General features: G+C 46.5%; 2 protein-coding genes and 3 pseudogenes across 2 annotated transcripts; 3 read left to right on the forward strand and 2 right to left on the reverse strand.

Moving 5' to 3' along the window:
• Positions 1-7,398: 7,398 nt before the first annotated feature.
• LOC128847954 (olfactory receptor 5B21-like) lies at positions 7,399-8,447 on the forward strand (annotated as a pseudogene).
• Positions 8,448-12,312: 3,865 nt separating this feature from the next.
• LOC128848175 (olfactory receptor 2AP1-like) lies at positions 12,313-13,329 on the forward strand. Its single transcript, XM_054047989.1, has one exon. The coding sequence runs from the start codon at positions 12,313-12,315 to the stop codon at positions 13,327-13,329; it is 1,017 nt and encodes a 338-aa protein (XP_053903964.1).
• Positions 13,330-26,424: 13,095 nt separating this feature from the next.
• Positions 26,425-42,689, reverse strand: LOC128847955 (olfactory receptor 6F1-like; annotated as a pseudogene).
• Positions 42,690-49,814: 7,125 nt separating this feature from the next.
• On the reverse strand, positions 49,815-50,489 carry LOC128847956 (olfactory receptor 287-like; annotated as a pseudogene).
• A 12,173-nt stretch (positions 50,490-62,662) lies between these two features.
• On the forward strand, positions 62,663-63,598 carry LOC128847958 (olfactory receptor 6F1-like). Its single transcript, XM_054047680.1, has one exon. It carries the CDS (start codon positions 62,663-62,665, stop codon positions 63,596-63,598), a length of 936 nt encoding a protein of 311 aa, XP_053903655.1.
• The last annotated feature ends 8,292 nt before the right edge of the window (positions 63,599-71,890 follow it).

Raw genomic sequence — 71,890 nt, forward strand, 5'->3', positions numbered from 1 at the left:
GGGATCCCATCACACAAGGCGGGTGAGGGAATATCTTTTATTGGACCATCTTCTGCTGGTGAAAGACTCAATCTTATACAGAAGAGCTCTTCTTCAGGACTGGGAAATGTACTCAGTGTGTCAGCTAAATACAAGGTGGAACAGATTGTTTAGTATAAGTAGTTAACATATTTCAAGGGACTGCAATAGAGTGAACTCTTTGTGAAAAGTGTACACCCAGAGGCGATACAGTGTTTGTCTTTTATCATTTTTCTGTGTCATTTCATTTGAGAGCATAGTGATTGTCTGGTTTTACTCACATAGCTGTTGCCTGGACATTTGATTCACTGGATGAAGTACACCACATGTTGTGATAGGCACATGTAGGACCCATGGATCTTGAAATGTGTATTGGGGAGAGTATTGCTCATTGTAGCAGTGGAGATATGTCTGCTGCTTTTGCATCTGTTGTTCTGGCAGGATATGATGCTGCTTTGAGTTGGTGTGTCCTGATCTGTGGGGAACTTGCTTCCAATGATAAGCTTGTAAAGGATGGGGGGTTGTTTGAAAGCCAGAAGTGGGGGTTCAGGAAAGATTTCTTTCAGCATATGATCCCCATCAAGTGTGGTTTGTAATTGTTTAATGATACTTTTCACAAAGCGATCACTCTACATCTGGCCTCTCAGTCCTCATTCTCAAAAGAAATCTGCAAAATCCCGTCAAAAGATGAGCCTGGGAACTTAAATTCATAACTTTGCAAGACACTAAAAATCATGAACTCAATAGATACCCTAGGTTTATGGCTTATTACAACAAATTGTAACCAACTAACACCAACGCCCCCCCCCCCACACACACACACACTCACACAGACACAGCTGTCTTCCCCCCCCCATGATTGGAGGGGTGTTAAAGGGCCATTTCAACTTGAATGGTCCCTTGAAATGTGTGTTAAGTACCTATGATAATCTGTTCCACCTTGTACTTAGCTGTGACACTGAGTACATTGCCCAGACTGAAGAAGAGTTCTGTGTAAGCTCAAAACCTTGTCTCTCACTGACAGAAGTTGGTCCAATCAAAGATATCACCTCACCCTCCTTGACTCTCTCTCTCTCAAAAAAAAATGTTCTGTTGTTTTCAGTTTTCTGTCAAAACGTTAAAATCTTTGGAGGTGGTTTGCACTGTGCTCCTTTCTACTCAGCTGAGGAAAGAGAAAGGGATCCAGACTCACAATCACACCCCCCGTACACCCCCCCCCCCCGCCCCGCCCATGCGCACACACCTCCTCTCCACCCTGCAAGACTCACACTTCCCCGTTAACCCACTTTTCCTGCTGGGAGAGGAGCTCCTACATACATAGATTTTGAGGTGAAAAAAATTCATTCTGATCATTTTAGTCACATCTCCTGCATAGCAGAGGCCGGAGCATTCCAGCCGTGATTCCCCTCTCAGGATCATCGCCCTAGGGGGCTGCTGAAGATACCCTTTGGGGGAGCTCAGTGAAACTGTCAGGTCCCACTCTCCGGTGTGGGGGTCGCTGTCTCTATCCCAGCCTGGTGCGGAAATGAGGCCCCAGCAAGGAGGGGTGGGAGGTTGTAGAGCCAGCCTGCCCCAGGCTCACCCCACAGCAGCTTGTCCCTTAACATAAAACAAGAACCAAGGGTCACCCAATGAAATTAATAGGCAGCAGGTTTAACACACACATACGGAAGTTGTTCTTCACACAACGCACAGTCAGCCTGTGGAACTCATTGCCAGGGGATGTTGTGAAGGCCAAAAGTATAAGTGGGTTCAAAAAAGAATGAGATCAGTTTATGGAGGATAGGTCTATTGATGGCTATTAGCCAAGATGCTCTGGGTGTCCCTAAACCTCTGCCTGTCAGAAGCTGGGATTGGATGACAGGGGATGGATCACTCGATAATTTCCCTGTTCTGTTCATTTCCTCTGAAGCCACTGCCAGAGACAGGACACTGGGCTAGATGGATCATTAGTCTGACCCAGACTGGTGATTCTTGTGATGTTACACTGTTTTAACAAGTAACACAGCATCAATTCCCCTATGGAGGGAATCCAGACGATCACTGGCAGCAGTCCCAAGGGAGATCCCAACGGCAGTGACAAGGGCTAGGGTCTGGCTGCTTTTAATGATAAACCCTGCAAGAATCCAGAGCAGGAGATATTAAGGGTTTGTGTGTTGCCAACAATCAATCCAGGCAGCGAGAGACTCCCATCCCAGCAGCCACAGGCAGGTGTCTTCCCGCGAATTGCGACAAGAAGGCCGACTGACACCAGACCCAGTCACTGGTGATGGGGAGCTCACTGCTTCATAAATAAATTAATAGAGATATCCTATCTCCTAGAACTGGAAGGGACCAAAGGTCATCGAGTCCAGCCCCCTGCCTTCACTAGCAGGACCAAGTACTGCTTTTGCCCCAGATCCCTAAGTGGCCCCCTCAAGGATTGAACTCACAACCCTGGGTTTAGCAGGCCAATGCTCAAACCACTGAGCTATCCCTCCCACCCCATGTGGAGATTTGAAGGTAAATGTCACTAGCCTCGGGGCAAATCCTCAGGTCCTTGCTCATATGCAACCCTTTATCTGAGACACCAACCTTGGACAGTGTCCTGAAATGTTGGGAGCTCTGCCGGAGTAAGGACTTCAGGGTGGGTTTATTTGTGGTTCACAGCTAGAAAAACCAATGAATCAGAAAGGAGACCCAGCTATCATCTCTGCCGTTACACATCCCTCTGTCTGTCCTCCCCTCACCCTTTTGCTCGCTGGCTGGATCTCCCCATCTCTCTCTCCCTGATAGATCATTGTTTTCTCAGGGACCGTGGCCTTCAGTTTCTGAACTACTTATCAGCTGCCACTACAGACTTTTCTGGGAGGCAGATACCTATGCACCATCCCAGCCCAATCCTCAGATGCTTCATGTCTACTGCTAAGTATCTCCTCCCTGGACTTCCATGGGACTTGAGGGCCCTCAGCATTTCTTGGGCAGTATTGAGCACCCCACAGAAAAAGGGTGTATGTTAGAAATGCACTGAATGGAGACTGGATTCCTTACAGATTAGGAAACTTTGTCTCACAAACTTTGTCCAAGCATTCACTGCTCTACCTTAATTTTTTTCCAGAGGATGGGTACTAGGCACCAGCCTGTGACTTAGAAGACCTGGGGTCTCTTCTCTGATCAGCCGCAGCCTCTCTGTATGACCTTGGGTAAGTCACTCATAGTCAATAATTGATAGTTATCATTAATCAATAATAGCTTGTAATTCATTATAAGCAGTTTCAGTGTTTCTGAACTAGTCGCTAATGGGATATGAATGAGAGGAATCCGAGTATGCATCTGCTCCAAGGGGTCATTTCATTTGTGCTTTGGGCATGGCCATGGGCAGAGTCACTTTCCCATCTGTGCTGTTGGTCATTGTCACGCCCTCGTTGCAGGCACTGACATGGTGCAATCTCATTCCTGCCCTTCTCCATGGAACCTCGTGTGTCTGAGCCTCGCCCCCATCACATTGTTAAGCAGGAGCTCAGACTACAGTGGACAAGTCAATCAACTTCAGCTCCCAGCACGATGCTGCGGGGCGAGAGCTGATGTGATCCGTGGCTGTATAAACCGGGGAGCAGGGAGGCGATTTCACCTCTGTAAAGAGCACTGGTAACACCGATTCTGCCAAATTAAGTTAGAAGGGAGCATTGCACAACTTTAAATGAGCATGTTTCCTAATTGATCAGCAACGTAACAACGAAACAATGTTAACCAAGATGACTTTAAGTGAGAAATTACTATATTGGTTTTAATTCCCTTTGCAAGGTCCAATTCTGCTTGGCTTTTGACAGTTTTCACTTTATCCCTACACTTTCTGACCTCCATGAGGTAGCTTTCCTTGCACAACCATCATTTCTTCCATTCCTTGCAGGCTTTCTGCTTTTTTTAATCACCTGTTTGAGAAGCTTGCTCATTTGGGCTGGTCTGCAACCCTTCCCTACAATTTTTTTCCCCTTCCTTGTGATGCCTGCTTCAGATAGCTTCTGCATCTTCGACAAAGTAATTCCAAGCCTCCTTCACATTCAGATCCTGAAGTTCTTCGCACCAGTCCACTTCCAAAATATTTCCCTTAATTTTTTTTTAATTAGCCCTTTTGAAATCAGGCACCCTAGTTGCAGATCTAGTTTTGTTTATCCTTCCATTCAGTTTAAACTCAATTAGCTCATGATCACGCGAACTAATGTTGTCCCCTACAACCAGCTCTTCTATGAGGTCCTCATTGCTCACCAATACCAAATCACAAATGGCATCACCTCTTCTTCATTCCAAAACTATTTGGTGAAGAAATCTGTCAGTAATCATATCCAGGAAAATCTGGGCCCTACTATTATTAGTTTCAGAGCGGTAGCCGTGTTAATGTGTATCAGCAAAAACAATGAGGATTCCTTGTGGCACCTTAGAGACTAACAAATGTATTTGGGCATAAGCTTTTGTGGGCTAAAACCCACTTCATCGGATGCATGGAGTGAAAAATACAGTAAGCAGAATATATATTCTAGCACATGCAAAGATGGGAGTTGCCTTACCAAGTGGGGGGGTGGAGGGGGGGGTCAGTGCTAACGAGCCAATTCAATTAAGGTGGAAGTGACCTATTCTCAATAGTTGACAAGAAGAGGTGAATACCAAGGGAGGGAAAATTACATCTGTAGTGCCAACAAGGCCAATGCAATCATGGTGGCCCATTTCCAATAGTTGACAAGAAGGTGTGAGTATCAGCAGAGGGGAAATTATTTTTTGTAGCACTTGTCCTCCAAGCTATATCTGGGAAATCAAAGTCTCCCTTAATCACACAATTCCCAGTAGTATTTGTTTCATTAAAAACAGGTCTCTATCCATATCGGATCCTGGTAGTCTACAGCAGAATGCAAAATTACCTGGGAGAACCTCTGGTAGCTTTCTTCCCCAAAGTGATTTTTGCCAAAATAGACTCCGTCTTATCTATTCCATCACTTCCAAATTCTTTACAGTCTACCTCATCATTAATATACAATGCTGCTCCACCACCTTTGCCTTTATTTCTCTCTTTCCTGAACAGCACATACCCATCAATACCTGTAGATTGGTCCCAAGACCTATCCCTGAGGAACTCCACTAGTAGCCTCCCTCCAGCCTGACAGTTCACCTTTCAGTATGACCCATTGTAGTCTCCCCTTTAACCAGTTCCTTTATCCACCTTTCAATTCTCATATTAATCCCCATCTTTTTCAATTTAACTAATAATTTCCCATGTGGAACTGTATCAAATGCTTTACTGAAATCCAGGTAGATTAAACCTACTGCAATTCTTTTATCTAGAAAATCAGTTATCTTTTCAAAGAAAGAGATCAGGTTGGTCTGGCACAATTTACCTTTTGTAAAACCATGTTTATTTTATCCCAATTACTGTTTACCTCTAAGTCCTTAACTACTTTCTCTTTCAAAATTTGTTCTAAGATCTTGCATACAATTGAGATCAAATTAAGAGATCTGTAGTTTCCTGGCTTACTTTTTAGTAGTATATTTGCAATTCTCCAGTCCAAGGATATGATCCCCAAGTTTAAAGATTCCTTAAAATCCTTCCCTACACTTTCTGACCTCCATGTGGTAGCTTTCCTTGATGAACCTTCCCATCTTCCATTCATTGCAGGCTTTCTGCTTTCTCTTAATCACCTGTTTGAGAAGCTTGCTCATCTGGGCTGGTCTGCAACCGTTCCCTACAAATGTTTTCCCCTTGCTTGGGATGCCATCTTCAGATAGCATCTGCAGCGTCGACAAAGTAATTCCACGCCTCCTCGACATTTAGATGCTGAAGTTCTTCGCGCCAGTCCACTTCCAAAATAATTCCCTTAATTTTTTTAAGTTAGCCCTTTTGAAATCAAGTACCCTAGTTGCAGATCTAGTTTTGTTTATCCTTTCATTTAGTTTAAATACAATTAGCTCATGATCACTCGAACCAAGGTTGTCCCCTACAACCAGTTCTTCTATGAGGTCCTCATTGCTCACTAATACCAAATCTCAAATGGCATCACCTCTTGTTGGATCAGCAACTATTTGGTGAAGAAATCTGTTAGCAATCACATCCAGGAAAATCTGGGCCCCTACTATTATTAGTTTCAGAGTGGTAGCCTGTTAGTCTGTATCAGTAAAAACAACGAGGAGTCCTTGTGGCACCTTAGAGACTAACAAATTTATTTGGGCATAAACTTTCGTGGACCAAAACCCCACTTCATCAGATGCATGGAGTGAAAAATACAGTAAGAAGAATATATATTCTAGCACATGAAAAGATGGGAGTTGCCTCACCAAGTGGGGGGTCAGTGCTAACGAGCCAATTCAATTAAGGTGGAAGTGACCTATTCTCAATAGTTGACAAGAAGGGTTAAATACCAAGGGAGGGAAAATTACTTTTGTAGTGCCAACAAGGCCAATGCAATCATGGTGGCCCATTTCTAACAGTTGACAAGAAGGTGTGAGTATCAGCAGAGGGAAAATTACTTTTTGTAGCACTTGTCCTCCAATCTATCACTTCCCCAAAGTGATTTTGGCCAAAACAGACTCTGTCTTATCTGTTCCGTCACTTCTAATTTCTTTACAGTCTACCTCATCATTAATCTACAATGCTACTCCACAACCTTTGCCTTTATTTCTGTCTTTCCTGAACAGCATATACCCATCAATACCTGGTCTCCAATCATGATTATTATTCCACCATGTTTCTGTTATCCCTATAATATCTGGTTTCACTTCCTGCACCTGTAGTTCTAGTTCCTCCATTTTGTCACCCAGGCTCCTTGCATTGGTGTACAAACATCTTAACTAAAAGAACAGGAGTACTTGTGGCACCTTAGAGACTAACAAATTTATTAGAGCATAAGCTTTCATGGACCACAGCCCACTTCTTCGGATGCATACTCTGAAACATCTTAACTGTTGCTGCTTTGCTTCGTCCACATTCCTTGCCTGATTGGGGACAGTTATTCTACTTCCAGTATCTGACTGACATAAGCACTATCCTTCCTCTTAATGTCCATTCTCTTACCCAGTGCAGCTCCTTTCTCCATTACTGTATCCTTTCTTACTTGATTTTCCTCCCTCTCGATGTTAGAATCAGGTGTGGAGATTACATGAGCATTTCCCCCAAGTTTCTAGTTTAAAGCTCTTTTAATCAATTTTGCCAACCTCCATCCCCAAATGGTCCCTTTTGGTCTTAAATCTAAGAATCCATGAATGAAAAAAGTAGTGTATGGGGCAGAAGAGGGGAAATTAACTGGGTGACAGCTCTCTGGGGTGTGTGTGGAATCTCTATGAATCTCTCTGAAGTGAAGAAGTTAGTCTGTTGTGAGAGAATATATACCTAGCTCTCAATTGGCAGTGGGAACTCTTATGGCATCAAAAGATGGAAATCTATCTAATTTCACGGTACAGTCAAATCTTCCGATGTTCATTACTTTTCACTATCACAGGATGCAGCTCATGGAGAAAGAAGATGTGGAAAATCAAACAGATGTCACAGAATTCATTCTCCTGGGGTTGGGGATCTCCCTGAACTGCAGATCCTTCTCTTCCTGGTTTTCCTAGTGATCTACATTGTGACCATGGCCGGAAACATCCTCATCATTGCTCTAGTTGTGACTGATCAGCACCTTCACACCCCCATGTAGTTCTTCCTGGGGAACTTGTCCTGCCTGGAGACCTGCTACACTTCTGCCCTCCTGCCCAGGATGCTGGCCAGTCTCTTGACTGGGGACAGAACCATTTCTGAGGGGGGCTGCATAACACAGTTTTTTTTCTTTTGTTTTCTAGCAACTACAGAGTGTTATATCCTGGCAGCGATGTCTTATGATCGGTATTTAGCCATATGCAAACCACTGCACTATGGAACCTGTATGAATGGCAAGTTGTGCCTCCAGCTAGCAGCTGGATGTTGGATAAGTGGATTTCTACCTTGTACAATAATGATGTGTTTTATGTCACAAGTAATTTTCTGTGGCCCCAATGAAATGGATCATTTCTTTTGTGATCTCACCCCAATTTTAAAGCTCTCCTTCAGCGACACCAGGCAAATGATGCTGGTTTTTTATATATTTTTTTTCCCAGATGCAGTTTCCCCATTTCTATTAACCTTGACATCTTATGTTTGTATTGTTAGCACTATCCTGAGAATCCCTTCCACCACCGGGAGGCAAAAGGCCTTTTCCACCTGCTCCTCTCACCTCATTGTGGTAACACTTTTCTATGGAACAATAGTGATTGTCTACATGATACCGAAATCCAGCAACCTGAGAGCCCTGAACAAAGTATTCTCTGTCTTCTACACAGTCCTGACTCCCCTCGTCAATCCCCTCATCTACAGCCTGAGAAACAGAGAGGTCAAGGAGGCCCTGAGAAAAGCTGACAGGAAATGTCTGGCTCTCATAAAGAATTCAGACTAGTTGAATGAAATGAGGATCAATCAATCTGGTTTCTATTGTGAAAGAAGGAGGGACTAAGTGGGCCCTGATATAGAAATGCAGTATACAAGAGATGTTTGTGCGTGCGCACACACACACACACACACACACACACACATAGATATAAATATAAGAGAGATACAGATGGTTGGAATTTTGCAGGGGGAGGAGGGGAGAGAAGATTTTCACTTTTCATCAAAATAACTGAAACCTGAAAAATGATTTTTTTTTTTTTTTGCTTTTTGGCAACTGACATCTGAAAACCTTCAGATGGAAACTGTAACCAAAAAAAAGTCATGCACTGTTGTTGTGGCTGTGTTGGTCCCAGAATATTACAAAGACAAGGTGTGACCCTCTGTACCTCAAAAGAGCACCCTGGACCCCAGTATTCACCACTGTGAAATGATTATGGTGTGTTTGCTACAAAGTCTGCCTTGGGAGGCATCATTTGAGAAGTCTTGATCTGCTGAACAATAATATCCTGTTGAATTGTGGGTACTATCATTGTATGTGATGTTATGAAGTATTGCTAAATGCGTTACTGAAATATAGTGAGGTTGGGAGATGGCCACAGCTGGCCTTTCAGTAAGAACAAAGGGGCAACCATCGCTGGCCAGACAGGCATTGATGGCCCATCAAGAAGAATCCACTCTCCCAGAGACTCCACAGAAGGCACTTACGCAATGTGTACTGCCCGACCCCAGATCACCACAAGGATTTTTCTAGCACCTAGAGAGAAAGTATAAGGAGGGTCAATGACATCACCACTTGGCCCCTCTCCTCCACCATCTCAACACCTGGAAGATCATCTGGAAGACAAAGACTTTGAAGTGGGGAAGATTGGTCCCAGGCTGGGAAGGGATTCCAGCCTGTGTATAGAGAACTGTGAGCTGCCTGTAATATCTATTAGGGTGAGAAACTGTTTGAATCAAATCTTGCTTCATCTGTAGAATTTAGACTGCAAATTTATTTTTATTTCTTATGTAACCAACTCTGATCTCTATGCCTGCTTCTTATAATCACTTAAAATCTATCTTTCTGTAGTTAATAAATCTGTTTTATATTTTACCTAAAACAGTGTGGTTTTGGTTGAAGTGCTTGGGGAAATCTCAGCTCAACTTAACAAGGGCTGTTGCACATTTCCTTTCATTTGTTGGTGTGGTGAACTAATTAATGAGCTTGCACTGTCCAAGGGTGTCTTGAGCAGTGTAAGACGGTATATTTCTAGGGTGCAAGGCTGGGATGATTGGCTGGTGCCTCTCTCTGGGTATGTCTACACTACGAAATTAGGTAAATTTTACAGAAGTCGATTGTGTTGTAGGAGCAGTAGTGATCTGTATGCTCTGTATGACTATGCTTATGCATATGACTTTGTATAACCTGTATGCTCAAAAGGTCTGATACACTTTCCCCCCCTTGTCTCCTCTCCCTCTTTGAATACCTGTGAAGTGGCTTTCCCCCACCCCTCCCTCCTGGAATGCTTGTGGGATTAATAGGCTGGTTGAACAGCTGGAAGATCAGAAGAGCTCCCATGTAGACAAGGTGTCTGGGACTCTAATTAGGCAGTGCTCACACACCCAATGCATGGACACTGGATGAGGTGGAGTGTGACCAACCAGATGCAGCCAAGTCATCTCTAGTTGCAGGCCATGACACTCTGATTAGTCAGCACTCACACACCCAATGCATGGACACTGCCCGAGGTGGAGTGTGACCAACCAGATGCAGCCAAGTCATCTCTAGTTGCAGGCCATGACACTCTGATTAGTCAGCACTCACACACCCAATGCATGGACACTGCCCGAGGTGGAGTGTGACCAACCAGGTGTGGCCAAGTCATCTGTAGTCGCAGGCCATGAGGAGCAGGTCCTTAAAAGGGGAAGGGGCCATGTGCTCAGGTGTGCACTCACAAGCTTGTACCTCCCATGAAGGCCTTCGCCTGGTCCGCCTGGCCAGTGGTTCGCTGCGTTGCATTCCATCGTGCCTCCGGAAGACTTACCTTCATCACACCATCCATCGCTGCGCTGTGGGACACTTACCTTAAAGGATTCTGACATCTCCAGTGCTGTGCCTGTCTTGGGAGCGTGAGTATGCGAGTGTGAATGTGACCCCCACCCCTTCTTTTGAGCTTAGCTATCAATATAATAAACGTGCTGCTTTCAGCCAAACTCTGGTGGGTCATTAGTCCTCCCTAAGCTTACTAACTGACCCAATTTCGGGTAACAGTGGCGTAACTCCCCGTGGGGAGACCACGGCGATCGGCGGCCGGTCTGAGGTCTGCCCAGGCCTGCCAACACCTGTGTGACGAAGTGGGACTGTTCTTAATGTTTCCTCTGAATACTCTGTGTGTGCCTCAGTTTCTCCTATGCATTTCTTAAGTCTCCAGTGTGCATAAATGACCGACACTCTGTATCCTGGCAACAAATGGCCGGGGCCCTTCCCTCCTGCAAGGGAATAGCTAAAGGTGAACAAAGAGATCAGGTGACCTCCTGGCCCCGGGAAAGAGACAAAGGCCAGAGAGGAGAGGAGGGGCTGGAGGGGGGTTCAGTTTGGGGCTGGCTGGGGACGGGAAGTGAGTGCAGACGGGGTTGTCTGGCTCGCTGGGCCCCACAGTGGACCCAGCTGAGGGGTCCCGTTCTCTGTACCTACAAGCTCTGTTTTCGACCGTGTTCCTGTCAGCTAATAAACCCCTGTTTTACTGGCTGGCTAAGAGTCACGTCTTACTGCAAAATGGGGGTGCAGGACCCTCTGGCTTCCCCAGGGACCCGCCTGGGTGGACTCGCTGTGGGAAGTGCACAGAGGGGCATATGCTGAAGGCTCCAAGGTCAGACCCAGGAAGGTGAAGTTGTGTGAGCTTCTTGCCCTGAAGAGAAGTCTGCTCCAAGGGAGATGAGGCTCCCCAAAGTCCTTAGTGGCTTTGTGGGGAGCAGTTCCAAAGCATCGCCCGGGGACTCCGTGACAGCCTGATGCTAGCCCAAGCCCAGAGACGCTGCCAAGCCTACCGCTCGCCCATTACCCCGAGGAACTCCCAGGCCTACCGTGTGCCAGTTACCCCGAGGAGCTGCCAAGCCTACCGCTCACCAGTTACCCCGAGAATCCCATGGTGTGTGACCCCGTGGAGGATGCCCTCCGGACGCAGGTACCTCTAGAGGGGGAGATAGGAAGTAGCCCGGGGGCAGCCAACCCAAGTCTGGCTGCAACACGGCCAGAGCCAATGTCAGTGTGTTGTGGCCATGATCCCCACTGACATAGCAGCGGGCCTTCTGCGCTGCTAGGGCCCCGGGCTGGGACGCAGTGGAGTGGGTGGGCCTGCGTCCCCCCTGCCACCCACCTTGTGGGTGGCAGTCTCCCCCTCTCCCCAGCTGCTCAGAGCCAGGAGCCTGGGGTTTGCTGTTCAAACTGTTTGCTCTGCCGCTGCCTGAGGGTCTGAGCTACTGACTGTTTACCGCACAGCCGAGCTAACTCCCTGACACATCTGACCAAAGTAGTGAGGCGGTCTGGCTCCCCGCCGCCCCGGAGGAGGACGAGCCCCGGCCAACCAGCCCACACAGGGGTGGAGATTACATGAGCATCTTCCCCAAGTTTCTAGTTTAAAGCTCTTTTAATCAGTTGTGCCAACCTCCATCCCCAAATGGTCCCTTTTGGTCTTAAATCTAAGAATTAATGAATGAAAAAAGTTGGGGTATGGGTCAAAGGAGGGGAAAATTAACTGGGTGACAGCTCTTTGGGGTGTGTGCGGAATCTTTCTGAAGTGAAGAAGTTTCTCTTTTTGAGAGAATATAACCCCAGCTCTCAGTTTGCAGTGGGAACTCTTATGGGATCAAAAGATGGAAATCTATCTAATTTCATGGTACAGCCAAATCTTTTGATGTTCATTACTTTTCACTATCACAGGATGCAGCTCATGGAGAAAGGAGATGCGGAAAATGAAACAGATGTCACAGAATTCATTCTCCTGGGATTTGGGGATCTCCCTGAACTGCAGATCCTTCTCTTCCTGGTTTTCCTAGTGATCTACATTGTGACCATGGCCGTGAACATCCTAATCATTGCTCTAGTTATGACGGATCAGCACCTTCACACCCCCATGTACTTCTTCCTGGGGAACTTGTCCTGCCTGGAGACCTGCTACACTTCTGCCCTCCTGCCCAGGATGCTGGCCAGTCTCCTGACGGGAGACAGAACCATTTCTGTGATGGGCTGCATGACACAGTTTTTTTTCCTTTGTTTTCTAGCAACTACAGAGTGCTATCTCCTAGCAGCGATGTCTTATGATCGGTATTTAGCCATATGCAAACCACTGCACTATGGAACCTGTATGAATGGCAAGTTGTGCCTCCAGCTAGCAGCTGGGTGTTGGATAAGTGGATTTCTACCTTGTACAATAATTATGTGTTTAATGTCACAATTAATTTTCTGTGGCCCCAATGAAATGGATCATTTCTTTTGTGATTTCACTCCAATGCTAAAGCTCTCCTGCAGCGACACCAGCCAGATAACGCTGGTTCTTTATATATTTTCCTGGCCAGATGCAGTTTCCCCATTTCTATTAACCTTGACATCCTATGTTTGTATCGTTAGCACTATCCTGAGAATCCCTTCCACCACCGGGAGGCAAAGGGCCTTTTCCACCTGCTCCTCTCACCTCATCGTGGTAACACTTTTCTATGGGACCCTAATGATTGTCTACATGCTACCAAAAGCCAGCAACCTGAGAGCCCTGAACAAAGCGTTCTCTGTCTGCTACACAGTCCTGACTCCCCTGGCCAATCCCCTCATCTACAGCCTGAGAAACAGAGAGGTCAAGGAGGCCCTGAGAAAAGCGGTCAGGAAATGTCTGGCCCTCACAAAGAATTCAGACTAGTTGAATGAAATGAGGATCAGTCAATCTGGTTTCTATTGTGAAAGAAGGAGGGACTAAGTGGGCCCTGATACAGAAATGCAGTATACAAGAGATGTGTGTGCGTGCACATACACACACACACACACACATAGATATAAATATAAGGCTTTGTCTACACTGGCGCTGTACAGCACTGCAACTTGCTGCGTTCAGGGGTGTGGAAAAACACACCCCTGAGCGCAGCGAGTACAGGGCTGTAAAGCACCAGTGTAATCAGTAACTGCAGCGCTGCACGCTCGCTCACAGTGCTGCAAGAAACTCCCCTCAGAGGTGGAGTACATACAGCGCCGCGAGAGAGCTCTCTCGCAGCGCTGGCGGCGCGATTACACTCGCGCTTCACAGCGCTGCCACGGCAGCACTGTCAAATCCCGAGTGTAGCCAAGCCCTAAGGGAGATACAGATGGTTAGAATTTTGCAGGGGGAGGAGGGGAAAGAAGATTTTCACTTTTCAGCAAAATAACTGAAACCTGAAAAATGATTATTTTTTTTTTTTTGCTTTTTGGCAACTGACATCTGAAAACCTTCAGATGGAAACTGTAACCAAAAAAAAAGTCATGCACTGTTGTTGTGGCTGTATTGGTCTGAGAATATTACAAAGACAAGGTGTGACCCTCTGTACCTCAAAAGAGCACCCTGGACCCCCGTATTCAGCACTGTGAAATGATTATGGTGTGTTTGCTACAAAGTATGACTTGGGAGGCATCATTTGAGAAGTCTTGATCTGCTGAACAATAATATCCTGTTGAATTGTGGGTACTATCATTGTATGTGATGTTATGAAGTATTGCTAAATGCGTTACTGAAATATAGTGAGGTTGGGAGATGGCCACAGCTGGCCTTTCAGTAAGAACAAAGGGGCAACCATCGCTGTCCAGACAGGCATTGATGGCCCATCAAGAAGAATCCACTCTCCCAGAGACTCCACAGAGGGCACTTACGCAATGTGCACTGCTCGACCCCACATCACCACAAGGATCTTTCTAGCACCTAGAGAGAAAGTATAAGGAGGGTCAATGACATGACCACTTGGCCTCTCTCCTCTACCATCTCAACACATGGAAGATCATCTGGAAGACAAAGACTTTGAAGTGGGGAAGATTGGTCCCAGGCTGGGAAGGGTTTCCAGCCTGTGTATAGAGAACTGTGAGCTGCCTGTAACATCTATTAGGGTGAGAAACTGTTTGAATCAAATCTTGCTTCATTTGTAGAATTTAGACTGCAAATTTATTTGTATTTCTTATGTAACCAACTCTGATCTCTATGCCTTCTTCTTATAATCACTTAAAATCTATCTTTCTATAGTTAATAAATCTGTTTTATATTTTACCTAAAACAGTGTGGTTTTGGTTGAAGTGCTTGGGGAAATCTCAGCTTAGCCCTCAGGGAAGTGCTTGGGGAAATCTCAGGGAGTCCTGAGCAGTGTAAGACAATATATTTCTAGTGTGCAAGGCTGGGGTGATTGGCTGGTGCCTCTCTCTGTATAATTCATAATTGGCTTAGAGAACATTCATGCAATTTAACTGGGTGTGGGCCTCCACAAACTGATGGCTGAGTGATCACAGCACTTGGAGGGGTTTGCTGCTTGTCACTGGCATAGTATTGTGAGAGACAGCCCAGGCTGGAGAGTTAAGGGGACACAGCGGTCCCACACCTCCAGGTTGTACCCTGGGGATCCCATCACACAAGGCGGTGAGGGAATATCTTTTATTGGACCATCTTCTGCTGGTGAGAGACTCAAGCTTATACAAAAGAGCTCTTCTTCAGGACTGGGAGAAGTACTCAGTGTGTCAGTTAAATACAATGTGGAACAGATTGTTTAGCATAAGTAAAAAAAAAAAAAAAATTAATGGAGATATCCCATCTCCTAGAACTGGAAGGGACCTTGAAAGGTCATCGAGTCCAGCCCCCTACCTTCACTAGCAGGACCAAGTACTGATTTTGCCCCAGATCCCCAAGTGGCCCCCTCAAGGATTGAACTCACAACCCTGAGTTTAGCAGGCCAATGCTCAAACCACTGAGCTATCCCTCCCCCCCATGTAGTTAACATATTTCAAGGGACTGCAATAGAGTGATCTCTTTGTGAAAAGTGTTCACCCAGAGGCGATACAGTGTTTGTCTTTTATCATTTTTCTGTGTCAGTTCATTTGAGAGCACAGTGATTGTCTGGTTTCACCCACATAGCTGTTGTCTGGGCATTTGATTCACTGGATGAAGTACACCACATGTCGTGATAGGCACATATAGGACCCATGGATCTTGAAAGGTGTGTTGGGGGGAGTATTGCTCATCATAGCAGTGGAGATATGTCTGCTTCTTTTGTATCTGTTGTTCCTGCAGGATATGATACTGCTTTGAGTTGGTGTGTCCTGATCTGTGGGGAACTTGTTTCTGATGATAAGTTTGGAAAGGATGGGGGCTTGTTTGAAAGCCAGAAGTGGGGGTTCAGGAAAGATTTCTTTCAGGATGTGATCCCCATCAAGTGTGGATTGTAATTGTTTAATGATACTTTTCACAAAGCGATCACTCTAAATCTGACCTCTCAGTCCTCATTCTCAAAAGAAATCTGCACAACCCCATCAAAAGATGAACCTGGGAACTTAAATTCATAACTTTGCAAGACACTAAAAATCATGAACTGAATAGATACCCTAGATTTATGGCTTATTACAACAAACTGTAACCAACTAACCCGCCCACACACAAACACACACACACACCCCTGCTTCCCCCCCCCAATGACTGGAGGGGTGTTAATGGGCCATTTCAACTTGAATGGTCCCTTGAAATGTGTGTTAACTACTTATGATAAACTATCTGTTCCACCTTGTATTTAGCTGTGATACTGAGTACATTCCCCAGACTGAAGAAGAGCTCTGTGTAAACTTGAAAGCTTGTCTCTCTCACCTACAGAAGTTGGCCGAATCAAAGATATCACCTCACCCACCTTGTCTGTCTCAGTCTCGCTCTCTCAAAAAATGTTCTGTTCTGTTGTTTTCAGTTTTCTGTCAAAAAGTTAAAATCTTTAGAGGTGGTTTGCACCATGCTGCTTTCTACTCATCTGAGGAAAGAGAGAGGGGTCCAGACAGTGGCGTAGCCAGCTTCTAAGAGGAGGGGGAGCAAACCTAAAAAAGACGCCCCCTTGGCTCCTCCTCTGGCCACGCCCCACTGGCTGGCTCCTCCTCCAGCCGCTCCACGCCCCCCCCCCCCTTGACTGGCTCCTCCGGCCGCACCGCTCCTCCCCCCCATCCCTCCTCTGGCCCTGCCGTTCCACCCCCATGGCCCCCACCCGCTCCTCAGGCCCCGCCTGCCATCCCCCCGTGGCTGCCGCCCACTAGACTGCACCCCCATGCTTCTCCGGCCGCAGCAGCCATCCGCATGCCATGCCCTCCCCCCCGCTCCTCTGGCCGTGCGCCTGCTGCCCCTCCTCCCCATGGCTGCTGGCCGTGCTGCGGCCTGCAGGCTGCCACCCCCGCACCTCCCCCCCTCGCTCCTCAGGCCACACCCGCTGTCCCCCCAGGGCTGCTGACCGCCAGCCTGCGCCCCCCCGCTCCTCCAGCCATGGCAGCCGTCCGCATGCTGCGCCTCCTCCCTCCACCTCCAGCCACGCACCCGCCTCCCAGCCATGGCTGCCAGCCACGCTGCGGCCTGCGGGCGGCCAGCCTGTGCCCCTCCTCACTCCTCCGGCCGCAGTTGGAAAGGCGCCGCTTTGGGCAAATCTGCTGAGGGGAAGCGGCTGCTTCCCCTGCACCCTGCTAGCTACGCTACTGGGTCCAGACTCACAACCCCTCCCTCCCCCCGCCCATGCACACACACCTACTCTTCACCCTGCAAGACTCACACTTCCCCATTAACCCAATTTTTCTAGGGGGAGAGGAGCTCCTAGATACATAGATTTTAAGGTGGAAAAAAATCCATTCTGATCATTTTAGTCACATCTCCCGCATAGCAGAGGCCAGAGCATTCCAGCCAGTGATTCCCCCGTCAGGCCCATCGCTCTAGGGGGCTGGTGAAGAAGATACCCTTTGGGGGAGCTCAGTGAAACTGTCAGGCCCCACTCTCTGGTGTGGGGGTCGCTGTCTCTATCCCAGCCTGGTGTGGAGATGAGGCCCCAGCAAGGAGGGTAGGAAGGTTGGAGATACAGTCTGCCCCACGATCACCCCACAGCAGCGTCCAGTGGGGCTGGGCCCGACTCCCTGCTCTGGCCCGTTGGCTCTCCCTACACTCAGATTTGCTGGGCGTCTCCTTCAAATAAGTGGCGGTTCAGCCGTCCGACCCCCCCAGGGGACAAAGAAGAGGAGGGCTAAGGAGGGGTAAAAAGGTCTCCAGCCCCACATACAGTGAAGGTGGGATTCTGGTGCCAGGGTAAAGGGGTGAGGCACCCTGTGGGGGGTTCCGGGGTGAGCCCTGGGGACCGGAGCGACTGAAGAAGGGAGAGGGGGGTTGGTGTAGCCAGGAGCTGGGGGCATTCGTGCTGATGTGTAGAGTAGATGGACCTGGGTGTTAGGGGCTGCAGAAGGGCACTGGGGGAAGTAGGGGTGCTGGAGCAGTGGCAGGAGGGGCTGGGGTGAACACAGAGGGAGGTGGGGGGAGGGAAGTGGTTTGAGGATGGTGCATAGGGACGGTTTTCAGAGGTGGGTTTATTGGGGAATGGGGCTGGGGAGATGATGAGCAGCGGCGGGGGAAGGTCTGGGTGGGGGTGAGGGGCATTGGGGTGGAGGGGGGTGCTGGCAGGGTGATGTTTTCTGGGGGTGTTTAGTTGCAGGGGTGTGCCATGAGGTGGATATATGTGAGAAGAAGGGGGTTGGTGCAGTGGGGTGGGGGGGGGGGATGTGGCAGAAGGAGGTTTTTTGGGGTTTGGGTTTCTCTGGGTGTGTGTGGGTGTGTTTATTTGGGGATGGGATAGCAGGGGCTGGATGGGTTTAAACAGGAGCTGGCGGGAGGGTTGGGGGTTATATGGGGGTCTATGGTGGGGGTGTTGGCTGGGGACTGCAGGAGGATTTGGGGGGGTCTATGGCAGAGGGTTGGGTGGGGGCTGTGGGAGAGAGTTGGGGGCACTGTGGAAAGGGGATGGGGGCTGTGGGAGGGGATTAATTGTGGGGTCTATGAGGGGGGTTTAGAGGGGGCAAAGGGAGCCATGTGTCAGTGCCGATGGCCGCAGCTGGCTCTGTCTGTGTCTGTCTCCCTCCTCCGCAGCCCCTTCCCCCTCTCCTCTCCTCCCCTCCCTCCATCTCACTCCCCACACTAGGGACAGGGCTGGCGCGCTGGGCACTGGGCATGCTCAGGACGGACTCTGCCCACAGCACCACACCGGGCCATGGGGATGCTCCCTGCTTGTCCTGCTGCTGGGCAGCCAGGGGGCTCTCGCTAAGCAGGTGGCTCGCTCAGATCTGGTGGGGGGTGAACCTCCTCTAGCCCTAGCCCACCTTTGGCAACACCGATGGCTTGTCCCAGAGCTAGAGGGGATCTTTTAGAAGGAGGCATCCAGTCCTGATTTAAAGACTCCAAATGACGGAGAATCCACCACAGCCCTGGACAAACCGTTCCAATGGCCAATTGCCCTCACCATTAGAAACGTGCCCCTTCTTTCTAGCCCGAATTTGTCTCCCTTCTGCTGCCAGCCATTGGCTCTCATTCGCCTTTGTCTAGGAGACTGAAGAGTCCCCGGCAACCAGAAACACCCTCCCCTGTACGTACTTCTAGTCAACTCTTTGTTGAAGCTTTGCTCACCGTCTCCCTGTTAAGTTACATAATTTGAGGTTCTTGAGTCTCTCACTGTAAGGTCAGATCCCCAAATCGTTCTTGGAGCAGAGGTCAGCACCACCATGTTGTATGGTGGACACTTGACAAAATTACTGGACTTAGTGACAGACATTGGGGGGAGGGTTATGTCTTTCAGTCATTCAACCCGGACTCAAATTGCTATGGACCTCAACATTTTTACCACAGACACTTGTGTCCATGTATGGACACGTTGCCAACCCCTGTCTTGGAGCAACTCTGAACCATTTACCAAGGGATGTGGTGGAGTCGCCATCATCTGGAGATTTTACAGGAAGGCTCGAGTCTCCTTCTAAAAGCTACACTCCAAATAGGGTCACTGATTTTAAATAATGAACATGCCTTTAGAGCAGGGGGACTGGATCCAGGGTCTCCCATGTCCTGGGGCAGTCCTGTACCCCCTGAGGCTCAGAGTTATGGGGCAGCTGTGTCTGATTCAAAGAGAGAGGCTGAGAGCCCCAGTCAGAAGGATGAGCCTTCCTCCAGCCAGGATTTAGGTGCTTAACTTTGTGAGAGGGGTGGGGTTGGACACACCCCTGTGCTTAGCATCTCCCAGTGGCTACCTTAGGCGCCTGCCTGCAGAGCGCGCTGGCTTTTGTGACTCCCAGTCTTAGCCCCGTCTCTCCCCATTCATTGTTCAGGGAGCCTGAGTACATATCTCAGGCGTTGTGAACCCCAAGGATTTCCTCACCACTGACAAGTTAGGAGTTGCTACACTCTAAGTTCCTGTGTGAATCACAGAAATGTAGGGTGGGAAGGAACCTTGAGAGGTCCTCACTGCCCAGGGCAAGATGACCCCAGTGCCCTGCTATTGACACAATCTAAATCAGTGGTTTTCAACCTGGGGTCTGCAGACTATGTCTAAGGTTTCCAAAGGGGTTTGCACCTCCATTCTAAATTTTTTAGAGGTCCGCAAATGAAAAAAGCTTGAAAACCACTGACCTAAATGATTCTGTATTGGAATGGGTATTGATAGCAGTGAGATGGGATGTGAGAGTGGTCTGCGACTTTAATGATGGGTAGGGAAAGTATAGGGTTAGTTGGTATCGTGCATGCAACAGTGAAGGGGTTGTGGTGACAAAGGGCTCATTGGTGCCAACTGGCAAAGAGTTTGCTGTTTACAAGCAACTCCTGTCTCAGACCTGACAAACTCACTACAACTAATACATCACTTTCCTGGTGTTTATCTATAAAGGGTAACATCCAAGGTGTCCATTGAAAGCTTGTAACGTATCAATACTCAATTTTTGCGAGATGTACATACGGGTAATATTTAGGGAATAATGTAGCTATACTGAAAATTTTGCCTTTATGGTCTTGGAGTAAGAGTTAGCAGGGAATCATGTGTCTCAATGATGGCCCATTTAACTGGGAGGGAGTTGTCCTCCCTCCCTGGCTCGTCTATTATGTAATGTATCACTCAATTGTCTACCTTTGCATCAATCCAGAACAATCAACAGAAAGCCAAAGACACTATAAACATCAAAACCCCATGGAAGTGAAAAAGACGATATGACAGTGAGGGGCCGGCCCTGTCCAGGAATAAAGACAAAAGACTGAGTCCGTATATCACAGGAGAAAGAGACTCTGCACCCGTTCGCTGAGGAGGTACCTTGCCGAGCAGGGGTGCTTTATGAAAGATTAGGTCCTAGCTCCTTGGGGCCAGCAATCACTGTGAGAGACTGAACTTTGGGGTGAGAATCTACTTCATTAGATAGGAAAGATGACCATTAGTAAGCATAGGCCCTAGTTTGTATTTTATGATTTTGTTTTGTATGTAGCCATATGCTTCTGTCACTCACGCTTGTTTCTGGGTGAATCTCTGTTCTTTCTTAAATAAATTCACTTTTGTTTTACTGTGACTGAACTCAAGTGTTGTGTGACAGAGGACCGGGGGCGGAGGGGGGGGGGGAAGGTGAAACTGAGGTCTTTGGGAATCCAGCGATTGGGGTGGATGCCAGAAGGGGGCACTTTGAAGGGATGCAGGAGCGAGGGTGCATCGATTGTCAGCCTGCAGGGCTGGTGGAGCCCAGAGGAGAGTGGCTGATGGGCTGGTTGTGTCAGGAGCTCTCACTCAGCCAGCACAGGCAAGACTCCCTCGTGCTGGAGGGAGGGGGTAACAAGGCAACTCCCAGCCCTGGGCACCCCGAGAAGCATCAGAGTTGTAAAAGTAAAAAGAACGAGGAGTACTTGTGGCACCTTAGAGACTAACAAATTTATTTGAGCATAAGTTTTTGTGGGCTAAAGCCCACTTCATCAGATGCGTGCAGTGGAAAATACAGTAGGAAGATATATACACATATATACATATAAACACACTGAGAACATGAAAAAAATGGGGGCTGCCATATCAACTCTAATGAGAATAATCGATTAAGGCGGGCTATTATCAGCAGGAGAAAAAAAATTTGTAGTGATAATCAGGATGGCCTATTTCAAACAGTTGACAAGAAGGTGTGAGTAACAGTAAGGGGAAAATTAGCACGGGGAAATAGTTTTTAGTTTGTGTAGTGACTCAGCCATTCCCAGTCTTTATTCAAGCCTAATTTAATGGTGTCCAGTTTGCAAATTAATTCCAATTCTGCAGTTTCTCATTGGAGTCTGTTTTTGAAGTATTTTTGTTGAATAATTGAGACTTTTAGGTCTGTAATTGAGTGTCCAGGGAGGTTGAAGTGTTCTCTGACTGGTTTTTGAATGTTATAATTCTTGACGTCTGATTTGTGTCCATTTATTCTTTTGCATAGAGACTGTCCGGTTTGGCCAATGTACATGGCAGAGGGGCATTGCTGGCACATGATGGCATATATCACATTGGTAGATGTGCAGGTGAATGAGCCTCTGATAGTGTGACTGACGTGATTAGGTCCTATGATGGAGTCCCCTGAATAGATGTGTGGACAGAGTTGGCGACAGGCTTTGTTGCAAGGATAGGTTCCTGGGTTAGTGTGTTTGTTATATGGTGTGTGGTTACTGGTGAGTATTTGCTTCAGGTTGGGGGGCTGTCTGTAAATGAGGACTGGCCTGTCTCCCAAGGTCGTGAGAGTGAGGGATCATCCTTCAGGATAGGTTGTAGATCCTTGATGATACGCTAGAGAGGTTTTAGTTGGGGGCTGAAGGTAACGGCTAGTGGCATTCTGTTACTTTCTTTGTTGGGCCTGTCCTGTAATAGGTGACTTCTGGGTACTCTTCTGGCTCTGTCAATCTGTTTCTTCACTTCAGCAGGTGGGTATTGTATTTGTAAGAACACTTGAGAGAGATCTTGTAGGTGTTTGTCTCTGTCTGAGGGGTTGGAGCAAATGCAGTTGTATCTTAGAGCTTGGCTGTAGACAATGGATCGTGTGATGTGGTCTGGATGAAAGCTGGAGGCATGTAGGTAAGTATAGTGGTCAGTAGGTTTCCGGTATAGGGTGAATTTTAGAGCACTTGGAGTCATTCGCTTAACAAGAAGGGCTTCCCAACCTTGGCTAGGGGAGAAGGGGCAGGGGGGAGGTGGGAGAAAAATCCACCCATCCATCAGCAGTGGAGTGGGCTCGGAGAGGTGGGAAGTGGCCCACTCATCTCCATGAGAGGTTCTCAGCTGAAAGAGAACACCCAGGGGGGCTCAATACAGCCTGAAAGCACAGCTCTGAGACACGTGAACTGCCCCCATTCACTTCAGTGGGGGTTCTCCTCCCCCCTCCCCAGAGCTGGAGAGTTTCTGGTGCGTCAAGCACGCCCGTTCTCAGCAGTGTGTCCTTGGCACATGCCCCAAGCCTGCCTGTTCTCAGCTCTCCCATCCAGAGGGGCATGGGCTCCCCAGATCCTGGCTCACAGAAAGGCAAGCTCCACCCAAACCTGATTCATGTAGGAGGAGACAAGGAGAAGGGGTCAGACCCCCATCGGTAGGTAGGAAGGGCCCTCCCCCCAAAAAAACCATTGCAGATCTGTGTGGGGACTATAAATTGGACTGGCCAGGAAATCTCTGTGAATGCGCATTAGCTAGCCCTGACCTTAGTGCACACACACACAGCCTTTTACTGCCATTTAGCTGGTTGTGGACATCCACTTTGCCAGTGGTGGACCCAGGTCCCCCTGCTACTCCGGCTTCCAGCCCAGGTACCCTTTGACTAGCACGCTAGGCCTGCTCAGTCTCAGACCCTGTTGTTGCAGCCCAGCGCTCTATCTCCTTGCCTAACTCTAGGTTCACCCCTGGAGCTGCCTCTACACCCCTTGGCTACTTCACTCCTCTAGGCCTCTTGTAAGACTCCCTAATTCAGGGCAGAACTTCAGGGCTTATTAGCCCCCTGGATCTCCTCCTTATCCCAGGCCAACTCCCTGTCTCCTCAGGGAACAACTGCAGACATCCTGCCTCCCAGGAGCTCATTCCTGCTTGGGCTTCCTGGCTTGATAATGCTACCCCAGCTCCTCCCGCAGCTGGGCTTCATCTGCCATTAGGCCCTATAAAGCCCTGGTTTCCCTCCATACGCAGCATCTAAGGTTAATTGGCCCCTCCCGGCCCACATTAACCCACTCAGGGCTTGTGTGGGGTGGACACCCCATCACACCCACACACCCAGTGCAATGTTCATGAGCTCAAAGCACCTTACAAAGGAAGAGAAGTGTGGCTAACCCCCTTTTGCAGATGGGGAAACCAAGGCACGGAGGGGTCATGCGATTTGCCCAGGGTCACCCAGCGGGTCAGTGGTAGGCATGGAAATAGACGGCAGGCTCCCAGCTCCCCAGCCACTGCCTCCCATGACATAAACACCAATTTAGTAAAGAAAATGATAGAGCCTGGGATTGTCAAAGGGGCTCATGGGGCCAGCTGAAATTCCAGGGGAGCTGGGCCCCTAAATCCCCCTCAAAGCCCTTCAAAAGTCCCACCCTAATAGAGGGGATATTATATCACTTTTTTTTTTTTTTTTGCCTGTGTTTATTCTCCTTGGCATGAGTCAGGAGAGATTCTCTTGCCGTGAACACCCTGACAGTGCTGTGAACTAAGGCGAATGGAGCGTTAACTCATAGAAATACATGTGTGATTAATTCAAAAGTTAGCATAGGAACATGCAGGCTTTTGTGGGGTTTTCCCCAGGTCAGACTGGCAGAGAGCTTGGGGGGTTTTCGCCTTCCTCTGCAGCATGGGGCATAGGTCACTTGCTGGCTTGAACTAGTGTAAGTGGTGGATTCTCTGTCACTTGAAGACTTTAAATAAAGATTTGAGGACTTCAGTAACTCAGCCAGAGGTTGGGGGTCTATTTCAGGAGTGGGTGGGTGAGGTTCTGTGGCCTGCGATGTGCAGGAGGGCAGATTAGATGATCATGATGGTCCCTTCTGGCCTTAAAGTCAAAGTGATCTCATGGGGGGGAAACTGAGGCAACACACAGCAGAGCCACACTCAGCTGCAAGGAGGTGCTGTAGGAGGCAATGGTGCCCTTCTATACAACCTGGATCAATTTCACTTGAAACATGTTAATTTCACTAATGCCCTGCTTAGGACAAAAATATTAAAAAAAAAAAAAAAAAAAAAGGCTGCTTCATTATGTGCTCGTTAAAACCATTCCCATAAGCAAACTCTCTCCAATTAGCCTGCAGCATCTGTTAGTGAACAGAGACCTACAGGAGGACACACCGGTCATTAGAACTTAACATCTTAATGAGCGCTCCAAGAAGGGCTCAGCAGCACAGGGCTGGGCCCGGCCTGGAGAGCTGACAACCCTCTGGAGGAATGACGGGCCAGCAGCAGAAACAAAGTTACTTGTCACTTTAATGGGACCCGCTGAGGGCCATTAGAATGGCAACGCTGCCGGGAAATGCCGGTCTCTGTGGCAGTCTCGTGGGGGCTGATTAGAACAGAAAGTCAGAGGCATTGATTAAAATTAGAGAAAGGAAGGGACTGGTCTGTTCCTATTGCAGATAGCCCTGATGGGAAAGCCAAAGGGGTCGAGCCGTTCATTCCTAGCGCCCGTGACAGGTGATCCCTCCCTTCGTAAATTCCATCAGACCCCCAGGAAGGGAGGGAATGTGATGGGGTTGAGGGGGTGGCTGCAGTGAAACAGACAAGTAAACAAACCTCAGTTTCCCAGGAGATTAGCAAAGGCAGCACGGCCCAGGGGCATCGAGCAAAAGGCAATTCTGGGTTTCTAGGCCTCAGTGACTGATGGGCATTGCTGTGCTGCCCGCAACCCCAGGCTCTGCCAATGTCCTCGGTCCTAACCCACAGCCCCCTTCTGCCCCACCCCATTCCATCTCTGGGCTCACACACACACAGCTGGGCTGGTGCCCCTCAATCCTGACCCGCAGCCCCCTGTTGTCCCAGCCCTGACTCCCTTACAGCTCTGCTGACGGATCTCAGCCCTGACCTACAATACCCCTGTTGTGCCTGTCCTAACGCTGCCCATACATCACAGAAATGAGCTCTCATTGCTGCCCTGCCCCAAACACACAGCGCTGATGATTCCCCTCCACCCTGACCCTCTGCGATCCAAGTTCACTGCCCCCCACCCCCCCCCAGAGCTCTGTCAATGCACCACTGTTGTGATCCGCAGCTCTCCTCCTGCAGCATTCCCCTCCTGTCTGCAGCACGCAGGCTAAGGAGCCTGGCCCAGGCCCTGCATCCTCAGAGCTCTGGTATTTCTGTGGAGTTCTGAGCTGCAGCAGCCCCTGCCAGGCCAGGCCCGGGCCAGAACTGAGCTGTCTCCATGCATCACAAAGCAGCTTGCACTCCCCCCCTCTCCCCACACACACTCACAAAGAATAGGTGTCCTTCCTTCCAAGAGGGCACAGAAAGGAAATACGCACCCCACCCCCACACACCGAGCAAGAGAAGAGGACAGCAGGGATGCATGCATCTGCACCCACACACTGAGCAGGTCCCATTCCCTCCAGCAGGGAACAACAACAAAACACACACACACAAATACACAGCAGATCCCAGAGCCTCAGGCAGGGGGAACAGCCTCACACACATGCTGTCCCAGATACATAGGATCGGTGCTGCGCCCCCAGCTTTGGACCAGTCCCTTGGAGGACCCCCTTCAATGGGCCAGACCCCCAAAGGGTCTCACTCTCCCTTCAGGGGAGGCCATGTGGCCTCACCACCTGCTGGACTGACCCTCTGGGGCTCCAGCCCCCCTGCTTCATCCTGTGAGCTCTGTCCAGCGGAGCCAGACTCCTGGGAGAGACGTGTCCACTTGGCAGGGACCCGAGCGCCTCCCCCAGGATTCGTAGTGACACTCAGGCAACATTTGCGAAACAGTCGGGTTTATTAGTCACGTGGACACAGCTTAGGAAGCTCTTAGGTTAGTACAGAGAAATGAAGGTGAAAACGTCATCCGTTCTGGTCAGCCCGGGGCCCCGCCGAGCCAGAGTGAACCCTGTGTCCAGGCTGTGTCTGTGTGTGTCTGTCTGACCTCCATAGTCAGTTCCTATGAGAGAGAGAGCGAGCATTCAGAAATCACCTCTGACCCCCAGATCACCCCTTCCCAGTCCTTCATTCTCCAGGTTGGGGGGAGGGGGTGTCTTTGCTCAGCTTCCCTGTGAGAAGAGGGGGAATCCAGGCAGCACTGGCATTGTCTCTCTGGCCCCCTTGTTCCTCTTGGTCAGTTTCAACCAGTTCCTTAAGGACTCTTCATGCCACCCAGACAGGGAGCTGACACACACACTCCTTTGTCTTTTAGTCTTTCCTGAATAGTCTTTAATACTGGAGCTGGCCCTGACTTCCTTTGTGACCTCAGCCAAATCACTTAGGCAAAAGTTTTCAAACTCAGGTGCCTAAAGGTAGCCAAAAAAAATCCCTACTAATCAAAGTGGCCAGACTTGTAGGTGTGTTGGGCACCTGCATTTCTCAGTGACCTCTCTGGGAGCCAGGGCTGCCCAGCAATCCTGAAAAAAAAAAAAAAAAAAACCCACACTAAAACAGAGACATTAAGGCTAAGATTTTCAAACTGCCCAAGGGGTTTGGATGCCCAATTGCTATTCATTTCTAGGGGAGTTAGGCACCTAACTTGTTCAAGCACTTGTGAAAATTCCACAAAGGACCTAAATACCTTTAAAAATCTGCCCCTCTGGACACTGAGATTAGATGCTTTTGAAAGTGTGACCCAGCCCCTCTCTGTGCCTCGGTTTCCCCAAATGAGGCTGGGGCTCAGGTCTACAGTTGTACCAGATGAGAGCTAAGTTTGGCACTTTGAATTTCAATGGGATTTGGACATCTAGCTTCTATAAAGCTGCTTTCATTCAGATTTAGGTGCCTAATTCCAGCCTAATTATTAACAACTTTAGGTCCCCAAATTTGAAAATGTTGGCCACAAATCAATTGATCAAAAACTTAGCATGTGCTAAACTCTTCCTTAATCTGTTCATTTAGGAAAAGCAGAGGTTGCAATTTTCATTGAGGAGCAGGACACTTAATGCTAAACGATTGTTTTGAACAGCTTGGATCACAGTTTCGCTAGGAGACTCATGGATTCCCAGCTGTTCTACAGCCGGAAGGGACCACAGTGATATAGTCTGTTCCGTTCATAGCACAGGCCAGAGACCCTCACCCTCTGACCCCAGCGGGGAGATGACGGCTGAGCGTGTGTTTGAGGCATTGGATTGGCCCTTGGAACTCACAGTTCAGGTCCTGGCTTTTCCCCAGAGTCCCTGTGTGGCACTGAGCAGGTCACTTAGGTTGATGTTTTCAAACTAAATTCAATGGGAAATCACCTAGTCAGGATTGGAAAATATCAGCCTTAAACTCTTTGACTCCAGCTGAGGATCTGGCCCAATCAGCCGCCGCTCCATTGGAGTCACTGGGCAGATCCCCAGTTGGTGTGACCTGGCCGTAGCTCATAGACTTTAAAGGTCAGAAGGGACCATTATGATCATCTAGTCTGACCTCCTGCACAATGCAGGCCACTCCTGTAACAAACCCCTAACCTATGTCTGAGTTATTGAAATCCTCAAATCGTGGTTTAAAGAACTCAAGGTGCAGAGAATCCTCCAGCAAGTGACCCATGCCCCACACTGCAGAGGAAGGTGAAAAACCTTCAGGGCTTCTGCCAATCTGCCCTGGAGGAAAATTCCTTCCCAACCCCAAATATGGCAATCAGTTAAATCCTGAGTATGTGGGCAAGACTCAGCAGCCAGCACCCAGGAAAGAATTCTCTGTAGTAACTCAGATCCTACCCCATCTAACATCCCACCTCCATTTGACTCACCTCATCCTGCGTGTGCTTAGACACTACAGTGCTCAGAAGCATTTACCTACCTAGATACACAATGGGGGCAAGACCTGTCCCCACTGAGCTCAAAGGCCAACCTCCCATTGGCCCCCGCCTCACCAGGATTGGGGCCTGCGTGCGTTACCTGCTGATGACAACAATACAAAGGCAAATCTTGGTGGGTGCTGTTAGGGGGCTTATTTCTTCACCCTCTCACTTCCTTGGTCCTTCTCGCATGAACAGAGAGCAACAATACCCGAAGTCCAAAGGCGCAAACAATTCGATGTTTATTGGGGTGAACTTCCAGCAAGCGTGATTCCAGTTTCCTTCCTCAGTGGCCCCCTTCCCAGCTCTGACACCACAGAGCCATCCCTGTTCCCATTCCCCCCTTAGCAAAACATGATTCCAATTTCCCCACCCCCATTCCCTGTTCCCATTCCCCCCTTACTTCCTGATTGACTGCAGACTATATAGTAAAACTTGAGTTCTGTGTAGCTATACCTTAACCAATCATTTTATTGAAATTTAACTAACCAATCCTAACATACTGTAACATGGTTATTTAACCAATTATATTCCACCACCTTCATTAGTTTACATCCAGCAAAATTAATTATACAGCAGACAGAAACAATTATAGAACCAGACAGAGACCATGCAAATAAACATACAAAACAATACAGAAGTGAGGATTTCACAACTACATCTATACAGACATAAGGGTTTCCCAGCTGTGTCTATTGATAAGTGAGTTCTTACCAGTCAGAAAACTATCAAACTAAATTTCCTTTTACATGTTCTAGGCTCTTTCCTTTCTCTGGAGGTGATAGGAATATCAGGACAGAATTGTATTCCTAACAGCCAATAGCACCTTATTTCCATGTGACTAGTTTGGAATGTGAGGATGTGACCGTTCACTTCTCAGCTTATGGCTGCCTCTGCTGCTTAGCCAAAGGCCTTAGCCTAAGAACAGAGTCTCAGTCTGTCACAGGACGAGAAGGCCCTTTCACAAACAGTGATTTTGATTCTCTCTTTTATACTCTATAACTAGCTAAGTGATAAGAATACACCTAAATTCTTAAAGTATAGGCCTTTACAGACAGGCCTGAATATCTATATCCTAACAGGTGCCTGGGGCTCTGCGATCCCATCCACAGTCCAAGTGCCCCAACCAGCCCTTGGTGCTTACCCTTGGAAGCGAAGCAGTAAAGAGTAAAGATGGCGAATACGGCAGATGTCAATGAAATTCTGGTTGCTTCATGCAGTCACCAGAAAGCAGCAAAGGATAAGGAATGAGAAGGAAGCACCATTATAGCAGCGTTAATGATCTGGAGGATGGCATGGATTGCACCCTCAGCAAGTTTGCAGAGGACACTAAACTGAGAGGAGTGGTAGATACGCTGGAGGGTAGGGATAGGATACAGAGGGATCTAGACAAATTAGAGAATTGGGCCAAAATAAATCTGATGAGGTTCAACAAAGACAAGTGCAGAGTCCTGCACTTACAACGGAAGAATCCCATGCATTGCTACAGACTAGGGAGCGAGTGACTAGGAAGCAGTTCTGCAGAAAAGGACCTAGGGGTTACAGTGGACGAGAAGCTGGATATGAGTCAACAGTGTGCCCTTGTTGCCAAGAAGGCTAACGGCATTTTGGGCTGTATAAGTAGAGGCACTGCCAGCAGATCGAGTGACGTGATCGTTCCCCTCTATTCAACATTGGTGAGGCCTCATCTGGAGTACTGTGTCCAGTTCTGGGCCCCACACTACAAGAACAATGTGGAAAAATTGGAAAGCGTCCAGCTGAGAGCAACAAAAATGATTAGGGGACTGGAACACATTACTTATGAGAAGAGGCTGAGGGAACTGGGATTATTTAGTCTGCAGAAGAGAAGAATGAGGGGGGATTTGATAGCTGCTTTCAACTACCTGAAAGGGGGTTCCAAAGAGGATGGATTTAGACTGTTCTCAGTGGTACCAGATGACAGAACAAGGAGTAATGGTCTCAAGTTGCAGTGGGGGAGGTTTAGGTTGGATATTAGGAAAAACTTTTTCACTAGGAGGGTGGTGAAGCACTGGAATGGGTTACCTAGGGAGGTGGTGGAATCTACTTCCTTAGAGGTTTTTAAGGTCAGGCTTGACAAAGCCCTGGCTGGGATGCTTAGTTGGGGATTGGTCCTGCTTTGAGCAGGGGGTTGGACTAGATGACCTCCTGAGGTTCCTTCCAATCCTGATATTCTATGATTCTATTCTATAATTGGATGGGAGGGGATGACTCATTGATCTTTTCTGGCCTTGGAAACTTTGTGACCATCTCATCTTCCCTCATGTATAACACAGGCCCTAGCACTAATCTCATTCTGGGGTGTATTAACAGGAGTTTTGTATGTAAGACACGGGAGGTAACTGTCCTGCTCTACTCGGCCCTGATGAGGCCTCAGCTGGGGTACATTGGCTGGTTCTTGGCACCACACTTTAGGAAAGATGTGGACAAATTGGAGAGAGTCCAGAGAAGAGTAACAAAAATGATCAAAGAGTTAGAAAACCTGATCTGTGAGGAAAGGTTAAAAAATTGGGCATACTGATCGCCATATTTGGGGTCGGGAAGGAATTTTCCTCCAGGGTAGATTGGCAGAGGCCCTGGAGGTTTTTCGCCTTCCTCCGCAGCATGGGGCAGGGATCGCTAGCTGGAGGATTCTCTGCTAATTGAAGTCTCTAAACCACAGGATTTGGGGACTTCAACAGCAGAGTCAAGGGAAAGGGTAGGGACGGCTTTGTGGCCTGCATCATGCAGGAGGTCAGACCAGATGATCATAATGGTCCCTTCTGACCTTGAAGTCTATCTGTGGGTCTCACCGTGGGGCGCATGGGGGGGGGCTGTGGGTCTCACCGTGACAGAGGTAGGGGATCTGTGGGTCTCACGGAGGGCAGGTGTGGGGGGGCTGTAGGTCTCACCATGGGGTGCACAGCGGGGACAGAGGTATCTGTGGGTCTCATCGTGTGGCATGTGAGAGGGGCAGGGGGATCTGTGGGTCTCACCATGGGGTGCGTGTGGGCGGGGGCTATGGGTCTCACCGTGACGGGGGTAGGGGATCTGTGGGTCTCACCGGAGGGCAGGTGGGGGGCTGTGGGTCTCACCGGAGGGCGCGGAACGGGTGTGGGGGGGCTGTGGGTCTCAGTGTTGAGCGTGGACCGGGGGCGCGGGGGGGGCTGTGGGTCTCACCGTGTGGCACGTGGGAGGGGCAGGGGGATCTGTGGGTCTCACCATGGGGTGCATGGGGGGGGAGGCTATGGGTCTCACCGTGATGGGGGTAGGGGATCTGTGGGTCTCACCGGAGGGCAGGTAGGGGGCTGTGGGTCTCACCGGAGGGCGCGGAACGGGTGCGGGGGGGCTGTGGGTCTCACTGTTGGGCGCAGAGCGGGGGCGCAGGGGGGGCTGTGGGTCTCACCGTGTGGCATGTGGGAGGGGCAGGGAGATCTGTGGGTCTCACCATGGGGCGCGTGAGGGGGGGGCTCTGGGTCTCACCGTGATGGGGGTAGGGGATCTGTGGGTCTCACCAGAGGGCACGGAACGGGTGCAGGGGGGACTGTAGGTCTCACTGCGGGGCGTGTAGCGGGGGCGCAGCACAGTCGGCAGCACGTAGCGGGCAGCCCCGTCAGGCTCCAGCGGCAGCTCACAGACGTAGCGCAGGGTCAGCACCGCCTCCTCCCCGGGGGGCAGATTCCCCAGGGAGCAGCTGAACACATCGCCCCCGGCCCCCTCCTGCTGCAGGAGGAACGAGCTCTGCCCCCCGGCCAGCGCATCCCCATACACCTCCTGCACCTGCCGGGAGAGACAGGGTCACCCCAAGATCCCCCTGCCCGACATCCCCCTGCCCCCCGGCCAGCGCATCCCCATACACCTCCTGCACCTGCCGGGAGAGACAGGGTCACCCCGAGATCCCCCTGCCCCCCGACATCCCCCTGCCCCCAACATCTCCTTGCCCCCCGCATCCTCTTACACCTCCTGTGCCTGCCGGGAGAGATGGGATCAGCCCGAGATCCCCCCGTCCCCTGACATCCCTCTGCCCCGCACCCAGTGCATCCTTGTACTGCTCCTGCGCCTGCCGGGAGAGACGGGGTCACCCCAAGATCCCCCCAGCCCGGCCCTCTCTTCTCTCCCCCACGGGACCACTGCCCCCGGGCACCTGTTTCTTCTCGTGGAGCTGGGCCTGGATGCAGGCCCCCGCCCAGACAGGCCCGGAAGGCGTAAACAGCTGCCTCAGCGTCCACAGGGAACTTGAACACGACCTCCACGGTCCTCGGCTCCTCGTTCCTGTAGAGCAGCTCGCAGCCCACGTCAGCCACGAAGCCTCGGAGCAACACCGACACCGAGCTGCTGCTCAGGGGCACTGGAGGGAGGGGGACATCAGCCACAGGCCCCCCCTGACTCTCATGGATACCGGGGCGCGGGGCCACATCAGCCACGGGCCCCCCCATGAGCACCGGGGTGGAGGGGCCACGTCAGCCATGCCCCCCCCCAACCTCCCATGGGCAGTGGGTGAGGGGCCATGTCAGCCATGGGGCCGCCCTCCCCCTCACGGCACCGCCCCTCACAGCCCTGACTCACCTGGCTTCTTGACATGCTGCAGCCTCCTGACCAGCTCCATCTCGGCTCTGGGGTCAGGGATCTGTGTGGGGGAAGGTGGGCGGTGAGATACAGGGTTTCCATGGAAACTGATGGGCACAGGGTGCCCCAACCCCCCGTCCCCCCCAGCAATGGCTCCGAGACCTCAGCCCCACCCCCCTGCTCAGCCAGGTCCTGTGGCAGGGAGTCCCGCAGCCTCACGGGGCCTAGCTCCTGAGATCAGAGTCATGGCTCCTCTCGGGACCCCTGCCTCCCCCCGCCACAGTGCCAGCCCCCAGCAGGGAGGGGCAGGCGGGGACCGGGGTATGGCTGGGAGTTGGGGGATGGAGGAGAATGTAGGGGGAGTGTATGGGGATGGATGGACGGACGGACGGACAGATGGAAGGAAGGAGGCATGTGCGGGGGGTCAGGCGGAATGAAGGGGGGTGGGGGACTAGTGGGTTAGAACTAGGGGGCTGGGAGCCAGGACTCCTGGGTTCTATCCTGAGCCCCTGGGGGGCCCCTGGAGCAGTGACGGGGGTTGCAGGGGACCCGGGTTGGTCACTGGGGGGTTGATAACCCAGCTAGACCCATCTCCCCGCTGTCGCCCTGCAGAAAAGCAGAGGTTTGTGGAGCAGGCTCCGGCTCCCGGACATTCCTGGCAGGAATGCAGCCCTGCTATTTACTCAGCTTTCACTCTGGGCCGGAGTGGCTGCCATAACCCCCCCGCCCCAACGAGGACGAAATCCAGCCCTCGGCCGCACCTGCTCCCCACCCCGGAATCGTCCAGCCTGGGCCTCGGATTTGCTGCCTTACGAGGGGGCAAGAGGACGGCAGCCGGTTGATTTCTCCCACAGCAGAAACCTGGCTCTGAGGCGCGCGGGGAGTCTTTGTGGAGGAGAGGGGAGCTGAGGGTGGGATGTGGGCGAGGAACGCCAGAGCTGCCGTGACCGAGAGGGGCTCCGAACCCCACTCCAAAAGCCACGTTTCAGCTCGCCACCACTCCAGTCGCCTGGAAAATTCCCAGCTGGAAGGTTGGACGGGAAGACTGGGATCACCTGGGCAAACCCGCACACCGGGGACGGCCCAGAATGAACTGTGGGGGGAACGAAGGCAGATCTTCTAAACAAACCTCCCGTCCAGCTTCACGCACAGCTCGGGATGGAGAATCCACCCCAGCCCTCAGGGAGTTGTGCCAGCAGCTAATTCCCCTCCCTGCCAGACAGGTGCACCTCCCTCCTAGTGTGAATTCCTCTGCCTGCAACTCCCAGCCAGGGGATGGCGTCAGACCATCCACTGCCACGCTGCAGTGCCACCACCCCCAGCAGGTATTTACAGCCGGGGGGCCAGGCCTCTTCACCTTCTCTGGGCTAAGCTCTGTAGGCTGGGAAAGGGCTGAGGCCGGGACAGGGCTTCAGCGGGGAGCTGGGGCTGGTTGTTTGTCCCTAGCATTTAACTCTGATGCCTAATTCTCAGCCCGGAGGAAGGGAGTCGGCGTGAAAGTTACGACAATTCACAGGCCCTGGCTCCTGCTGCAGTAGCTGCTTCTTGGGATGCGATGGAGCCGGAGGCTGAGTCACAGTGCGGGGGTGGCGATGGTGAGCTCCGACCGGCAATGGGCACCCAGCGGAGCCCACGAGCCTGTGGGGAGCAGGTCAGGGCCGGCAGGGCGCCACGGGGATGGGCTCCGGGAAATCCACGCAGGGAGAAGTACGAAAAGAAAGGGAAGGGGGGGAGGGGTGGAGCAGGAAGGTTTAGGGGTCACCTCCCTCCAAACACCACCAAACCCGCCCCGGCACGCAGGGCCCCCCAGCCCGGGAGGGGAGACTCTGCAGAGGCGAAGCCCTGATTCAGGGGGATGAGCCCAGACCAGGGGGTGGGGAGGCCCTGGACACAGAGGGGGCAGGACCCAGAGAAAAGGGGGGACTAGGACCAGGGGGGCAGGAACCCCAGGGGAGGGGGCTCTACTGGGGGCCCGATCCGCACCCCCGGTACCTTCTCTCTCGGTCTCTGAGCAGCGAAGCCCCGAGTCAGGCTGGAAGGGAAAGTATCCCTACTAGCCCCAGCCCTGCCCCCGCCAGGGAGCGTCTGCAAACGCCTCCCCCCTCCCTGCCCCAACCCAGCCAGGGAATGTCTGCCAACTCCCCATCCCCAGCTACTATAAACCAGGGACTGTCTACACAATTCGCCCTCCCCCCGCCCCCTCGAGAGTCAGGGACTGTCTGCAAATTCTTCACTCCACACAACCTTCCATGTCCCCACATTGAACTGGGGCTGGGATGTGTGTGTGTGTGTGTCCAAACTGCCCCTTGCTCCTTCCTGCCCCTTTATGGTGCAAAAAGGCGGGAGGATTGTTTCAATTCCAGGATACTCCATTCCCATCAGGGTATTCACCCCACACTCTCCATCCAGGGGCCAGTGGTGGAAGAGGGGGGAGAACCCATCAGTCAACCATCACCCCTGCCTCTCAGTAGCGACAAGGCATTGAAGAGAAATGAGGAAGCTTGGCCGGATGTGGGGAAGGGAGGGGGGAGTTTTTTCACCCACTACATTTCTTCTGGGGTCTCTTCAGAACCTGCTTTTAATGTCCCACTGGGTGGTGCTGAATCTGCCCTCCCTGGCCCTGAGTCCCCTGTGGGAGCCCAGAGCTGGGGCTTCCCCCAGAGCTTCCCCCTCCACTCACAGCCCCACACCCATGGGCCTCTGGCCTGGGGGGACTCATTGTAATGGAAAGGTGGCAAGTCAGTCTCCAAGGCCCCTCCAGACCTCGCTCTCTGTGCTGAGGCTGCCAATGAGGGGCCGGGTAGTGCCCATGGGGATGGGAGCATCTTCTCCCCTACGGCCTGAGCAGCGGCCAGCACATCCCTCAGCTCACGCAGCATCCCACAGCCCCCATTGGCCAGGAATGGCGAACCGTGGCCAGTGGGAGCTGCAATTGGCCAAATCTGGGGACGCTGCAGAAAAACAAACCGTCCCGGCCCGACAGCGCATTTCACTGATGGGCCGCGTGCCAAAGGTTGTCAATCCCTGTACTATGGTAATGGTGGTGACGTAAATACCTTAAATATGAAATATGTAGCCCTTAGTCCAATATCAGCTAATTAACAACTTAGACTGGGGGCGTTTAGAATGGAAATAGGTGCTTGAATCCTGTTGAAGTTAATTAAGGACTGGATGCCTAGCAACTCTTTGTCTCCTTTGATAATCTCCACCTATTCTTAACATGAACCTCTGAAACCCAACACTCAATTTGAAACCGAAACCTGAAACATCACTCTAAAGTTAACCCTAATTCTAAATCTTATCCTACGCGTACCCTTGATCTTAGCTCTAAGGGCTGTGTTGTTGTTCTTATTAAGACACAAAGAGCTTGTATCTAACAATTAAACTCTCTGATATTCAAACACAGTAGAACTCAATACCCTGAGTTTGCTGTTTGTAGCAATCTACTTGCCCTGGTCTACCTGCATTGCTGACCTCCATCTTGCAAGAGGAAAGTTGATCTTTGGTCTCTGTTGCCACAACCCACTTTCTTACACAACTACAGAGGGACTTAGATGTTGCAGTACTCAGTGTCACAACACCTCACGTTCAGGCACCTAGAATATCATTGGGATTCACACAGCCTGAGTCTGGCACCCAGGCTCCCTATACAATGGAAGGGGAGAGGGAGACATCTAAGAATGGGTTCCACAAAAGCCAGAACACTAGACTAAACTAGCCAATAGGAGGTGCTGTGACCCAGGGACCCATTGGTGCCAACTGGCAGAGGGCAAAAGGTGTTTACAGGGATCCTCTGGGTCAGGTTTCTATGTAACAGTTCACCAAAGGGTGACATGTAAGGTCTCTACCAAGAGCTAGTAGCTTACTGGTCATCATCATTGTAAAATGTATGCACAGATGATATTTAAGGAGTTGTGTATCTATACTGAAAACTATGTTCTTAAGGTATGTACATTAAGACAGGTCAACAGAAGGTGATAAACAGGTTCTGTTCTGGTGGGGGTAGTAAACGCTTCTCTCTCTGGCTGGTTATTGTGTATTGTGTGTCTCATAATGTAAGTCCATTTGCTTTACTGAGCCTAATGCTAATGCAGAAGTTGTGAATTCACATAAGAGAAGAGCTGCAGGAAAAAACAAAACAAGCAAAGGGGGTGTCCTGCTTATAAGTAAAGACAATGGATTTGGGAGGTGTAACTGGGGATACTGAGGTAAACCCAGGATCCTGCACTGAGGAGACAAGCTGAGAGCATGGCTTCTTTCATGAAAAAGGGATTGCAGCCTACCTGGCTGAGAAACGCAGGTGAGCAATACTATAAGATATGACAGTAACTAATTAAGTAAGTCTAGGTTCTAGAATGTTTACTATAAGTTTATTTTACATGTAACTATTTGTTTTCAATATATCCATTTACTAGCACTTGAATCTCTCCTCTGTGTTAAATGAACTTGTGCTTGTTTTCATTATAAACATCGCTAAGGGTGTGTGTTGAGTGGAGTGAGGGGAAACTGGTAAGCTGGGGTGTCCTGCTTCTTTGGGAGCAGTGGATCTGTGAATTCACAGAGTGTTCAGTGGACCAGGGACTGGACACTCCAAGGAGATACTCCAGTGTTGGAGAGTGCCAATTACTAACCTGCAGAGGGACAGCGGAACCTGCATAGGCTGAGAGGGGAGTGCTTGTGTTGCCCATGGTTGGTGGGATTGGGGAGCTGACCCCCGACAGACACAGATAAGGCTTTCTCATTCTAAGGGCAGGTGGTAGAGAGGTGCTTCACAACCCTGGGAAGCATCATAGATACCAAGGACAGGAGGGTGTCTTAAGCCCCCTCCCTTAGCCCAGTGGTTAGGTACTCATCTGTGATGTGGAAAACTACTATGTTATGTCCCTCCTCTACTTGAGGGGAAGAAGGGATTTAAACAGGGGTCTCCAAACACTCAGGAGAGTGAGATAAACTCTGGTTGATGTAGCTTTCCCATTCTATTCCGGTGAAGCTGTTGCACTTTGGATAAATATTTAAGGTGTCATTAGAGTGGGGGACTGGATCCTGGGTCTCCTACATACTGGGAGAGTCTACCAACCACCAGCCTACAGTCATTCTCACGTGTGCATATGCCCTCTGGCCCAATGACTCTTTATTCATCCAAAATGGAACAACTGCACCAGGAGAGACTAAGGGACTCCCATGTCAGAATAGCCGTTAGCCCAGTGGTTAAAGCACTCACTGGAGAAGTGGGAGACTTCTGTTCAAATCCCTTTTTCTCATCAGGCAAAGGGGAGACTTAAACCAGGGGTCTCCCACACACCAGCCAAGTACCCTAAAGGGAGGGCTACTTCCTGCTGTTTTATGTGGCATTAGGTATGCTCTGAGCACACCTACCAAATCAGACTCTGCATGCAAGTTAGGTGGAGGAACTCCGATCTTCTCCCCATTTTCGTGTTGCTCTGGGGCTGAGGCATCCAGGCACAGAGAATGAGACAACAGGACATGTCCTCAGTGGCAAAAACATAGGTGCCTAGGGAACTTCTACTGCACAAACTTAGGTTCTGAATGAGTTTAAGCGCCTAAAAGGGTTTGGCAGCAGCTGAGTGCGGGTTTTGTGAATCCCAGTGGGGTCTGATTCTGGGACTTGGGTGACAGTCTGGCACCTAACACTCTTTGTGAATCTAGCCCTTGGTTCTTATCTATCTCTTTAGCTGCCTAAATACTTTTAAAAATTGGCTGTAAATGGAGTTCATACACAGGAACTTGGAAACTTCAGTAATAAAAATACAGGAGTTTTCCACCTAAGCTCTGTTCTGTGTAAGTAGCCAGCCATTGAAGTAAATAATACAGCTACTGGTTGGATTTTTTTTCCATTTGCTAACGCTGATTCAATGAAATTGCAACATTTTGCAGAAATGTATTGATTTCATCCAAAATGTATATAGGAAATTATCTAAATGTTTGGTGTCAATAATGTAACATAACATAATATAATATAATAATTAATATATTATAGACATGTTTTAATATTACATTAGATTATATTATAAAAGTTGAAGTGATAAAGTCAAAATAAAACATTTCAATAAGATCAAAATTTCAGAAGATTTCATTTAAAAACAAAATCAAATTTCGAAATATTGGAATTTCCCGTTGGATGGGAATTCTGTTTTTAGATCAGCTCTTGGTGATGAGACTATGTTTAGCTGGAGACATATTCGAAAGCCCTAAGACATATTACATTTTACCTTTTTGCTTAGAATTTGTTGAAAAAATGGGGGGGGAACCCCACATTTGTGAAACAATTCAAAATTTCAAAGTATTTTTCATTCCAAAAATAAATTATTTGTATTTAGTTTTTGTTTTGTTTTCTTTGCTTTGTATTTTTTTCTGCAAAACATTTTTAAACAAATATGAAAAATCCAAATATTGATTGTGACAAACTGGGACTGTTCCTTTGGGACTCCTCCCGTCTATCTCCTGACCGGCTCTTTACAAACTCATCGGCCAGCCGGCCTGCATGTCGTGGGTTCTCTGGCTTTCTGTCCACCAACCACAGCCTCAGGTCGGATGGGCACCGCTCATACAGTTGCTCCAGTACCAGCAGTTTGACCAGGTCCTCCTTCGTCTGGGCCCCATCAGCCCACTTGCTGGCGTATCCTTCCATGCGGACGGCTAGTTGCAGATATGAGATCTCAGGGGTTTTATCCTGACTCCGGAACCTTTCCCGGTACATCTCAGGAGTCAGCCCAAACTCACGTAGCAGGGCCTTTTTGAATAGTTCGTAGTCCCCTTTCTCTGCCTCTTCCAGTTGGCGGTACAATGCCACGGCTTTGGGGTCCAGTAAGGGGGTAAGGACCCGGAGTCTGTCCGCGGGATCAACCCGGTGCAGCTCGCAGGCCGTCTCAAAGGCCTCCAGGAAGTCATCCATGTCCTCCCCCTCCTTGCGTGGGGCCAGGATGCACTTATCAAAGCTCCGTGCAGTCCTGGGTCCACCCTCACTCACCGCAGCCGGGGGTTCGCTGCCCTTCAATCTCGCCAGTTCCAGTTCATGCTGACGCTGTCTCTCTTCACGCTGATGCTGTCTCTCATTCTCCTGTCTCTGTCTCTCATTCTCCTCCCGTTCATGCTGACGCTGTCTCTCTTCATGCTGTCTCTGTTGTTCACGATCCTCCAGCTCTCTCAGTTTTAGCTCTTTCTCCCATTCCAGCCAATTCCGCTCCACGGATGCCGAACGTCGCTGGGAGGATCCTCTGCTGGCCGGCGAGCTTCGCCGGGAGGGTCCCCTGCTGGCCGGGGGGGCCACGGCGCCTTCGGTGTTTGCTGGGCTCCTCCCCACCCTTCCTCTAGGCATAGGAAGGAGGGGTCTCGGGAAGCCCTCAGCAGCCGGCTGACCACTCCCAGCTGGGACAGACACTGGTGCCTGCGCTGCATTTGCCAGGCTGCTTCCCTGAGACACAGGGATCAGTTTATTCACGCGATCTTCCGCCTCCAGCCGGGCAATGAGCTGTTCTTTGGTGAGCCTCCCAATGCACAGCCCCCTCTGCTTGCACAGCTCCACCAGGTCGCTCTTAAGCCGCTTGGCATACATCTTCCTGCTGGCCACTCACCGGCCTGTGTGCTCACAGCTCCCCACAGTTCCCAGGGGGTCCCCTAGTGTGCCAGCCCTTCTCGAGGTCACCACCTCTCTGCCAGGGTCGAGCTGCAGACTCCTCCGCCCCTTGGACCACTCGCTGAGATCCCCCCGGGGGACCCTGTTACTGCCAAAGTCCTTCTCGCTGGTCACACACTCCCAGGAGTAATAACCGTCTCTCTCTCACTCTTCAGCACGCCTGGTCCCCGTCAATCCCCCTTCGTTTTACTGCTCCCCAGTCACTTACTGCAGGAAGCGCCGTCCACGGGGTGCAGTAGATCCCACCTCTGCCACCAGTTGTCACGGAGTATTGGGGGACTCAGGGCCCTGCACCCCCGGCTTCCTGCGATTCACCATGACTCTCAGCCAGCCAGTAAAGCAGAAGGTTTATTTGGATGACAGGAATACAGTCCAAGACAGGTCTTGCAGGCACAGACAACAGGGACCCCCTCCGTTAGGTCCATCTTGGGGTCCCAGGGCATCCCAGCCCAGCCCCCCTTGGGAGGTCAGAGCCATCTCTGCCTCCCAGCCATCTCTCCAGCCTGCTTCCAGCACTCTCCTTCAGCGACCCCTCCCACAGCCTTTTTCAGTTTCCCGGGCCCCGGAGTCACCTGGCCTCCAACCCCTTCCTGGGTTCTCATGTTACAAGCTCAGGTATGTTCCCTCGGGCAGACTCCCATCCCCCGATGCAGACCATCCTAGTCACACTCCCCTGTCAGCATTCACACACCCCAGCAAGAACAGTCCCAGTTCGTCACATTGATATTTTGGATTTTCCCCCTTTTTCCCTTCTTTTTTCTTTATCCTTTTCCCCCAGCCCCATTTTCACTTCTAAATGCAATACAGTGAATGGTATACAGGGATTTGGTTTTTTCTTTTGTTTTTTTTAATTTTCATTTCTCATTATTTTTTTCCTTGTGCCACTATGTATTTTTTCAAAAGCTGAGGAGTCATAGAGTGAAGAAAGAAAGAAAGAAAGAAAGAAAGAAAGAAAGAAAGAAAGAAAGAAAGAAAGAAAGAAAGAAAGAAAGAAAGCTGAACACAAAAATTCAAAATACTAGAATTTCAAAATATTCAGTTTCAACAAAAAGAAAAAAAAAAGAAAAAGGTTTCTGGTTTTGAGAAAAGATTTTTTTTCTTAAAAAACAATGCAAATGAAATAATTTTAACAGCTCTAATGATATCTTATTTTATACCAAATCAAAGACATCTACACACTTTACATACCAGCGAGTGCCTTTTCCAAGGCTTTCTTCACCTCTTCGTTTCTTAGAGAGTAAATGAAAGGGTTTAACAGTGGTGTTACAATTGTGTTTAAGGTGTTGACTATTTTGTTTAGATCCAGGGTGTTCTGTACAGAAGGCTTGACATACAGGAAAATGGTGGAGCCATACCAGATAATCACAACAGCCAGATGAGCAGAGCAAGTGGAAAAGGCCTTTTGCCATCCTTGTGCTGATGGAATTCTCAGTATTGTGGAAATGATATAAATGTAGGAGATCAGAGTTACTATACAGGTGCCCAGGAGGACAATGAAGGAGGTGAGGAAAGCCACCAGCTGAAGGAGATGTGTGTCTGTGCAGGAGAGAAATATCCGAGAATCTAAGTCACAATAGAAATGATTGATGACATTAGGGCCACAAAAGGACAACCTGGTTATGAGATACGATGGCACACAAATAGCTAGGAAACCACATACCCAAAGCAGAGGGCTAGCCAAGCGGAGAAGGTGCTGTTCATGATGGAACTATAGCGCAATGGGTAGCAAATGGCCAGATAGCGGTCATAGGCCATGACGGATAAGAGGAAACATTCCGTGCAGCCAAAGGATAGAATGAAGTACATCTATGTGATGCAGCCAGTAAAAGAAATGGTTCTGCTTGTCCCCAGGAAGACTGCGAGTGTCTTGGGAATGTAGGCTGTGGTGTACCATATCTCCAGAAAGAGAGGTTACAGAGGAAGAAATACATGGGAGTTTGCAGTTGGCAGCATGGTCTCACTAGGATTATGATGGCCATGTTTCCCATGACTGTCAGGATGTACATCATGGAAAACAGCACGAAGAGGAAGGTCTGCAAATACTGACTACTGGGGAAGCCCAAGAGGATGAACTTGTGCACTCTGGTTTGGTTTGCCATCTGTGTTCAAGGCACATGTTCCATCTGTTACAAAGCAAGAGATTGTTATACAGGCAGTGAAATATATTAGATATTGCTGACCCTGGAAGGTCTGAGTTCACCGTCGCAGTCTGTCAGGACACCTAATACCGATCACCGCCTCTTTGTGTGGTGAGCAGACTAGGCTATGCTAACTGTCAGGAGAGGCAGGTTCCTTCACCTAATGGGCCCACACTTGTCCCTTAGGCACCTTTGAACTGTATTCTGTCAATAGATGTTCAAACAGTCATTCTCTCTATTCACATACCTTCGGTCCCTTGTGGGTGAGCTTCTGATGTACTGTTTTCAGGATCTGTTTTCATCGAACACAATTTTTTGATCAATTCCCCTTTTTCACCAATTATATCTCCTTTCAGTTTCTGTCCTTTGATACTCTCTTTCTGGTGCACCTGTAGATTTTATTTCCCTCTACTTCCCTTCTCTAATAGTGTCAGCTCACATACCCAGGTCTACCTTTTTTCGGCTTCTCCTGACCTGAAACCTTTCCTACTTTCCTTCTTTCCTCCTTCCCACTTCCCAGTCTCCGACTTTTATTCTCCTGTTAATTTTATTTTATCAACTCACCTCCTACCCCAAATTCCACTTCATCCGCTAACTCAGAATCTAGATTCTTCTCCTCTCACAGCTTGTTTCAATCTGCCCCTTCGGGCGGATTCTGAGCCCCTTCCCAGCTCGAGCTGCCCTCTCACTGGCCATCTCTCTCCCCAGGACAGCATTTTCTGCAGCTGCTTGTGTCAGGTTGAGGGTTACTACACTTACCTAAGATAAATCTGTGTGACCTTATCTGCTTGCCTCAGTGAATTACTACTGCAGTGAATTTCACCTGTTAAAGGTACAATTTAGTCCCTTCTCACTCACCTTGGTGTAAATCAAGAGTAATTCTACTAAAGTAAATGGGGCTCATTCTCCACTCACTCACACCAGTGCAAATTAGGAGTACGCCCACTGAAGAAAAGGGAGAAGATTCTCCACTTACACACCACAGTATAAAGCAAGAGTAATTCCATAGGCATCAATGGGGCAATTTCTCCTGTCACTTAGCCTGATGTAAATCAGAAGTTACTTCACTTAAGTGAGTGGATTTACACCACTGTTAGACTGGTATGGAAGGAGCATCAGGCCCAATATGTCCTTATATTTATGCCAGGGTTTACAGCATAAGTACAAAACTAAACTAAAATCAGCACGGTGAGATATACTTACTTTGTGTATATCAGTTTAATGATTCCTCACTCTTGGAGGATAGGATTATAATTCAAAATTATCTTGACAAACTGGAAAAATGGTCTGAAGTAAATAGGATGAAATTCAATAAAGACAAATGCAACATACTCCACTTAGGAAGGAACAGTCAGTAGCACACATACAAAATGTCTTTTAAATTGAATATTTGAACATTTCATAACCAAAAGATTCTGGAAAACTCTGTCTATTTCTATATTGGTTAGACCCTCATCCCCTTCAGAAGCTCAGCGTCTGCCAGCAGGGACTGCCTTTGGCTGACAAATTTATGGCAAGTGAAAAGGTTTGAGGAGGAAGCTCATTTTATATTCCTCCCCAGCCCCTGTGGATTTGATCTCAGCAAAATTTTACAGACTTCCTGATAATGTTGCTAAGCCACAGGCTGTATTGTGCCTAGGGATCAAGCTTCTGGATTCATGTTATTACATCAAAATCTCATCTTTCACTGTGGGATGGGAGATGGTTGTAGCTCTCGTGGTTGTAAGAGAAAGCTGGAAAATGTGACCTGAGCATAAGCAATGCAGGGCTAGATCCACAAAGGGAGCTTAGGCTCCGCATTGCAGTACCTACCTTTAGGTGCCCTGCTACACTTTGGAATTAGGCACCCAGGGTAACCATATATAATGCATGGGGAGAGTTAGGCACCTAAGAATGGGATTCATAGAAGCTAGAATGTGGCATGAAGAGCTGCCTCAGCTAATCAAAAGACAATGACAAGGAAAGGAGTGCAGCCTAGATTCTGCCCTTCAAAGGGGATTAGGTGCCTAAATCCAGGTCAGAGGGAGGCACCTATCTCTGCTTGATATTCTCAGCTGGAAAGCCTCTAATGGAGACAGCAGCTTATACCGGGTAGGAGGAGGTAGCACGCTGCCCTCCAATATAGCTCAGTGGTTACAGCACTCGTACGCATATGGAAGACCCTAGTTTAAATCCCTACTCCTCCTGTCCAGAGCAAGGACCTGAACCCCACTTCCATGTGAGTGCCCTAACCACTGGGATTTAGGGCCTCTCTCCTGTTGCAGCTGTTCTACTTTTTATAAAATATTTAAGTGGACCAGAGAGAGAGAGAGAGAGAATGATTCTATAGCCTAGTGATTTGCATACTCACCTGGGAGCTCCCGATTCAGTCCCTGCTCCAGTGAACCTCGTCCTTGCAGATAATCTTGGTCAGACCAGTTTCTCTACCCTTCATTTTCCTGAGATGCTTCCACATCAATGGGCGCTATTAAGGCTAATGACCCTCCATTTTCCCTGTTCTGGGAAATATGTGACACAACCCTGACAGTAGATTGCTAACTCCACATACACTGATGCATTCAATGATACAGCAATTTCACAGGATCAACAAGAATTCATAAATTGTAAATAGACAGATTCCCCAGTTGTCATCCCTAAAGAGTTATTTCCCTGGGTCTCACTGATAACATAGAGAACATGTTATAAAGGTTGATCCTTAGGCTTTATTCCATCATTTTGTGCAGTGCGTTACTAGTGTACTTTTAAATAATGCACTCTCCACAACACAAGGGAAAAACAAACAAAAATATAAACTTTATTTAACCATTTAAGGGTAAGAATGGGCCATATACAAATATACAGAAGTAGAAAAGGAGGATCAAAATAGACTTGGAAGAATAACAAGGGAAATTAAGAAACAATGTGCCAAGAAGTACAAATATGAGATATTTAAAGCTACCTAACAGAGTTTGGGCCAGATTTTTAAGAGGTATTTAGGTTCCTAGAGGGATTTGCAAAACCATCTAATCACCTAACACTCATGGGTGTAGGCAACCAGATACTTTTGAAAATCCCACTAGGCACCCAAATGACTTTAAAAATCTGGTCTTTTGGGTTCCAAAACTTCTAGGTGGCTTTTATAAGGCCAGCCAAAGCGTCAAATGAAAAAAAAATGTGTTCAGCAGTAAATAATGTTCATGTCCAGTCATGCTTTATAATAAGGGTACTGTAATAACAGTTTAGTTACATTGTAATTACCACATGCTTATGTTTTCAATATGTATTTTCCAGAAAATCATATACACTGAAGGACAACTACATAACAGATTTAATTATGAATGCACTTGGCTGTTCTTCATGATATTTTCAAGGGCATATCTTCAGCTGGTGTGAGCTGGCGTAGCTCCATTGGATTTACACCAGCTGGGGATCCAGCTCAAGTGTCCTACCAAATTGACGCTGGCTAAAATTGTTAATGGAATCTGGGGGCCAAACTCCTGCAAGTTGCCCTGAAAATCCCAGCCTCTGCGATTGCTCTCAGTTATGCAGCAAACTTCCTGATTATATGGTTCAGTGTTACTCACAGATATTGAAAAAAACATAAGCACACTGTAATTACAGGACCATTGCACTGTAACTACACTGTAACTGCAGTACTCTTACTTTAAAGTGTAATGTATATCCCTGTTTTGTATTTATATAGGGCTCATGTTGAAGTAGATTTTTGTACACCCGCTCTGTTCCTGCGAGACACGAGGGCAAATTCTCCGAAGTCAAGGGAGTTACGCCAGATGTGAATTTGGTCCAATGTTCCTATGTAACATCAGTACGCAAGCTTGTATCCCAACTTGATAATCACTCCATAGGAAGGACAAATAAGTCTTTAATTTAAACAATCAGATCCTCAAACCATGAACATGGGATTTATACTGCACATTAGACAAAAAGCCACAATAAAAATCATATCCTATGAGGTGATCAGGTCCCTCATCCACATTCATTGTTGTGTTTCTATGTCTTGCTATCACTGTACATTGAGTGTAGTACCTTGTAAAATCAGTAACTTGAATCATTCTTTTATACTTGTGAACTATCAAATGATATATCCTGAATTTTTTCAGGTGCTCTAATGGTCTGGTGAAGCACAATCTAGAAATTCCATTTAAAACATCCATATTTGCCAAGAGAAATAAAGTTACCAGTAAAATTTTATTCCAGTATCAGGGAAAATGAAGGTGTATCAACTGTATGGAGATCACAGTTAACAAAAATTATCTCTTTCTGTGTCCCCATACATATCTATCTATCTAATCTAATTTATTGTGCTATCTAGGTATTCCAACAATAAATAAATCCAGATGGATAAAGTGCATAGTGTCTCATAGAAGTAGAATTCACAGAATAAACTAAATTGGTTGAGAACGATTTGTGGACATAATCTTCCTTGTACGTATCACGTTCCCAACCTTTAACATTTTGAAAACAGCCTGCACCAGGCCCAGACAAAGTAATAGATATCCACAAAAGCAGCACATTTCGGAGTCACTTCACTATTCTAACACCTGTGAGTGCACGGAAATGTTAGAATTTACACTCACAAAACCCAATGGGCTCAAGATTCAATGGAAACATGGATACTGATTACGTGAATCAGTGAGTGACCACTTACAGTGATCTTTATGTGAATATTAGGTAAATCAGATTGCACAAAATCTTAACCTGTTCCATGTTATTTTATGAAGTGATATTAATTGTACATAGCACATCCATATATTTTAAGTACATCTTGTAGCCAGAATGCTAATCTACTGTAAATTGGTAGATGAAGGTCTGACCCTATACATCAGACAAGCCTCAAAGGGTTTGAATGTTGGGTTAAGATAAAATTCTGGACAATGTGGGGTGAAATCCTGGCCCCACTGAAATTGAGTTCTGAGTTGACTTAAGTGGGGCTAGGAGCTTATGATTTTTACTGTCTGTCTCACAATATTTGTTATATTTCTTAAAGTCTCAACTGCTTGAATCAACATATCAGCTTTCATATTTTCTTTTAAATAATCATAATCCCTCTTTCTTAGGTAGTTCTTTTCATCCATAGATCACAAAAAAAAAAGGAGGTGAGTATCATTATCCCCATTTTATAGATGGGGAAACTGAGGCACAGAGAGAGGCCATTACTTCCTCAAAGTCACCCACCAAGCCAATGTCAGAACCAGGAATAGAACGGAGTTCTCTTCATTGCAGTCCAGTCCTCTTGCCACCAGGACACACTCACGGTTACAGAGAAAAACAAAAACATGAAGTAAGTGCAACCTACAGACTCAAAAACCTGACAGCAAATAAAAAGAACCTCACATTTATTATTTAAAGCCAATCTCATGATTTTGGGAGCCCTGATTCACGATTTGTCAATGCTTGGACTTAGCAATAATGATTTTTTTCCGCCAAAATGTCTCCCAACTTCTGTAGTCTTCCAATATTTCGTTTCTTTTGAGAATCCCAGTGCAACATGGCCCCAGTCAGGTTGAAGGTAGCATGAGGACACCTCTGGGCCTTCTCTTTTTGATATTTGTATTCACAATGAATGAACTCAGAAAGTGCAATGGCATTTAGAAAATTAAAGGAGATGTTCTGTGAAATTTCTCAAACCTCAAGTTTTGGAAAGAAGTTAGGTGTCTTATTTTCTCTCAGCCACTTCCACAAGCACCACTAGATATATGTCGCCATAGAAGGAGGTGATAATACAAGACAATGAGGAATTCTTAGTAAAAGTGGATAGAGCAGGCAGCATATGAATTCAAATCCTGATTAGATCTAGGCTTATTGTAAATTGGGGGTTTCCAGGACCTTGGAACTTTCAACACAGAAGACACAAGTCTTTAGCAATGGAGCTAAAAAATTAACTTCTCTAGCTGTGACGAAGTAGAAGGCTATTGTAATAACCCCTAGGGGAAGTACCATCTCATGCATTAAGCCAGGGTATTACATTATGACTTGCATCTGATTTTAAAAGCGAATCAGGATTAGGTTCTGGATTCAGTTTTGACATAATCAAAATTTTGCAAGCTATTCCCAATATCTTCAGTCTAAACTGGCAGAATCCTTGTGAAATCAATATTTACAAAATTTTGCAATGCCAGAAAGAAAGAAAGAAAGAAAGAAAGAAAGAAAGAAAGAAAGAAAGAAAGAAGCCTACAAAAATACTCATCTGGGTTTCTATCCAGTCTGGAACTAGAACTGGAACTTTATTCTGAATCCCCTTCAAATTCCACTGGGGTTTTGATTTGAAGTTCCTGTGGGTTTATCTTTATCTATACCTAGGTTTGGAAGGATTACATTTTTATCAGTAAATGTCGGTAAATGCCATTTTCACCATACAGACTGTCAACTGACCACCCCCCCAAAAAATGGTTCCATCAATAAAAATAGAAATGTATAGATAAGCAAAGTAAGAAAAATGCTGCTTCAGAACTTATTGGAGTTTGATTTAAGAATATACTGTGTATATTTTGACTTGTGATGTTGACAATTTGAGTTTTAATCATTATAAAGTTCTAACTTTTCAAAAAATCAGTTGTCATTAAATAATTATTCTCTGACCCACCTTGTTGTCTGACAAGCCACAGTAATTTCCTGCAAATGTGAAAATATAGACAATATTTTTTAAATGCTTAAAAATAAACATTGATATTCTCTGTCAAAATTATAAAAAAAAATTGACTTCTGCCAAGTCTATCAATATAATCTGTATCTATATCATCTACATAGGCCATGCTTTAATATAAATAAATAATTGGCACCTGTGCAATTTTCTTCATTGTAAATTAAATACAAAGTATCAGGATCATAATGCGTAAGGGATAGATTTTGAAAGGTATTTAGGTGCTAAGGGTTTTTTTAAAAAGCATCTAGGCCTTTAAAACTCATAGAAAATCCCATTAGGCACCTAAATATGTTTAGCAATCTGGCCGTAAATGTTCAAGGATGTGAGACACTAAGAACCAGATTGTTAAAGGTATTTAGTCACCTAACTCACATTGATTTCCATTGGAGCTAGGCATCTAATTATCTCTAGAATTCTGGCTCTAAGGGATTGCGGGGTGGTTTTCAGGACACTATAAACTTTGGTATATCTTCCATGTTCAGACTTATTTTTCTTTCACCACATATTCTGTGACAGTCAATGACCTCCAGGACATTTTGAAAAAACATCACTTCCCTGAAGACATGTCTCAGAGCTTCTTTTACCTCTGGGTTCCTCAGTGTGTAGATGAAAGGGTTCAACAGGGGTGTGACAATAGTATTCAAGATGGTGACTATTTTGGTCAATTCCAATGAGTTCTGCATGGAAGGGTTGACATGTAGGAAAATGGTCGAACCATACCAGATAATCATGACCGTGAGATGGAAGAGCAAGTTGAAAAGGCCCTTCTCCGTCCTTTATCTGATGGTATTCTCAGTATAGTGGAGATGATGTAAATGTAGGATACCAGGGTTATGACACAGGAGCCCAGGATGACGATGAATGAGATGATAAAGGACACCAGATCAATAAGGTAAGTATCTGTGCAGGAAAGAACTATCCACGGTGCTATGTCACAAAAAAGTGATTGATGACCCTAGGGCCACAGAAGGACAACCTGGTGATCAGAAATGCTGGGATAGAAATAGTTGGAAACCACTCAACCAAGAGCCAACAGCCAGCTGAGCAGTCAAGGTGCTGTTCATGATGGAGCTATAGTGCAATGGATAGCATATAGCCAAATAGCGGTCGTAGGCCATGACATCCAAGAAAAAATACTCTGTGCATCTTAGGGAGAAAACAAAATACATCTGTAGGACACAGCTTATGAAGGAGATGGATTTGCTTTGGGACACAAGGTTGGCAAGCATCTTTGGGATACAAGCTGCGGTATACCATACCTCCAGGAAGGAGAGATTGCAGAGAAAGAAGTGCATTGGGATGCAGAGATGACGGCTGGTTACCACTAGGACTATGATCGACACATTTCCTGTGACCGTCAAGATGCACATAACAAGGAAGAGCACGAAGAGCGAGATCTGCAAATATTGGGTCCCAGGGAATCCCAGGAGAATAAATTCCTTCACAATGGTATGATTGCCCTTTTCCAATGTGATCAGCTGTTTTGCCTGACAAAACAAATGAAGACATGAAATTAAAATGATTAAACACAACGATGGCTTTGTGGGATGCAGATGATTTTGATGCACTGAAAAAGCAGATAATTAAAAGAGGCAAGAAATAATGGTTTAAGGCTGAAAACATGATATTGCTATTACATTTCTGGAGTCTTCCTGATCACAGGGTGAATTTTAAGCTTGTCATAAATTTTCCCGTGGAAACTTTTTTTTCAGTGGAAAGTGGCTTTTTGACAAAAAAGAAACTTTCATGATAGAAATTCCATTTTCAGGTGTTCCTTGAAAAACACAATTTTTAGTTTTTGTCAATGAAACATATTTTTTTCCCATGGTTGGCATCCAAAGCCCAAGATTATCTTATTTTAATTTATATTTTTGTTGTTTTAAATTGAAAATTTTCAAATAAAAAGTTGGTTTTGGGGTGTGGGTGGGGGGGGTTGTCTTTTTGACAAAACCCTGAAAAATTTTATCAGAAAAAACAACACTTTTCCTGTAAATTATTCAAGATTCAAGAGCAAAATCATTTTCAAATGGGACCTATGGATGTTAGGCATTCAGTACTCTCTGAAAGTCAGTTAGAAGTGAACAAAAACCCATAGTCTCTTTTGAAAATCCCTGCTAAATAGGGTGAGATTTTCAAAAGTTCTCAGTATAGGCCTAATTCTGCTCCCAAGGAAGCCAATAGGATTTTTGTCATTGAGCCAGTGGGAGCAGAGGTAGGTCAATACTCAACACATGAGATTTGTACCTGTCAATTTCCTTCCTACAATGCAATAGGATGTTTAATTCTTTTTGTGCAGAAAGTCTCAGGTTCTAAGTCTGCTGAAGTCCCAAGTTGGAGTGGGGATGTTATACAAAGTTGCAGTTCGAAGGACAGTTGCCTAATTTTTGAGCATAAATAACAATTTACATATATAAACCAGCATTCATTTTTGGTGGTTGAAAATAATGTGTCAGTTTCAATCTCCTTTGACAAATTGACACTGAGGGGTGCAAGGTCATGCAATGAGCCAATTACAGCAAAGCTCAGGGCCAGAGAGGACCAAAAAACAGGAAGAAAATTTCCTTAAAAAAATCACAAAAAATGCATCCCTTTTAAATCAGAATTTTAAATTCTGATGAAGAATTTCATCAAAACTGTAAATTTCAAACATTTTTGACCAGCTGTGCCAGGAGTCTGCAATTCTTCTCCCCATTTAGTCAGTAGAACATACTTCTCAACCAGAACCATGAATAGAACTCAGGAGCCCTGAGTCTCAGCCAGTGGCATAGCCAGGTTTTAAGAGCAGGGGAGCAAACATAAAAAAGGCGCCCCCCCTTGGCTCCTCCTCTGGCCACGCCCCCACTTGGCTCCTCCTCCTCTGGCCGCGCCCACCCAGCTCCTCTCCCACCCGCCCCATCTCATTCCTCCTGTCATTGTCCCTGCCCAGCCCTTCCCCTGCCCCTCTGCTGCCAGTGCCCAGTGCCCGCCGGGCCTGGACTCACAGCTCGGCAGGCTGAGCAGCAAGCAGCCACCTGCCCGCCTGAGCCCAGCTGTGCTCCTCGCCCCTGCTCCGGCAGCCGGGCTGTTGCCATCAATTATTAATTGGCTCCCAGCAACAGCGGCGGGGAGCGGGAGCAGCCACGATAAGGGGGGAGGGTGGCGGGAGGAGGGGAGTGTGTGTGCGAGCTGCGCCTGGCTCACAGAGGCCGGCGGCTGCCTGCGGAGCAGATCCAGCAGCGGCGGCATGTTTGGAGAGCTGCGGGTCCCCCTCGCCACCATGTCCCCGCGCTGCGCGGCGGCCGCCTCGCTCCGGAGGACATGGGAGGATAAGGCGGAGGCCGCGCCCTCCCCCATCGCTCCTCCGGCTGCGCCCTCTCCTGTGGCCGTTTGGCTGGGCTCAGTGCTGCCGGCCACCCCGCTGAGAACGGCCCAGCTCAGCGCACCCGCGACAGGACCCCCACCGCGAATGCGTTCTCAGTGGGGTGGCCGGTACCCCTGTAGCACTGAGCCCAGCCAAACCAAGCCTTTCCCTCAATGCTGCTGCCAAGGCGCCCAGCCTCCTCCCCCCTCGCCGCTTCTCCCCCCGGCTGCCGGCCCCCATATTGCCGGGCTGCACGCGCCCAGCCCAGCCCCACTGCTGCACATGCTTCCCCTCCCCCTGGCCCCCCGCCGCCGCGCATGCTCCTCCTGGCCCAGCCTGAGCGCTCCGGACCCGAAAGGGCCCAGCAGCGCAGCTCATCCCTTCTCTCTACCTGGCCGCCTGGCGTGCTCCTCCGGACGCGCCCGCCGCCCCCCCATTGCTCCTCCGGCCGTGCTGCCCTTCAGAGAGGAGCGGGCCCCACCCACCGGCACTATATAAGGTAACCCCTAAGGCGCCGCTTTTGAAAAATGTGCTGAGGAGAAGCGGCTGCTTCCCCTGAACCCTGCTAGCTACGCTACAGTTCTCAGCCCCACTCTGCTCCAACCACTATCCTAACTCCCCTCAAAGAGTGGATATAGAACCCAAGAGTACCGATTCCTATTCCTCTGATATAAAAGCTACTCTATGTATCCCTAAAAGAGCTAGGCACAGAATCCAGGTACCCTCACTCCTAGGCACCTGTGCTAAACACACCATAAGCCCTACAAATACAGCAAAACTATGATATGCCGAGTTTCTAAAACACCTTCAGAAAAAAAAAATCAGATTCCCAGTGCTGGCCAAAAGTTTCTTTCACAGATGGATTAATCCTGAAGTCTCAAATTTGCGGCATTCAGAATTAGAAGGCATTTTTGAAAAAGTTGTCCCTAACTTGAAATCTATCAATGAGTTTTACAGTGAACGTTCAGAATTTTTGTTTGATTGCTTGTTTTTGGTATTCTGATTTTTCATTAAAGTTACAATATCAGATTAATTTATAACTTAAATTTACTCCCCTTCCCTATTTGGATTTGAATTTGCAAAGGATCCTAAGGGAGCTATGAAATGTAATGGAGTTGGGTGCCTAACTCCCTCACCCAGCCTTACATATTTTTTATCAAAGTCTAATCAACACAGGCAATCAACAATTATATTTTCTCCCTTTTCAATATAAACCAATGTTTTAGGTACCTAGGTGCCTAAATACCTTGACTAATCTAGCCCTAAATCACTTTTGAAAATAGGATTTATAGTTAAATTTTCAAGATCAGCTAATTAACTAAAGAGCCAATGAGACTGAAGCTCCTAAATCACCTAGGTGCTTTAGAAAATTTTACCCTAAGGCTCCCTAGTGTGCTTTAATGTAGTATAGTTTGAATTTTAGGGACTTCAATGGAAGTTAGGCACCAAGGTGCTTTTGGAAACCCTGCTAGGCACCTGTTTGCCTCTTTAGTACCTTTATACCTTTGAGGAGGATCTCAGCCCTAGTGCTTAGCTATCCAGTTCCACTGGGTTGTCATTGTGCTCATGAAATCCTGACCTGGTCAGAGCATTTGCCATCCCCATGGGTGTGAAAATTACTAAGCAATATCAGGCATTATCCCAGTAAATACAATGGGAATTTGCTGGGCTAAGGACTGAATAACATTTAAGTAAGGGGTAAAATTGCTAAAATTATGCACCTGATCTTCCTTCCCCTTCACGTAGCTAAAATTGCGTAATTTAGATTGATTCCCCTTCCCCAGTGTAGACCAGGCCTTAATGAACATTGACAATTAAGCACTGTCTGGTACATAATTCTATATGAAATTCTTGTTCTGTTCTCACTTATATGTTAATGTGTCATGAATAGGCTTGGCAGCATTTTATTTTTATTATTTCTAATATTGATGGGTAATATTAATGTTTATTTTTAAGCATTTTCTCCACATTTTATTTATTTCAATGTTCATACTTGTAAAAAATTATGGGGGTGGGGGCAGGAGACTGTCAGACAAATGATAGTTGACACTGAGATTCAAAAAGTGAAAGCTCTATAAATCATTAAGACACAAATTGTCAACATCACATGTTAAATTATAGAAAGTAAATATCCTTAATTTAACAGATCATACCTGTTTTTACTATTCATTCACTAATCCGTTTGTAACAAGCCTAATTCATAAGTCTAAATCACTGGATTTTGACTCTAATAAGTTCTTCAGCAGCATTTTTTTTTACTTTGCCTATCTGTAAATTTTGGGTATTATCGATGGAAATACATTTTCATCAGTTTGTGTGTATGGTGAAATTGACATTTACCAACATTTACCAATACAAATCTAATCCTTCCAAGCCTAGTTATGAAGTTTGTTCCTTGGTTGTTAGAATTTGATCCTGGGCAAAATGTAAAATCGTTTTAATGTTAGATACAAAGGGGGAGATTTTCAAAGGATTTTCGGTAGGAGTTGGGCCACATAACTGCCTTCTTTGCCTCTGAAAATCTTCACCAAAGTCAAAAATAATGATCATGGGCACAGAAGAAGAAGAAGACACCTAAATAACCCCAGTGTTCCAAAGCTATGTGTTGGGAAGGTTAGCTGAGTTTTGAAATGGGTGGGACAATGGAGAGTGAGGGAGGATCCAGGAGAAAAGATTAGGAGTTCACGTCTGGCAATGTGCTGGAATTAGAGATTATAATTCTCTGCCGTGGCATAGACCAATGTAAAATGGTCATCATAGAGCCTTTGAGGAACAAAGACAAATCCTGCCTGCCGCAGAGCTCAGCAGAGATTCCTGAAGGAGAAAATAGCAGAGGACAAGACTGATCCATTTACCTTAATACTAGAAGAAAGGAAATTCTCAGGGAAACTGGGGATAACTGTTCTTGTTGTTATTCTTTTAATCCTGGTTCCAATTTTACGTTTACACCTTTTATATTTGGGTAAAATTTTCAGAAGTGCCTAAGGGTCAGATTTGCAAAGGAATTTAGGCACCTAAAGATTCAGCCAGGCACCTAAATACCATTAAATATCTGGCTTCTAGGAGCCTAATTTTTATTGAAAATCTACCAGATGTGAGCTCCTAAGGGCCATATTTTCTAAGGTATTTAGGTTTCTTAAGATGCAGATAGTTATTTAGTGGGATTTTCAGAAGCACTTCAGCAGATGAGGCACCAAAATCCCATTGATTTCAGTGGTAGTTAGGCACCTAACCTGCTTAGGTACTTTTAACATTTCCACAAGGCACCTATCTTGCACCTTGAGGAACCTAAATACTTCTGAAAATCGGTCCCTTACACTCTCTCTAGAGGTCTCATCAACAGCCCATTGGCATGAATGAACATCTTTCAACAGAATTAAATGACCTTTAGATCAGGCCCTATGAGGACATTACTTTTAGCAATTCACATTTAAGCCTCCATCCTGAGATTATTACTCAAGTGCTAAATTATATTATTTTGAGTAGTTCATTTGACTCTAATGGGACCACTCACACTAGGAAAGAAAGCTTGTGCATAAAGCATGTGCAGGATCAAGATCTTAGGGACATAGGACAAACTTCTGAGTGCAGATCCAAAGTTTAAATTTGTAGCAACTACGGTGTTTTCATTATCTGTGATGTATGACTGGTTGGCCAACTCACATGACATTGTGCCTGTTTCCTGATTCAATGGCTGAAAAATTATTAAACAGCAGACTAAAGAACAACCTGCAGGAAATACAGACGATGAACAACGTTGGTGGATTTTTTTTTAATTTGTGAAGAATTTAAAAAAATCAAACTTATTTCCCTTTTTAAGTTGGGGGGTCCTACATAATGGTAAATGGAAAGTTTTCCATTTAAACTTTGACAAAAAATGAAATTTCATTTTTAAAAAATCACTAGGTCAACAATTCTTTACAAAAATTTTCATTTTTGAAAATGGTCATTTTTCAACAAAAAGAAATTACAAGGGAGAAGCCTAATTATGGTGATCGATACGTTTTCACAGAAAGTGTTTTTGATTAAATGAACTTGATTTAATGGTTAGATTTCTGATTGATAAAGGCAATGGTGTTCATGTAATAGACTTGAATTTTTCTAAAGGGTTGATTCAGGGTAACATCACACTATATAAAAAAATAACACTAAACAAAAACAATAGTAAATTGATTAAAAACTGGCTAACTGATAGTTCTCAAAACATAACTGTTGATGGGAACTGTTGATTTTAATGGGTGATAGACACCAACATGCTTTTGAGAATCCCACTAGGTTCCTAAATACTTTAAATATTTTGCCCTTGATGCCTGACTTATTTCTATTTTTGTATATTTGTATCTAGACCAGTATTATCATCAGAGTGTAAATAAACTTTAACTTTTACCTTTGTATCCCCCTACCTTTTGGAAAGTGTTTTACTTACTAAGGCTAGGGATTTCAAAGAAGTATAAAGAGGTGAGGCATTCAAATCCTGCTGAATTTCAATGGGATCTGGGTGCATAATTCCCTTGGACTCCTTTGGAAAAAACTGGTCTTGATCACTAGAGCTGGCCAAATTTTGTCCGTTTTTCCACTGAAAGAAATGATGTTTAATTAAAATCACAATGTTTCAGAAAAACAGTTTGATTTAAAAAATATTTTTTTTTCACAGAAATAATTTGAAATGAAATGAAATCATGTTAGTTTCAATCCTTTTCAAACTGATGGGGTTTTTTGTTATAGAAAAAATAATAATAAATCCACCAAATCATTACATTCCAACCTTTTTCCTGACATACAATAGGATTTTTCACACATATGTATGAATCAAACGTGTAGGCTTGTATGCAGAGGGGAACAATTATGATCCTCAGATGTGCCCTTGCTGCACCATGGAAGACATAGGCTGAGTTTACCAAAGGAGTCTGAGAGAGTTTCAATAGAATTTTTGCACCTCTGTCCCTTTTGCATCTTTGGAAGTCCCAGCCGTAGTTAGAGCTGGTTGGAATTTCTATTGTAGGGGAAATTCCAATATTTTGACATTTGTTTTTATCCCAAATCTGGATGAAAATTTAAGATGTGAAGATTTATTGTGGAATGAAACGTTCCAAAAAAATTAAACTCAGAAATGGCAAAACATCCATTTTGATCCAAAACAGTGCTGGTCGGAACCCGGAAAACTTGTTCCATAGTAATTTCCAAAGTTTCATCTTTTTATTATTATTACCCTGAATCATAAAAAAAATAAAAAAAATAAACATTTCAGAACTTCTTTCAGACCAAAATTCTGAAATTTCATGTAGAAAAAATAGAGAAGACAGACAGCCTGCCTGCCTACCTGGCTTCCTTTAAAAGTTTTATTGGAATCAACACATTCCCATGGAACTGTTCTGTTAGAAAATTTTCAATCAGTTCCAGTTCCAGTGTTTCAAAATGAAATATTTCATTTCAAAATGTTAATTCAAAATGAAAAAGTGACATTTTGACTGAAAATGGCATCAAAATTAATCATTTGAATGTCAATTTAAGTCAAAATCTCAAAAAACAAAACTTTTCATTTCTTTCACAGGGTTCCTGAGATGGTGGTTGGGGGTAAGAAGTAGATAGGAAATATCTTAATTTTACTAAGACTTTTGAGACAGTCCCCATGACATTTGTATAAGCAAACTAAGAAATGTGGTCTAGAGGAAATTACTATAAGGTGAGTGCACCATGGGTTGATAGATCATACTCAGAGAGTAGATATCAATGTTTTGCTGTCAGACTGGGAGGTCATGTCCAGTGGGGTCGCACAGGGGTCATTCCTGGGTCCAGTACCAGTCAATTATTCCATTAATAATTTGGATAATGGAGTGGAGAGTAGGCTTATAAAATTTGCAGATGACACAAAGCTGAGTGGGGTTGCAAGTACTTTGGAGGACAGCATCAGAATTCAAAATAACCTTGACAAGTTGGAGAATTGGTCTGAAATCAACAAGATGAAATTTAATAAAAACAAGTTCAAAGTTCTTCACTTAGGAATGAAAAATCAAATGCTCAACTACCAAATGATGAATAACTCGCTAGGTGGTAGAACTGCTGAAAATAATCTGGGAGTTATAACAGATCTCATATTGAATAGGAGTCAACAATTTGATGCATTTGCAAAATACATTAATAACATTTGAGGTATAGAACAGGAGTGTCATGTGTAACACCAGGAGGTAATTGTCCCACTCTTCTCAGAACTGGTGAGGCCTTAGCTGGGGTACTGTGTCAGTTCCGGACACTGCACTTTAGGAAAGATGTGGACAATCTGGAGAGAGTCCAGAAGAGAGCAACAAAAATGATGAAAGGTTAAGAAAACCTGACATAGGAGAAAAGGATAAAAAAACTGGTCATGTTTAGTCTTAAGAAAAGAAATCAGAGGCAGGATCTGATAACAGTCTCCAAATATAGTAAGTGCTGTTACAAAAAAGGACAGTGATCAATTGTTCTCCACGTCCATAGAAGGTGGGACAAGAAGTAATGGGTTATTGTCATTATTTTACAGGTAGGGAAAATGGGGCTGGGGAAGGGAACTTAAGTAACACACCAAAGCTCCCCCTGTGTAGTGAGCATTTGGCAAAGACAGGACTAGAATGCTGGTGTCCAGGCTGCCAGTACTGTGCTTTCACCAGGAGACCAGCCTGACTCAGTAGAGTCTGTTACACATTCTAGGGAAGTCTGTGGAATTCTGTTGAGACTGAATATCCTCAGGGTGCTAGGAAGATGGGGGTGGAGTACAAAACCAACCCCCTCATGCAGCCAATTTGAGCTGCAGTTCATTAACAAGGTAGGTAGGGGTAAAGCCAGTTGGATGATGAGGGAAGGAGATTCCTATCAACATCAACATCTAAAAAATTTGTCGGAGTCTTTTGGTTTCGAAGAGGCAGATTATCGTTTATACTAACACTTCACACCACTCTGGCAGTAGAATGGGGGTTTAAAATCGGAGTGAATTATACTTATTACATACATTTTAAGGTCCCTTTATATTGTTACAGCGGTGTAAGTTGACCTTAATGTAAATGTGAACCAGGTGTGAAATATTCCTATATTTGTTATATATTTAGATGGGGAGAAAGCAAGAGAAACCATGTTATGATGCACCATTTTTCAGCAGCCAAGGCTATTGTGTGTCATCCGGAGAGAAAAAACCTTGTGAATGAAGGGAGTTTGTGTTGACAAGCTCTATCGAAGACATGGTAAGTTTGATCCACTAGCCAGATCCAGCCTATCCTGGAATTAAAGTTTAAAGTAACTGTATTCAGAAATAGGTTTGCCTTTCTTAGTAATGTGAGCTACCTAAAAATTGCTGTTCAAAAATTTGCATCATTGAAGAGTCAACACACCTGTACTCAAGGAATGAGTCTATCTCAACCCTTTTTTTCTAATATAGTATGAAATCTAGGATGAACAAAAGGAAATACTATTATTTGTATATTGTATAACTAATAGAATCAGTTGGGAAAGTTGATTTTTTGTATCAAAATTTATCACAAAAATTAAATTTATTTTTGTTATAGTGAAAACATTTTTTTAAATTTTTTTTCAGGTTTTTGTAAAAAAAAAAAAAAATAGCTTTGCTAAACCAGAAGTTTTCAGTCAAAACATTTTGTTCTTTAGTCACCAGAAACTTCTTCTTGTTATTGAATTGATGAAAGTCCCAAAATTATTTTATTGATTGATTGAGTTGCAAAAATCTCTGTTTCTGTGGAATTTACTGGTATAGTAACTTTGATGAGGCAAAGAAGAAAAGAAGAAAATATATGTATAGATAATAGAAAGATAGATAGATGCCCACCCATTCACAATCATTGCACAGAAGTGGGAATCTCATCTCTTGTGTTCTGTCCTCAGCTGTCTTTATGATTTGAACATACCACTTCACATCCCTCCTTTAATTTCCCCACCTTAAAATGGGCACAATCATATTGATCTAGTCAAACATTCATTCCAAAGTGCCTTAAATCAGGCCATTAGTGTCTAGGCATGTTGTGTGGATGAACAGCCATTCTTTTCCCATTGCTTTCAAGATGTAAAGAACTATACCATTGCAAATACTGTAATGTTATCTATGCAAAAACAAATTCACATGGAGAGGATAGGTATTACAGCTGGGGTTTTCAAAGAAGCATAAGGGAGTTAGTTGCACAACTTTTATTGCTGTGACTCATTTGAAAATACCAGGCTACAATAACTTTCAATCATTTATTCTTTCTTCTATAATCTGATGTCTATCTCTGTTCAGGGAGCAATGTCCTTTGTACACAGTGGCAGAAGTTCATAGAATAGTAAACTGCATTATAAGCTGTTTCTTAAGAATTTGGTAACTGACAATGTTGAGATTGTCATTTATAATTACTTAGATTATTGTTCTGGTCTAGCCCAGACTCTAAGGGTTTGACTGGAAACTGACCCCAGGGGAGGTGAGTTAAAGAGGGCAGTTGTGAAAGGGAAATTGGGAAACAATTTTACTGTGTTTCTGAGAAACAGTTTTTGTTGTTGTTTGTCTCTCCCTGCTTGCTTGGCTTGTCTTTTAGAGTGTAAGATTTGTGGAATAGGGATGGATTCTGTGCTATGTTCGTGCCTTGTGCAACACAATGGAGTCCCAACCATAGATGGGACCTTAAGGTTCTACCAGAAGACACACAATAAGTGATAAACATAATTTCTAATTTCTGATGTCAATCCCTTGTACCTGAGAATTTGGGGTGGGATTTTCTAAAGGGTCTAAGTAGGACCAGCTGGAAAATGGAATTTCATTTTTTGAAAAAAGAAAAAAAATCTCAAGATTTCAAGCTATGTTTTGTTCTGATATGGAAAGAACACAAGACTTTTCAAAATTTTTGGGAGTAGAAAAGAGATGTACAAGAGATCAACCTGCTACAGCCAGGTGGTTAGAGCAGTTACCTAGATCATGGGAGAATTGTGTTCAAGTCCCAGTTCTGGTTGATTCAGAAGTGGAACTCAGACCTTAGCAAGTGCACATGCCACCAGGCTATGGCATTAGTTCTTATCATTTGTTCTCACTTTGATCAGTAATTCCATCCTGGACCTAAGAACATACCCGAATGACACTTTTGTTGAAACCGATATATTTCCATGAAATATTTCTGTTGCAACAAAATGCTATTTTTCAACATAAAAAAGGTTTTGTCTAATTATTTATTGTATTCTATTGTATTTTTACCAGCTCTGTGCCTAAGTAGCATAAATCCCATTGAAGATCAGGGAGTATAAGTGGCTTAGGAACAGAAGTCCTATTGACTTTCAGTAGAGACTTGTGATCCTAGGTCACTTAAGTGTTTTTGAAAAGCCCAGTCATTTTCCTGAGCAGCAAACAAGGTTTAGTTGAAGGTGAGGCATGAAGACAATGGGCCAAATTGTGAGGCTTTCTCATGGGTGAGTGGAGTGGGATTGATGGGCTAGACCAGCAACAGGGGAAAGATGCCATTGGGTCAGACATCCCACTGACTCCTCATTGGCCTTAGAGGAATAAGGAGTGGAGCTCTCATCTCTGATGCAGAGCCCGAAAGGTGCACAAGCACAGAATGGTGTTGAGTAGTACCTGCTTCCCTTCCCTTATGTTATCTTTAATCAGGGTTCTAGGTATCATAGCTGGGATTTTAGAAGGAGCCCTAAATTGCCCAAATCCCTTAGAATTTCAGCCTGGAATCCTGGTCCTTGTATTTCACCAGTGAAGCGAGTTCAAGCAAGAGCGAGGTGTCCCAGATGCAGAGTTAAATCCCACAATCCCAGAGCCCAGATATGTATCTTGAAAGTGTTTAGGAGATATGGGCAGAGTTTCAGGGTTGTGGATCTGCAGATATTTTATAGGTACCCTGATAGGGTAAGGTATTTGGAACTTCACATTTGCACATCCAAAAGTGTGTTCAACATGTTTAAATGCCTTTATAATCCCTCATGTTTTGACAGATGGACCTCATGGCTGGAGCAGAAATTGAAAACCAAACCAGCGTGCAGAAGTTCATACTCCTGGGCTTTCCCGGCACTTGGTATTTTCGGATTTCCCTTGCAGTGGTGTTTTCAATTATGTATTTCCTGACAATTGTAGGGAATATGTCTGTTATAGCTTTAGTGTGGACCCACCCATGGCTCCACAGCCCCATGTACTTCTTTCTCTGCAATCTCTCCTTCCTGGAGATCTGGTACACCACAGCCTGCGTCCCCAAGGCCATTAGTATCATGTTAGGGAAAAGCCAAATCATTTCCTTCACCGGCTGCATCCTGCAGCTGTATTTCATATTATCACTGGGCTCCACAGAATGTCTCATACTGGCTGTCATGGCATATGACCGCTATTTGGCCATATGTCATCCATTGCGTTACAGTTCCCTCATGAACAGCACCTTCTCTGCTCAGCTGGCCCTCGTCTCTTGGCTGAGTGGGTTCCTGGCTATCTCTGTGCTGGCATCTCTAATATCCAGGTTGTCTTTCTGTGGCCCTAACATTATCAATCACTTCTTTTGTGACATAGATTCCTGGATAGCACTTTCCTGCACTGACACGAGCCTCGTTGAGCTGGCAACTTTTATCATCTCTATTAATGTCCTCCTGGGCTCATGTGCAGTAACCCTAGTCTCATACATTTACATCATCTCCACCATCTGTAGAATCCCCTCAGCCCAAGGCCGCCAAAAGGCCTTTTCCACTTGCTCTGCCCATCTCACTGTTGTAACTATCTGGTACGGCTCCTCCATTTTTCTATATGTCAAGCCTTCTGCACAGAACTCATTGGATCTAAACAAAATAGTCAACGTCTTTAACACTATTGTAACTCCTCTATTAAACCCTTTCATTTACACTCTAAGAAACAAAGAGGTGAAGCGAGCCTTGGAAAAGGCAATCGGTGGCATGTAATGTGGTTTTCAAATGGTCTGCATTTAGTAGCAATGTTGCCAAAGGGACCAAAATTAAAATTTCCTGAAGGTCATTCTTAGTGCATGTGAACATTTCTTTGTTTTACAGGTTTCCTCATTGACTGTAACAACCTGATGTTGACTTACAGATGAACTCAAGTGGGAGAAATGCAAATGTATTATGCTGAAAATTCCAAGTTGCTAAATTTGTGTGGCATTTGCTAGGATCTGTATGGATGCACCCATTGATAATTACATAGGGGCCTAGGCCTAAGGGAGTTGGGTAACAAGCTCCCGTTGAATATCAGATGTAGATTCAAGCTGACATTTTCAAAGGAATGTGTGCAAATTTATTGCCCAAATCCCACTGAATTTCAATACAAATTAGGTGACTAGCTTCCGTGCACTCCTTTGAAATTCCCACTTTCACACTTTATCTCCTCTACTTACTTTTATGATATATTTTCCAGTAGGGAGGACTTGTGTGATGCCATGGAACTGACTGTGACAGAAATGGCAATTTCCTGCAATATCCTTATTGAATTATTGTCCCGTATTGATGTGTCCATAGAAGAGATTTTAGAACAACTTGATTAATTAAACAGTAATAAATCATCAGGACCAGATGATATTCACCCAAGAGTTCTGAAGGAACTCAAATATGAAATTGCAGGACTACAAATTGTAGTATGTAACCGATCACTTAAATCAGCTTCTGTACCAGATAATTGTATGGTAACAAATGTAACTCTAATTTTTAGAGAGGGCACCAGAGGCGATCCTGGGAATTACAGGCCAGTGATCCTAACTTCAGTACTGGGCAGACTGGTAGAAATTATATTAAAGAACAGAATTATCAGAAACATGGATGGATAGAATTTTTTGGGGAGGAGTCAAAACACTGTTTGTAAAGGAAGTTATGCCTCACTAAAGCATTAGAATTATTTGAGGAGGTCAACAAACATGTGGATAAGGCTGATGCAGTCTATATACACACTTGGACTGAGGTGGAGATGGACATAGGAGATGGAAGTGTTGAGAGTCTCTGGGTTAGGCTAAAAGGGGTAAAAAACAAGGGTGATGTCTTGCTAGAAGTCTACTACAGGCCATCTAACCAGGTGCAAGAGGTGGATGAGGCTTCTTATAAACAACTAACAAAATCATCCAAAGCCCAAGATTTGGTGCTGATGGGGGACTTCAACTATCCAAATATATGTTGGGAAAATAACACAGCGGGGCACAGACTATCCAACAAATTCTTGGACTGCGTTGCAGACAACTTTTATTTCAGAAGGTTGAAAAAACTACTAGGGGGGAAGATGTTCTAGACTTGATTTTAACAAATAGGGAGGAACTCACTGAAAATTTGAAAGTAGAAGGCAGCTTGGGTGAAAGTGATCATGAAATCATAGAGTTTGCAATTCTAAGGAAGGGTAGAAGGGAGTACAGCAAAATAGAGACATTGGATTTCAGGAAGGCAGATTTTGGTAAGCTCAGAGAGCTGATAGGTAAGGTCCGATGGAAATCAAGACTGAGGGGAAAAACAACTGAGTAGAGTTGGCAGTTTTACAAAAGGACACTATTAAGGGCCCAAAAGCAAGCTATTCTGCTGGTTAGGAAAGAGAGAAAATGTGGCTAAAGACCATCTTGGCTTAACCATGGGTATGTCTACACTACGAAATTAGGTCGAATTTATAGAAGCCGGTTTTATAGATATCGGTTTTATACAGTCGATTGTGTGTGTCCCCACATAAAATGCTATAAGTGCATGAAGCCGGTGGACCGCGTCCACAGTACCGAGGCTAGCATCAACTTCCGGAGAGTTGCACTGTGGGTAGCTATCCCACAGTTCCCGCAGTCTCTGCCGCCCATTGGAATTCTGGGTTGAGATCCCAATGCCTGATGATGCAAAACAGTGTCACGGGGGGTTCTGGGTACATGCCGTCAGGCCCCTTCCCCTCCATCAGAGCAACGTCAGACAATCGATTCGTGCCTTTTTATCTGGGTTACCTGTGCAGACAACATACCATGGCAGCATGGAGCCCGCTCAGCTCAGCTCAGCTCACCGTCACCTTAATGTCATCTGGGTGCCGGCAGACGTGGTACTGCATTGCTACACAGCAGCAGCTAATTGCCTTTTGGCAGTAGACGGGGCAGTATGACTGGTAGCCGTCATCGGCGATCTGGGTACTGGCAGACGTGGGGCTGCATTGCTACACAGCAGCAGCCCATTGCCTTTTGGCAGTAGATGGTTTATTAAGATTGATATCCGTCATTGTCATATTACAGTTCAATCAGAGGCACCTGGGCAGACATGCTTTGTCTCCTGGAGACTCAGTCCTGCCAGCAGTCCGACTGAACCGTCTTGATGATGATGGCTAGCAGTCATAGTACAGGATCTTCTGCCAAGCACCCAGAAGATGCCAAGGGCTATCAGTCATGCTGCACCATCTGCTGCCAGCTTAAGATGTAAAAAGTACATGTATTCATTTGCTTCCCCCTCCCTCTGTGAAATCAACGGCCTGCTAAACCCAGGCTTTTGAGTTCAATCTTTGGGGGGGCCATTCTGTGTGACAGTTGTTTGTGTTTCTTCCTGATGCACAGCCACCTTTGTTGATTTTAATTCCCTGTACCTGTACGCCATGTCATCAGTCGCCCCTCTCTCCCTCTGTCAGTTTCGCGCCTTTTTTCAGAGCAGACACCATAGCACTGGGATCATGGAGCCCGCTCAGATCACCGCGGCAATTATGAGCACTATGAACTCCACGCGCATTGTCCTGGAGTATATGCAGAGTCAGGAAATGCCAAAGCAAAACCAGGACCAGCTGATGAGGTGATTGCAGCGCGGCGACGAGAGTGATGAGGAAATTGACATGGACACAGCCCTCACACAAGGTACGGGCCCCAGCAGTGTGCAAATCATGGTGTTACTGGGGCAGGTTCATGCCATGGAACGCCGATTCTGGGCCTGGAAAACAAGCACAGACTGGTGGGTGCATCGTGTTGCAGGTCTGGGACATTTCCCAGTGGCTGCAAAATTTTCGCATGCGTAAGGGCACTTTCATGGAACTTTGTGACTTGCTTTCCCCTGCCCTGAAGCACCAGAATAACAGGATGAGAGCATCCCTCACAGTTGAGAAGTGAGTGGCGATAGCCCTGTGGAAGCTTGCAACGCCAGACAGCTACCGGTCAGTCGGGAATCAATTTGGAATGGGCAAATCTACTGTGGGGGCTGCTGTGATCCAAGTTGCCAGGGCAATCAAAGACCTGCTGATATCTGGAAAACATGCAGGCCATAGTGGATGGCTTTGCTGCAATGGGATTCCCAAATTGTGGTGGGGCGATAGACGGAACTCATATCCCTATCTTGTCATCGGAGCACCAAGCCACCGAGTACCTAAACAGCAAGGGGTACTTTTCAATGCTGCTGCAAGCCCTGGTGGATCACAAGGGATGTTTCACCAACATCAACGTGGGATGGTCGGGAAAGGTACATGATGCTCGCGTCTTCAGGCACTCTGGTCTCTTTCGAAAGCTGGAGGAAAGAACTTTCTTCCCGGACCAGAAAATAACCGTTGGGGATGTTAAAATGCCTATCGTGATCCTTGGGGACCCAGCCTACCCCTTAATGTCATTGCTCATGAAGCCATACACAGGCAGCCTGGACAGTAGTCAGGACCTGTTCAACTATAGGCTGAGCAAGTGCAGAATGGTGGTAGAATGTGCATTTGGACGTTTAAAAGCGTGCTGGTGCAATTTACTGACTTGCTCAGACCTCAGCGAAAAGAATATCCCCATTGTTATTGCTGCTTGCTGTGCACTCCACAATATCTGTGAGAGTAAGGGGGAGACATTTATGGAGGGGTGGGAGGTTGAGGCAAATCGCCTGGCTGCTGATTACGCGCAGCCAGACACCAGGGCGGTTAGAAGAGTACAGCAGGGTGCTGTGCGCATCAGAGAAGTTTTGAAAACGAGTTTTGTGACTGGCCAGGCTACGGTGTGAAACATCTGTTTGTTTCTCCTTGATGAACCCTCCGCCCCACCCCCCAATCCCGGTTCCCTCTACTTCCCTGTAAATCAACCATCCCACCCTCCCCTCCCCCTTCGAGCACCGCTTGCAGATGCAATAAAGTAATTGTTACTTCACATTCATGCATTCTTTATTAATTCAGCACACAACTAGGGGTTATAATTGCCAAGGTAGCCCAAGAGGGGTGGGGGAGGAGGGAAGGAAAAGGACACACTTCAGTTTAAAACTTTAAAACTTTAACACTTATTGAAGGCCAGCCTTCCGATGCTCGGGCAATCATCTGGGGTGGACTGACTGGGAGGCCGGAGGTCCCCCCACCATGTTCTTGGGCATCTGGGTGAGGAGGCAATGGGACGTGGGGAGGAGGGCTGTTGGTTACACAGGGGCTGTAGCGGCGGTCTCTGCTCCTGCTGCCTTTCCTGCAGCTGAACCATAGGCTGGAGCATATCAGTTTGATGCTCCAGCAGCCGGAGCATCAACTCTTGCTGTCTGTCTGCAAGCTGATGCCACCTATCCTCTACAGCCCGCCACTTGCTCTGTTCATCCCGCGATTCAGCCCGCCACCTCTCCTCTCGTTCATATTGTGCTTTTCTGTAGTCTGACATTGACTGCCTCCACACATTCTGCTGTGCTCTTTCAGCGTGGGAGGACATCTGGAGCTCAGTGAACATATCATCCCGACTTCGCTGTTTTCTCCTTCTAATCTTTGCTAGCCTCTGCGAAGGAGAAACATTTGCAGCTGGTGGAGGACAAGGGAGAGGTGGTTAAAAAAGACACATTTTAGAGAACAATGAGTACACTCTTTCACATTAAATTTTGCTGTTCACATTACACAACACATGTGCTTTCGTTACAAGGTCGCATTTTTCCTCTTATATTGAGGGCCTGCCGGTTTGGTGTGAGAGATCACTCACGCTTTGCCAGGCAACAGAATTCGGCTTGCAGGCAGCCATGGTAAGCCACAGTCTTTTGGCTTTTTTAACCCTCATAATATGTGGGAATAGGTTCAAACAGTAGCACCTCATTTCCCATACCAAGGACCCGTTGGGTTGGCCATTTAAAATGGGTTTGCAATGTAAAAGGAGGGGCTGTGGTTTCCGGGTTAACATGCAGCAGAAACCCAACTACCCCCTCCACACACATACCCCCAGTTCTCTGGGATGATCCCTTCACCCCTCCTCCCCACTGCGTGGCTAACAGCAGGGAACATTTCTGTTCAGCCAAGCAGGAACGGGCACCTCTAAATGCCCCCTTAATAAAATCACCCCATTTCAACCAGGTGACCGTGAATGATATCACTCTCCTGAGTATAACAAAGAGCGATAAGGAATGGATGTTGTCTGCATGCCAGCAAACACCAGGACCATATGCTGCCATGCTTTATTATGCAATGAATCCAGACTACGTGCTACTGGCCTGGCATGGTAAAGTGTCCTACCATGGCGGACGGGATAAGGCAGCCCTCCCCAGAAACCTTTTGCAAAGGCTTTCGGAGTACATGAAGGAGAGCTTTCTGGAGATGTCCCTGGAGGATTTCCGCTCCATCCCCAGACACATTAACAGACTTTTCCAGTAGCTGTACTGGCTGCGATTGCCAGGGCAAATTAATCATTAATCATTAAACACACTTGCTTTTAAACCACGTGTAATATTTACAAAGGTACACTCACCAGAGGTCCCTTGTGTGCCCTCAGGGTCTGGGAGCACGCCTTGAGTGAGTTCGGAGATTACTGGTTCCAGGTCCAGGGTGATAAACATATCCTCGCTGTTGGGGAAACCGGTTTCTCCGCTTCCTTGCTGTGAGCTATCTTCATTTTCTTCATCATCATCTTCCGCGTACCCTGAACCCGCTTCCCTGTTGCGTGTTTTTCCATTGACGGAGTCAAAGCACACGGTTGGGGTAGTGGTGGCTGCACCCCCTAGAATGGCATGCAGCTCCACGTAGAAGCGGCATGTTTGCGGCTCTGCCCCAGACCTTCTGTTTGCCTCTCTGACTTTGTGGTAGGCTTGCCTTAGCTCCTTAATTTTCACGCGGCACTGCTGTGCGTCCCTGTTGTGGCCTCTGTCCTTCGTGGCATTTGAGACCTTTTCTAATATTTTGCCATTTCGTTTACTGCTACGGAGTTCAGCTAGCACTGATTCGTCTCCCCATATGGCAAGCAGATCCCATACCTCCCGTTTGGTCCATGCTGGAGCTCTTTTGCGATCCTGGGATTCCATCATGGTTACCTGTGCTAATGAGCTCTGCATGATCACCTGTGCTCTCCATGCTGGGCAAACAGGAAATGAAATTCAAAAGTTCGCGGGGCTTTTCCTGTCTACCTTGTCAGTGCATCTGAGTTGAGAGTGCTGTCCAGAGCGGTCACAATGAAGCACTGTGGGATAGCTCCCAGAGGCCCATAACATCGAAATCCATCCACACTACCCCAAATCCGACCTGCAAAGGCCGATTTTAGCGCTTATCCCCTCATCGGAGGTCGAGTAAAGAAACCGGTTTAAAGGGCCCTTTAAGTCGAAAGAAAGGGCTTCATTGTGTGGACGTGTCCAGGCTTAATTCAATTTAACCCTGCTAAAGTCGACCTAAACTCGTAGTGTAGACCAGGCCCATGAGATCTTGCATGATCTAAAAAATAAAAAGGAGTCATATAAAAAAATGGAAACTAGGACAGATTACAAAGGATGAATATAGGCAAACAACACAGGAATGCAGGGGCAAGATTAGAAAGAGAAAGGCACAAAATGAGCTCAAACTATCTACAGGAATAAAGGGAAACAGGAAGACTTTTTATCAATACATTAGAAGCAAGAGGAAGACCAAAGACAAGGTAGGCCCACTGCTCAGTGAAGAGGGAGAAACAGTAACAGGTAACTTGGAAATGACAAGAGATGCTTAATGACTTCTTTGTTTCGGTCTTCACCGAGAAGTCTGAAGGAATGCCTAACATAGTGAATGTTAATGAGAACAGGGTAGGTTTAGCAGATAAAATAAAAAAAGAACAAGTTAAAAATCACTTAGAAAAGTTAGATGCCTGCAAGTCACCATGGCCTGATGAAATGTATCCTAGAATACTCAAGGAGCTAATAGAGGAGGTATCTGAGCCTCTAGCTATTATCTTTGGAAAATCATGGGACACAGGAGAGATTCCAGAAGTCTGGAAAAGGGCAAATATAGTGCCCATCTATAAAAAGGGAAATAAAAACAACCCAGGAAAATACATACCAGTTAGTTTAATTTCTGTGCCAGGGAAGATAATGGAGCAAGTAATTAAGGAAATCATCTGCAAACATTTGGAAGGTGGTAAGGTGATAGGGAATAGCCAGCATGGATTTGTAAAGAACAAATCGTGTCAGATCAATCTGATAGCTTTCTTTGATCGGATAACGAGTCTTGTGGATAAGGGAGAAGCTGTGGATGTGGTATACCTAGATTTTAGTAAGGCATTTGATACGGTCTCGCATGATATTCTTATTGATAAACTAGGCAAATACAATTTAGATGGGGCTACTATAAGGTGGGTGCATAACTGGCTGGATAACTGTACTCAGAGAGTTGTTATTAATGGTTCCCAATCCTGCTGGAAAGGCATAACAAGTGGGGTTCTGCAGGGGTCTGTTTTGGGGCCGGCTCTGTTCAATATCTTCATTAATGACTTAGATATTGGCATAGAAAGTACGCTTATTAAGTTTGCAGATGATACCAAACTGGGAGGGATTGCAACTATTTTGGAGGACAAGGTCATAATTCAAAATGATCTGGACAGATTGGAGAAATGGTCTGAGTTAAACAGGATGAAGTTTAACAAAGACAAATGCAAAGTGCTTCACTTAGGAAGGAAAAATCAGTTTCACACATACAGAATGAGAAGAGATTGTCTAGGAAGGAGTACGGCAGAAAGGGATCTAGGGGTTATTGTGGACCACAAGCTAAATATGAGTCAACAGTGTCATGCTGTTGCAAAAAAAGCAAACATGATTCTGGGATGTATTAACAGGTGTGTTGTGAGCAAGACACGAGAAGTCATTCTTCCGCTCTACTCTGCGCTGGTTAGGCCTCAACTGGAGTTTTGTGTCCAGTTCTGGGCACCGCATTTCAAGAAAGATGTGGAGAAATTGGAGAGGGTCCAGAGAAGAGCAACAAGAATGATTAAAGGTCTTGAGAACATGACCTATGAAGGAAGGCTGAAAGAATTGGGTTTGGATTTTTGGAAAAGAGAAGACTGAGAGGGGACATGATAGCAGTTTTCAGGTATCTAAAAGGGTGTC

Source organism: Malaclemys terrapin, chromosome 13 (genome assembly GCF_027887155.1).
Source record: "Malaclemys terrapin pileata isolate rMalTer1 chromosome 13, rMalTer1.hap1, whole genome shotgun sequence".
In the NCBI taxonomy this organism is placed as follows: domain Eukaryota; kingdom Metazoa; phylum Chordata; order Testudines; family Emydidae; genus Malaclemys; species Malaclemys terrapin.

Bases quoted from the DNA above. Each gene is read 5' to 3' on its own strand.
- LOC128848175 (XM_054047989.1), top strand. From the start codon at position 12,313: ATGGTACAGCCAAATCTTTTGATGTTCATTACTTTTCACTATCACAGG.
- LOC128847958 (XM_054047680.1), top strand. From the start codon at position 62,663: ATGGCTGGAGCAGAAATTGAAAACCAAACCAGCGTGCAGAAGTTCATA.